At 35.8% G+C, this 72,089-nt stretch overlaps 1 protein-coding gene across 3 annotated transcripts; it reads left to right on the top strand.

The window, feature by feature from the left end:
• Positions 1–33,884: 33,884 nt before the first annotated feature.
• Positions 33,885–54,367, top strand: MBIP (MAP3K12 binding inhibitory protein 1). Of its 3 annotated transcripts, none has more exons than XM_069464291.1 (9): positions 33,885–34,065; positions 37,767–37,886; positions 39,584–39,802; positions 39,899–39,995; positions 42,516–42,581; positions 42,823–42,975; positions 46,021–46,118; positions 52,778–52,816; positions 53,775–54,367. In XM_069464291.1, the coding sequence occupies exons 1-9, from the start codon at positions 33,937–33,939 to the stop codon at positions 53,877–53,879; spliced, it is 1,026 nt and encodes a 341-aa protein (XP_069320392.1). In that variant the 5' UTR covers positions 33,885–33,936; the 3' UTR covers positions 53,880–54,367. The 3 variants fall into 3 exon arrangements, with proteins under 3 accessions (XP_069320392.1, XP_069320387.1, XP_069320398.1); XM_069464286.1 differs by having other exon boundaries at positions 53,772–54,367; XM_069464297.1 differs by lacking the exon at positions 46,021–46,118 and having other exon boundaries at positions 53,772–54,367.
• The last annotated feature ends 17,722 nt before the right edge of the window (positions 54,368–72,089 follow it).

Below are 72,089 nucleotides of genomic sequence, written 5' to 3'. Positions count from 1 at the left end.
AAAATGAAAACTTGGATTAATTATTGTGTGAAACAGTAAGAATTAATGTACCAAAGGATTCCTAAGCCACAGTGAAGGCCAATTGAAATTGGATGGCTTAAATTGGAAATAGTCCAAGACTAATGGCATTTCCACTCTAAATAAATTCACCATATTAAAGGTATAGTACTAGTTAAAAAATATGTACATAATACTTAAATATACACCAGAGCTCTTCAAATATATAATATTTAAATATATACCAGACCTCTTTCCACGTAAGGTCTAAATAATTGTCCCCATACCTTGGATATTCACACTGTGCTACCAGGCACTGCATATTTACAGTGCAGTGTATTAGATCCTGTTTATACTGAAAAGCTCATGGCTACAGAAGCCACCTGTTTACTAATCAGAAAATAACTGATTGATTTTCTAGTTAGACTGAAAGATCTTGTTTTAGTCACAATTTAGTATTTTAAATGAAACTCTTGATTTTACTTTAAAGTCTATCAGCAATTAAAATCTCACATCTAGATGAAAAGAATAAAAATGTTTCATACTAAAGTTATTTTCCTTCTTTATGAAAAGTATCTTAAAATGTGTGGCTTTAATTAAAATTGCACAGGTCCTTTTACCCAGCATTTCCATACCAGTAATAAGAAAATAGTCATGGGCTTAGAAAAAAAATCTAGCTGCCTGCATGTTCATTACAGTGTGATCTATAATAGCAAAAATTAGAAGTTAAATGTACAATAATAGGAAATTCTAAAATATGGCATAAATAAAGTATAGAATATTATGTAATTACTCAAAATGATGTTGAGGAAGAATATGTAAGAAACAGATATTCTAAATATATCATAAAGTTTGTTTTAAAAGAGTATTACAAAATAGTAAAATCCAATTATTTAAATGTACACAAAATGGAGAAAGAATAAACATGATACACACCAAAATATTAATAATGTTATCTGAGCCTTGGTAATAAGAATGTGGATTTTCTTTTTTGTATTTTATGTTTCCTAAATTTTCTATAAAAAACAAATACTACATTTATGTAAGAAAAGGAAATAAATATATATAACCTGAACTTTTGTACCCCCATAATAAGCTGAAATAAGAAAAGGAAAAAGAAATAAACATTATTATTCATAATTAAGGAATTAGTTATTAAAAATACTTGAACATCACTAAAAGCGAGTACTGTGAGGAAACAATTACCATTTGCAGATCACCTGTGCTCCTTTGTAGTGCTTTCTCTGTGACTTTTCACACAATTTCACAATTTTGTCCTGGGCTTTATCAAAATCCATGGATATATCCGATCTAAACAAAAATTAACAGAAATCTTCAAAGGAGCAACCAGAGATATTACTTTTATGACTAGATAGCACTCTGGGGACAGGCACTGTGTCATCTTTCTCATCTTAGATTCACTGTTGGGCTTAGCAGTGCTTCATGCCTACCATTGCTCAATCATTGAATCAGTGCTGAATGAAGGTTAAACTCCTTGATGTCAGAGCTAATTGCTGACCACACCCTACAGGGTTTGCTATAAGATGTATATAAATTGTAATCTGCCAAAATGAGAATACGAAGCTGCTTCTGGGGATCAAAATTAAGGACAAACTGCCCTTGCTTAGCTAACTGTGAATTGGACTTAAAAGGAAAAACAAAAAACAAACAAGAAAAACCCAGAGTTGATCCAAGAGTGGAATGTGTGCAAAGAGTTCACGTTTGTTGTATCTTAGTATTTTGTAATATGATTTTTAATAGGTCCTCCATTTTGATCTCATCTGCTGTGAATCAATGTGACTACAATAGGTTGGATAAGCTGTCACTCTCCTGGAAGAGTGGAGAGTGCCGAACAATCATCATGATTTTAAAGTGACATTCTTTTTGCCTAGCCCATTGTCCAGTTGTATTTCAACAGCAGACATATTTTCTAAATTAAATGTATTTTTAATATGGTAAGGAGTCCTTATCTTCAGGCATGCTTTTGCACTCGCTATCACTTCAGTAATTTGAATCACCAACACAAGTTCAAGGAAAGCATTATGAACATAACAAGTCCTTATCCAAGTCCAGGGTATTTTGTTCACCTAGTTTACTGCCTAACCATCTGCCCTTCACTTCTGGAGGACTTTCAATAAAGCAGGAGCCAAAGTAAATGCAGATACCCCACTGCTATCTATTTAACTTTCATTAAGTGAGTTGGTGCAGTGCTCAGGCGCCTTCTCAAAACCAGCCCATCATCTAAGAGTATTTACATAAGACTCTTTGCATTATATTCCAACCTCTGCAACACTAGTATTAACTACTGACATCTGCCAACTCTGACTGGTAAGTGCTTTACAGTATCAATTCATCCCAAGCAAAAAGCATTTCTGAGTGCTGCAGTGCTCTTGTTAATGCCAATAAGAAGTATCAAGGCTCATATGACACCTAGCAGAAATTAGTACCCACATTCAAAGAAAAGTCTTTGTTATTTCCCAGAGTATTATGTGGACTTTATTGAGATGACTGCATCTGACACCTGCTGTAATATAAAATGCAGCTATAATTAGCCAACTGATGCTCACTGCAGTTTAGGTCGAATCCCTTCTGTGGGAATTATGCTTTAAAATATTCAGAACTCCAAGTGGCTCTCATTACATTTAATTTTAACTTAGAATTAGGTGGTCTAGAAAAAAAATTTAGGATTGTAATAGCCCCCTGCTGAATGCCACACAGCAACATGAAAACCCATAGGGTTTTTTTTCCCTTCTAAAAAAAAAAAAAAATGAGAACAGCAGACTACACTACAGCCTTCAATTGAAGTCTGGCTTTGCTTAATTGTACTTTTTGCACTCATCAGTCTCTCCTCTTCAGAGCAAGCTACAAAAATTGCCTGAATAGCCAAAGAAAAGTTTCCCACAGTCACTGACCACAGAAAAACACTATTGTCCTTCCTCACAGTTTGATGGACAACATTTCTATAAATGGGTAGCCAGGCTGTCAATGGTACCCTTGCTGAAAAGGCAAAAGAAGAGAACAGATTCTGCCAATATCTGACAAAGCATGTTAACACATAATCAGGCATTCACTAGTCAGGCAGCTGCCCCCGGGACCTTCATCACACAGGTGCCTTTAAGCCATTTCCTATTCACAGATAAAGGACACAAGCAGGAGATACCTGGGAAAGGAGCAGTCTATTATGGCTTGCCAAATGTCCATCTTCTGGGCTATGTGTGCAAAAGTAGAAAGAGGAAAAAGAAAACTAGTTTCAACTAAGAAATCATAAAACAGCAAAACAATTACAAAACCTTTAAATTAAGCTGTGGGTTTTTTCCCTTTCCTTTTCTCTATCTTTATTTTTGGCGGGGGTGGGGGATATGAATTTTTCGTCTGCTTGTATGGCATCGCAGCACTTATGTCTAATGACAAAGGCCATGATTTCCTCAGTGGCTTCCCAAATGCATTTACCCAAAGGCCGCTTTTTACACTAAGGCTGAAATAAACACTTACCTGCTCCAACTGAGTCACAGGAGTTTACTTTGTCACCTTCAGCCATTTTTTTCTACACACACACACAGTCTCTCTCATTTCAAGATCTGTGATCAGTAATGCCAAAGTGGCAATGGCATGGATGATGCTCTAGTAAAGCAGACATTCTGGACCATCTCGTGAGGAACCACCAAAATAAATACTTGAGAAAAACAATTACCATTTTTGATTTCTTCATAAGTGCTCAGACTAAGAACATTATTTCCATACTGTGGACATCTACCCAGTCAGACCTCAATACTCCATTCAGTTAATAACTCCATTACCTTATGTGATATAAGAAAATGCATACTGGCTTATATCTGTTGTTAGGACATTTTCAAATTAAAATTTAATGATTAACTACCTTAAAGTTGTGAAATAAGAATTTCTATTTTATTTCTTCATTTTCATTTTACTTATTACCATACTGTCAGCTCTCCTATATTCAAAGTGTGAAGCAGAGATGAGGAAAAAACCAGGAATGCAATTTTGGAAAGTGATGAAATTCTCAGGGACCTCAGATTAGCTAAAATGTAGCCCTTGGGATACAATTTGAAGATCAACACACTCAAAACAACAACTTTTAATCTAAAAGACAAGGTACTATAGAATTATTGGGGAACAACAAAATCAACATGGTAATCTAAACCAGTGCCAAAAGTTAAAGTACTAATTTTTCAACTAACTTTGTACCTAAGCAATAATTATCCTGTATAGCTTTTTTGTCTGTAAAATAGGAGTGCAGTGCTCAACACAAGCAGTTTTTGGAAGTAGTCCTTGTTAAAAGTTTCTGCCCTTGGGGTAGGAAGAGAGAACATCTAAGTGGAATAAAACTAATCAAAGATCATAAACCCTTTAGAAATATAGTGCTGCTTTCTCTGACTTGAACTTTATTTTCTTCTTTATTTCTTCTTTTTATTTATCTCTTTAATAAGAGCAAAATTATGAGGTTGACTTTAGTTAATAAATAGGTAATAAATTAGGATTGATTAATTTTATAATCCTTACAAATATAGACATTAATAGCCTTTTCTTAAATTTAATTCAATCCAATAATATTTAGAAATTGCCTATATATAATCATTGCCTTTTCTGCTAGTATGCCTATTATGTGCTAGATACTTATATGTGTCTCACTCTCATAATGACCATCGGAGACAAGTACAATTATTATCTTTATTTTATAGGTAGGAAACTGAGGCTCTGGAATAATGATTTAACTTTCTCTACCTCCCTGCTAAGGTGCAGAGCTTGAATTTGAACTCAGATCTATCTCCGGCTAAAGACCATGCTTGTCCTATAAAACCATGATTCATGTTCTAATTGACAGAATAAAATGCATTTTTATTTATTCATGACTTGAAAACACAATATGCTCTTTTATTAGGTAGCATATGTACATTTTATACTTAATGATATATATGTGTATTTTTATCATTTTAACATAAATTAAACCAACCTCTTGTCTCCAGGTAGTATAACTATCTTCTGATAGTTAATTTAGGATTTTGTTTTTCTTAATTATTTCAAGGGAAAGACTTTCTATCAGTGCCCAAAGTTACACTTGCAAATTTTCACTCAAAGACTACTTTAACCACTATCTCCACAACCAGATTAAAGTTTCTTAAAATCTAAAAGGAATCCTATCTTAAGCTTTCTCACCATTTCTTTGTAATAAAACATAACCTCTTAGGAATTTCTTCCTTATATATATATACTATAAAACTCCTACAACTTAAAATAGTTTTTTATTCTGGCTATGGTTGAATTCAGAGTTTGTCACTGTTGCCCACCAAATCTAATCTTTTCTAAAAATCTAAACTTTTTAGCTTCCTGTTCAAGTTCATAGAAAACTTGATCTGAACTGATGTGCCTCTTCAGCTCTAATCTCACCCTTCGCTCCAGCTGAGCGAATCTCATCTGTGCTTCTTCCTAGTTCATTCTCATTTCTGGACTTGTCGTTACTGTATTTCTTACTAAAAATACCTTCTTTTCTTCTTTCTGTGAATCTAAACCTAATATTTCATGTTCATCTAATAGTATAGCTTCTCAAGAAAATGTTCTTAATTCACTCCACTTAACACTAATCTTTCACTTAATTTCATCAGTCCCTATTATTTTATTATGTGGCCTACAACCATTCACTTGATTGATATGGGCTGGTCTCATCCTCCAATTTATTCATGGAGCCTAGTATAACATATTCTCCACCAAATTATAGCCTCCTTGGGGGTAAAAGAAAGACCATGAATCTATAAACAAATAAATAGTAAAACAGTTGATCCTAATGTTTTGTATAATATTCTCTCACATTTAATCGTTGAAGAAAATTATCATCCATTGATATCCTTCCAGAGTTCTACAACTAGAAAAGGAAGGAATTCACACTCAAATCTGGCCAATTAAGAATGAGTTGGATTTTTTCTTACTGATTTTCCTGAGTTCTAAATAGATTCTTGTTATCAGTTCTTTATCTGATGTGTAGTATGCGAAAATATTTTCCCATTCTGTAGGTTGTCTGTTTACTCTCGTGACTGTTTCTTTGGCTGTGCAGAAGCTTTTTAATTTAATCAGGTCCCATTCATTTATTTTTGTTGTTGCTGTGATTGCCTTAGGGGTCTTCTTCTTAAATTCTTTGTCTAGGCCAATGTCTGTAAGAGTCTTTCCTACATTTTCTTCTAAAATTCTAATAGTTTTGCACCGAAGGTTCAAGTCTGTTATCCACTGTGATTTGACTTTTGTGAGAGGTGAAAGCTGTGGGTCCTGTTTCAGTCTTCTACATGTGGCTATCCAGTTTTCCCAGCACCATTTATTGAACAAGGATTCTTTTCCCCAAAGTATGTTTTTGTCTGCTTTGTCAAAGATTAGATGGCTATATGAGGATGGTTTTATATTTGGATTTTCTGTTCTGTTCCACTGGTCTGTGTCCCTGCACTTGTGCCAATACCAAGCAGTTTTAATAACCACAGCCCTATAGTATAGTTTTAGGTCCAGCAAATTAATACCTCCCATTTTGTTTTTATTGCTTAAAATTGCTTTTGCTAAATGGGGTCTTCTCTGGTTCCATACAAAGCATAAAATTATTTTTTCTATATCTGTGAAAAATGATGTTAGTAATTTAATAGGGATTGCACTGAATCTGTAGATCACTTTGGGTAGTACAGACATTTTAACAATGTTGATTCTTCCGATCCACGAGCATGGTATGGTTTTCCACCTATTTACATGCTCTGCAATTTCCTTCCTCAGTGTTTCATAGTTCTCTCTATAGAGATCCTTTACCTCCTTAGTTAAATGTATTCCTAGGTATTTTATTTTCTTTGTTGCTACTTTTAAGGGTATTGAGTCCTTAATTTGGTTCTCCATTTGACTGTTATTGGAATATATGAATGCCTCTGATTTGTGTGTATTGATTTTGTATCCTGAGACTTTACTGAATTCATTGATCAATTCCAGGAGTCTCTTGGTTGAATCCTTGGGGTTTTCCAGATATAACATCATATCATCAGCAAAGAGTGAGAGTTTGATCTCTTCTTTCCCTATTTGGACTCCCTTGATTCTGCTCTCTTGCCTGATAGCTCTCACAAGGACTTCCAATACTATGTTGAAAAGTAAACAACCCTATCAAAAAGTGGGCAAAGGACATGAATAGAAATTTTTCAAAAGAAGATATAAGAATGGCTAACAAACATATGAAAAAATGCTCAACATCTCTAATCATCAGGGAAATGCAAATCAAAACCACAATGAGATATCACTTAACTCCAGTGAGAATGGCCTTTATCAAAAAGTCCCAAAACAATACATGTTGGCGTGGATGCAGAGAGACAGGAACACTCATATACTGCTGGTGGGATTGCAAACTAGTGCAACCCCTTGGAAAGCAATATGGAGATACCTTAAACAGATTCAAGTAGACCTACCATTCGATCCAGCAATCCCATTATTGGGCATCTACCCAAAAGAACAAAAGTCATTCTATAAAAAAGACACCTGTACCCAAATATTTAAGCAGCACAATTCACAATTGCAAAGATATGGAAACAACACAAATGCCCATCAATTCATGAGTGGATTAGTAAAATGTGGTATATGTATACCATGGAGTATTACTCAGCTATAAGAAATAATGGTGATATAGAATCCCTTTTGTTCTCCTGGAGAGAGTTGGAACCCATTCTACTAAGTGAAGCATTCCAAGAATGGAAAAATATGCGCCACATGTACTCACCAGCAAATTGGTTTCCCTGATCATCACCTAAGTGCACATTTGGGAATAACACCAATTGGGTATCGGACAGAGGGAGGGGTGGAGAGTGGGGGAAGGGGATGGGTGTATACCTACATGATGAGTGCAATGCGCACTGTCTGGGGAATGGATATGCTTGAAACTCTGACTCTGGGGGGATGGAGGGGACATGGGCAATATATATAACCTGAACTTTTGTACCCCCATAATAAGCTGAAATAAATAACATTAAAAAAAAAAAAGAATGAGTTGGAAGAGTTGCTATTTCTCATCTTTCCTAGGTAGCTGTGGAAATCATTAGTGCACTAAATATTTCTGGCTTTTCAACTTCTAGGCACATAAGGGGATTACCCTTCTTTTTTTTTTTTTTCTTTTTTTTTTTTTTTTGAGACAGAGTCTCACTCTGTTGCCCAGGCTAGAGTGAGTGCCATGGCGTCAGCCTAGCTCACAGCAACCTCAAACTCCTGAGCTCAAGCGATCCTCCTGTCTCAGCCTCTCGAGTAGCTAGGACTACAGGCATGCGCCACCATGCCCGGCTAATTTTTTCTATATATATTTTTAGCTGTCCATATAATTTCTTTCTATTTTTAGTAGAGATGGGGTCTCGCTCTTGCTCAGGCTGGTCTCGAACTCCTGAGCTCACACGATCCGCCCACCTCGGCCTCCCAGAGTGCTAGGATTACAGGCGTGAGCCACCACGCCCGGCCGGGATTACCCTTCTTGACCCCATTCAAGATTAACATGGCCATGTGATTTGCTTTAATCAATTAATGTGATCAGGAGCGACAAATATCCCTTCTAGGGTGAAGCTTTAATAGTCTGTGCACTATTTGCCATTTTACTTTTTCCTTGCTGCAGTAATTGTGGAAGAATGAAAGTAGAAGCCCCTTCTCACCCAGGGTACTTAAATGAGGATAACAGACCAGAGTCCCCAGCTAACTTATGATGGACATGTAAGAGGAGTAAGAAACAAACTTATCTTATTTTAAATCACCAAGGTTTATTACTGCAGCATAGCCTAGCCTAGCCTGACTAATATAATTATTAATGTCAAGATTGGATTCAGTATGCCAATATGTGAGAAGACTGAAAAACAGAATGACTGGCTAAATTAAAGCATCTTCAAATATGATACAGAAGTATATTAAGATGAGGAATTTTGTTCCTTAAACTGGTAGGTGAAGAACCAAGCTCAATAGATCCTTCAAACATCTCACCGAGTTGTTCACAATTACATTTCTTTCTCCTTTTTGGTATCCATCATCCCTTTATACTCAGAACATTATTGTGAAATTTTGAAATTTTATACTGATCACAGATTCCACTAAAATCTTAACCACCAAAAATCTTAGTGGTGGATTTCTATAACTTTTATGTATAATATTTCTAATAGAATATTAAAATATCATTTGTGTTCTCATAGGTGCAGCTGCAAAATCATATACCTATTTTTGGCTTTATCTTAATGCTGGTGTGTTGAGGGAATAAAGATATCACAGATCTGGCTTTATATTTTAATAATCTATTTTTTAATTTTTTTATTTTAGAATATTACAGGGGTACAAATGTTTAGGTTACATATATTGCCTTTGCCCCGCCCAAGTCAGAGCTACAAGTGTGTCCATCCCCCAGACAGTGCGCACCGCACAGATTAGATGTGAATATACTAATCCCCTCCTCTCCCCTCCCACCTGCCCGACACCCAATGAATGTTATTACTATACGTGCACATAAGTGTTGATCAATTAATACCAATTTGATGGTGAGTACATGTGGTGCTTGTTTTTCCATTCTTGTGATACTTCACTTGGTAGAATGGAGTGGTTTTTATCTAGTTATGACATAAATATATGTTGTATATATTTGTGTTTGTTTCAAAAAAGGAATATATATCTAAAGTTTCAAATATGAAATATGAGAACCTGAGTATGCTTATTTTTTTTACTTTCATTCTTTTTTATATATCAATACGCCAACAAATACATTCCCCTATGACTACATTCTTCGCCACATACAAGTACTATATAATTATGAATAATGATATGATTAAAAAGCATAATGAAAGAATGACACAACTGTTTTTTTAATTTCTCATTCTTAAGGACTCATTGCAATATTTCCTGCTCCATATTAAGTTTGAGAGCTTCTGAAATGTATTCTTAGAATTCCAATCTTTTGGAAAGAATAATGATTCAATTAGAATTTTTTAAAATCCTGATGATTACTTTATGATAATGATCTTACATGGCTAAGATGTTGCACTTCTCTTGCACTTAGATGCAGCATTTCATTTTAGCAAATTCCAAGAACCATTCATGACTTTATTATCGTACCTGATTTTTGAAACTTCTTTATCCAAGAACCTCTTCATTCTTAGTTGAAATGGGGAAGCTATTTGAGAGCGTACAGTGATACCAGTACCAGCTGAAAAACATAACAAAATGAGCAATATCAGAAACATTTGAAAGCAATCCAGAAGTCCTCATTTGTAGTCTTAAGTAGTTCATCTTAGAACTGGTTCAGAAACCAGTCTTTCAGAGGTCCCTTGCAATTCTTTTGAGGTTTCATTGGAGAAATTATTGAATTTTTAGTAACATATATGATATTAAGGCATTATCTTCCTCCCACAACAGAAGAAGGGAACTAAGATGCTATCACCATCACCATTTCTAACAATATCTTGCTAGCTAAAGACTGAGACTAGTCCAATTTCTGGTGTCTTCACTCATTTGAATGATAAGGCATGAAAAGAAATGGCATTGAAAATTAACTGTTTATTAGAGTTATTAGACAAAAAATATTTATATTGTAAAACTTTAATTATTTTTTCTCTTGCCATCCCCATATAAAGTATTAAATTGATCAATGATTATTCAATTGAATGAATATTCAATTGAATATTTATTGAACCCTCACTTTCTTAGGGAAATGAAACCATGGCATTGCATGGAAATAGAAGGCAGGTGCTATGGTTTGAATGTCCACTCCAAAATTCAAATTAAAATTTAATTGCCACGGTGACAGTATTAAAAGGTAGGACCTTTAAGAAGTGATTAGGCATTATTGCAAGAGTGGATTAGTTATCATAGGAGTGGGTTAGTTATCTCAGGAGTGTATTCCTGATAAAAAGGATGAGTTCTGCCCCTTCCTGCTTGCTCTTGCTCTCACACTTATTGCCCTTCTTCTTTCCACCATGGGATGAAGCAGCAAGAAGACACTCACCAGATAGATGCAAAGTAGATTCTAGTACCATGCCCTTGGACTTCCCAGCCTCCAGAACCATGAGCCAAATAAATTCCTTTTCTTTATAAATTAACCAGTCAGTGATATTCTGTTACAACAATACAAAACAGACTAAGATAATAGGTGAGGGTATATATCATAGGAGTGGCACAAAGAATGATGGCTCTCTCAAGGAAGTTTCCAGTTATGGGGGCCAGAGAAAGCTTAGTGGAAAAGGTAAGCTTCAAGCTGAGCCTTAAAGAAATAGGTGAGATTTCAGTTAGTATAAATGAGAGTAACGAAACAGAGGTAAAAATGCAGGAGGGAAATATAGGTAGCAAGGAAATCAGTATACTGTGGTAATTAAAGACCACTTAGGAAAAACAGAAGTATGGAAATATCAAGCAGAGTCTGATGGATTAAAAAATATAAAAAAGAAATATGGAAATAATATGTTTATAGTTAGCAGGGTATGGTAGAGTTTTAGTTACTGATGGTGGTGATGGTGCGTGTGTGTGTGTTTGTGTGTATGTGTTTAGGTATAGTGAAGATGTCCTCCTTTGAGAGACATGAATCAACTTCACAGAGGAAGCAGAAAGGTATGGTATGAGGAGTTGAGCCTTGGAAATTAAAAAACATTTCTTCCTTTGATAGAGAAACCATCCTACTTTACCAAGAAAGAACATTTGAGCAGATCATAATACCTATTGTGTGCTTTCTTACTTTACCTCTCCTCCCCCTAAAGCATGGCAGCCCTCTAGATATATTTTTTCATTAATACATGTTTTCATTTTAACATTTATTGAACACCTACTATATGCCAGGAATGGTTGTGGGTGTGGTGGGTAGAAAGATCAATCAGCTACATCATGATTGGCATACTGTTGCCTAGTATAATGCCTAGCATATGGTTGATAATCCATAAAAGTTTGCTACTTTAAGGTAAAGGGAAAATTAGAAATCACAAACCAGTTATCTGTAAATTTGTCAGTAAAGTAGGATGATTATTATCTAGTGAGAATGGAAAGGGTAAGTAGTGAATTATATGTGTGAGCAGAGAGAGATTTGAAGCACCTGCTAAGGGAAGTGTGCTGTAGAATATATAGGAGATCAATATTAAGACTGTCAAGCAGCAATGAGAACCCAGTCAGAGTAGGATAGATTGATTTTATAGTAGGCCAGGGGTACACATAGTGGTATGATTTTCTCCAAGAATACTATTTTAACAAAATTCTCTGTGGTATAGGATAAGGATCAAGGGAAACACATAGGTAGGGTGGTGATTGAAGGTGAGAATTGGCTTGAAGAAAAGCTAGGGATTTAATAAATGCAAAGTAGAGTTTTATATTTGGCTAAATGCAAGCCCCTCTCCCCCAAATAATTTGGCATTACATGATATTTCCTTTATATTGTTAACCCTTAGAAATAAATTATTGCCTTCTAAACTGTTCTATTCTACAGTAGCATTTCAACATGACTTCTGAAATAGTTGTACCATTAGTAAACCTGTTTTAGAACTCTTTTATTTTTATGAGGATGTCCACAGAAGTGTCTTCTTGTGATAAAACCTTTATTCTAAACTTTCATAGAACTATACAAAAATTAAACACAAGATGTTTTAAAATAAATATTAAAGTACTAAATAATATTTACTTTTTCTGTTGTGAGATTTTGGAAATTCCATGCTATAAACACTATAAATTCTTTCTGAATAAATGAGACACTTTTAGAGGACATTAAATCTATACAAATTAAAAAGGAGCCTCCACTGATTTAGCTACTATCATTTTCATTTATTCTGTTTGTCATCTAGTTAGAATTTAGAATTTACATATTCCATGTATCTGCATATTGTGTCTGCATATTTGAAATTACTATAAGAAAATATGGCAAAATGGCATTAGCTTATTCAAAAATGATGTGATTGAATACATCATGATTCTAAAACTCTTTATAGTAAAATTAGTATCTTTTATTTTAACCAATTTTCTGACACCTGGATTTTCCTCAGATTAGACAGATTCCTAGTTTTAGATGGAAAGAAGCTGATTGACTCTGTTTTCAATTTCTCTCTCTTAGGAGAGAATGTAGGTATGTAGTCAATATAAACTGTCATCTGGACAATAACATTCAAGAGGGTAAGAATTCAAGCTCTTCAAGCATAAGGAGTATCTTTTCCTTTGTGAACCCTAAAATTCCCAGGACAGGATTGTACTCACACCAAACACTCAAATACTTGGGTGACTAGACTCCATACAACCCAAGGGTGAATCTGTGTCTGACTTGTTCATAGTGGAACCTCCACTGTTTACCAAAGCATCAGACACATAATTAACGTTGAGGAGGAAGGAAGCCAAAAGACCAAAGATAGTTAGCTTCAGTTCTGAATGACAAACATTCTCCTGGGCTGTATATTTTGAAAGGGTCAGGCACTAAACAAAACATCTGCATTTTAACAACTGTCTTAATAATAGCACATGTTATTAAACACCAAAGAACTTTTGAAACTACTCACGTTAAAAAAATTTAGAAAATTGCATTCAAATTATAGGTAATTTACATATGAAATCACTTGCAGTTAACATGTTGCTTAATAGGTATACATTTGTTTGTGTAAATTTAGGTATTTTCTTTGCCCATGATTCAACTAACTCACCTTTTTGAGAAAGTTGCTGTAAAACCGTATTTTAAATCTCAATAGTTTTTTTCTTTTTTGGCGGTTGGGTGGTGGTGATGCTGCTGCTGCCTGGCTGTAAGGAAAGGAGGTAAAACCAGCTTAAAGGGTTTGTTTATTATCATCACTGCAATAGTTCAAAATAATAACAAAGCAGATAATACAGTTGATTATCTTCAGGGAGATTTTCCAAGTGTTTTAGAAACCCATTTGTATTGACAAAAATAAATTAGATAAAAGTGACCCAAAAGAGAGCTCTCCATATGAGTTCAAAAGATGAATTGTATTACTCTTCAGTTATTCATTATAACAATAATTTGCCTTAGTATTCCAGTTTATAGTTTACAACATGCTTTCACATACTCTATCTCAATTGGTTTGAACAATTTGTAAGTTGAGTCATGCAGCTAATAATAGCCCATTGACTTTTTTTCTATTTCCTTGATTATTCAAGCAATTCACAGTCATCATGGAAAATTTAAATACAGGGAAATATACAGAAAAAATCATTCTAAACCAACGATAGTTAACATTTCCTTTCAGTCTTTTTTCTATGCACTGTTATTATATTTGAGTTAATGGTCTATGCACAGTTTATTATTCACCTTTTTCTTTTGACATTATAACAAGCATTTTCCCATTTTGTTTGCATCTTCAAATATCATTTAAATAACTGTATAAGATATTTCTAGTTTTTAAACATGCATAAGTAGAAAGATATTTTGGATATCTTCATGCTCAAAACATTTTTGTAGTTTCAGAATACTTTCTTAGGATAAATTATAAGATTACATTTGCCAAATACTAGAATCAACCATGGGATCAGAAAAGACTTCCTATGTAGTCAATCTTATTGCCTTTGAGAATAATTCTATTTTGGCCTCCCTTAGAAATCTATAGAAAAATTTCCTTCCATCTTCCTTAAACGTTAAAGATAGAAACCCTCAAATCACAGTATGTATTTTCTCTTCTCATTACATTCTCTGGTAAAGAAAGAAAACATGTAGTTGTTATCTTGGTATAAAAAAAATTTAAAGAATATCATCAATTTTTATTATCACTCTCTTTTCAAAATAATGTTATTTTCTTAAATCTTTCTTCATTTAAAAAAAATTTATTTTCAATTATTATAGGTACATAATAATTGTATACCTTTATAGGGTACATGTGAAGTTTTGATATAGGTATACAATGTGAATGAATCAAATCAAGGTATTTGGGGTATCCATCACCTCAGGCATTTAACATTTCTTTGTGTTAGGAACATCCCGATTCCACTCTTTTAGTTATTTTAAAGTATACCCTAACTTATTGTTGATTATAATCACTTTGTTGTGCTATCAAATATTGTTCATTCTAACTATATTTTTGCACCCATTAACCATCCTCACTTTATCCCGACCCTCCCACCTGCACCCCCACCCCACTACCCTTCCCAGCCTCTGATAACCATCATTCTACTCTCTGTCTCCATGAGATCAATTGTTTTTAATATTTAGCTCCAGGCCAGGTGGGGTGGCTCACACCTGTAATCCCAGCACTCTGGGAGGCCAAGGCAGGAGGATTGCTTGAGCTCAGGAGTTTGAGACTAGCCTGAGCAAGAGTGAGACCCCATCTCTGCTAAAAATAGAAAAATTAGCCAGGCCTGGTTGCATGCACCTGTAGTCCCAGCTACTCAGGAGGCTGAGGCAGGACGATTGCTTGAGCCCAGGAGTTTGAGGTTGCTGTGAGCTAGGCTGATGCCATGGCACTGTACTCAGGGCAACAGAGTGAGACTCTGTCTCAAAAAAAAAAAAAAAACAAATAGCTTCAACATATGAGTGAGAACATTTGAGATTTGTCTTTCTGTGCTTGGCTTATTTCACTTAATGTTCTCCAGTTCCATCCATGTTGTTGTAAATGGCAGGATTTCATTCTTTTTGTGGCTATATAATATTCCATTGTGTCTATGTACATTTTCTTTATCCAGTCATCTGTTGATGGACACTTAGGTTGATCTCATATTTTAGCTATTATGAATAGTGCTGCAATAAACATAGGAGTGCAGATATCTTTTTGATACACTGAATTTCCATCCTTTGGATATATGCCCAGCAGTGGAATTGCTGGGTCATATAGTAGTTCTATTTTCAGTTTACTGAGGAACCTCCATGCTGTTTTCTGTAAAGTATGCACTAACTTACATTCCCACCAAGAGTGTATGAGTGGTCCCTTTTCTCCACATCCTCACCAGCATTTGTTATTGCCTTTTTGATAAAAGCCATTTTAACTTGGGTGAGATGATATCTCATTATAGTTTTGATTTGCATTTCTTTGATGACTAATGATGTTGAGCATTTTTTCATATACCTGTTGGCCACTTGTATGTCTTCTTTTGAGAAATGTATATTCAGATCCTTTGCCCATTTTTTACTCAGATTATTTGATTTTTTCCTATCAACTTGTTGGAGCTCCTTATATATTCTACTTATTAATCCTTTGTCAGACATGTAGTTTGCAAATATTTTCTCCCCTTCTGTGGGTTGTCTCTTCACTTTGTTGATTGTTTCCTTTGTTTTGCAGAAGCTTTTTAGCTTGATATGATTCCATTTGTCCAATTTTGCTTTGGTTGCCTGTGATTTGGGGTATAACTTAAGAAGCCTTTGCCCAGACCAATCTCCTGAAGCATTTCCCCATATTTTCTTTTAGTAGTTTCATAGTTTCAGGCCTTAGATTTAAGACTTTAATCCATTTTTAATTGAGTTTTCTATATGACGAGAGACAAGAGTCTAGTTTCATTCTTCTGCATGTGAATACCCAGGTTTTCCAGCATCATATTTATTGAAGAGACTGTCCTTTCTCCAATGTATGTTCTTGGGAGCTTTGTCAAAGATAAGTTTGCTATAGATGTGTGGATTTATTTCTGGGTTCTATATTCCGTTCCATTGGTCTATGTGTCTGGTTTTATGACAGTACCATGCTGTTTTGGTTACTACAGCTCTGTAGTATAATTTGAAGTCAGGTAATGTGATTCCTCCAGTTTTGTTCTTTTTGCTTAGGATGGCTTTGGCTATGCTGGGTCTTTTATAGTTCCATATAAATTTTAGGATTATTTTTTCTATGCCAGTGAAGAATGTTATTGGTATTTTGATGGCAATTGCATTGAATCTATAGATTGTTCTGGGTAGTATGGACATTTTAACAATATTGATTCTTCCAATCAATTAGCATGGAATATCTTTCCATTGTTTTGTGTCCTCTTCAACTTCTTTCATAATGTTTTGTAGTTTTAATTGTAGAGATCTTTAACTTCTTTGGTTAAGTTTATTCCTAGGTATTTTATTTATTTGTTGCTATTATAAATGGTATTAATTTCTTGGTTTCTTTTTCAGATATTTGCTGTTGCCATATAGGAATGCTACTGATTTTGGTATGTTCATTTTATATCCTACAACTTTACTCAATTTATCAGTTCTAATAGTTTTTTTTTTTTTTTTTGTGGAGTCTTAAAGATCATCTGCAAACAAGGCTAATTTGACTTCTTCTTTTCCCATTTGGATGCATTTATTTTTTTCTCTTTTCTGATTGGGCTACTTAGAACTTTCAGTACTATGTTGAACAACAGTGGTAAAAAGTAGCCTTCCTTGTCTTGTTCCAGATATTAGAGGAAAGGTTTTTAATTTTTCCCTATTCAGTATGATACTAGCTGTGGGTCTCTCATATATGGCTTTTATCAAGTTGAGATAAGTTCCTTTTATACCCAGTTTTTTGAGAGTTTTCATCATGAAGGGATGTTGCATTTTGTTGAATGCTTTTTCAACATCAACTGAAATGGTCATATGGTTTTTGTCCTTCATTCTATTGATATGTTGTATCACACTGATAGATTTGTGTATGTTGAGCCATCCTTGCATCCCTGGGATGAATCCCACTTGATCATGACAAATAATGTTTTTAATGTGTTGTTGAATTCAGTTTGCTAGTATTTTGTTGAGAATTTTTAAATTTATGCTCATCAGAGATATTGGCCTAGATTCCTTTTTTTGTTGTTTCTTTGCCTGGTTTTGGTATAAAGGTGATAAAGGCCTTGTAGAATGAGTTTAGGAGTCTCCCGCCCTCCTTGATTTTTTGTAATAATTTAATAATTTGTTAATAATTTGGTATTCTTTAAATGCTTGGTAGAATTCAGCAGAGAAGCATTTAGGTCTTGGGCTTTTCTTTGATGGGAGGCTTCTTATTACTACTTCTATCTTGTTACTTGTTATAGGCTTATTCAGGTTTTGGGTTTCTTTCTGGTTCAATATTGGTAGGTTGTATGTGTCTAGGAATTTATCCATTTCTTCTAGGTTCCCCAATTTATTAGGATATAGCTGCTCATAGTAGTCTCTAATGATCCTTTGAATTTCTGTAGGATCAATTGTAATGTCTCCTTTTTAATCTCTGATTTTATTTATTTGGGTCTTTTCTCTCTCTCTCTCTCTTTTTTTTTTTTTCTTAGTCTGGCTAAAAGTGTGTCTATTTTGTTTATCTTTTCAGAAAAAAACTTTTTGTTTAATTGATCTTTTGTGGATTTTTTGTTTCAATTTCTATGACCTTGTTGTACCTGAATATTGATATCTTTCTCTAGGTTTGCAAAGTTCTGTTATTATTTCTTTGAATAAACTTTCTACCCCAATCTCTCTACCTCCTCTTTAAGGCCAATAACTCTTAGATTTGCTCTTTTCTAGATTTTGTAGGTGTGCTTCATTCTTGTGCAGATTAGTCTTTTTTTTTCTTTTCTCTCTTCTGATTGTATTTTCAAGTCACCTGTCTTCAGGCTCACTAATTCTTTCTTCTGCTTGGTCAATTCTGCTGTTCAGAGACTCTGATGCATTTCTCAGTTTGCTAATAGAATTCTTAGGCTCTAGAATTTCTGATGGATTTTTTTATTATTTCAGTCTCTTTGTTAAATTTCTGATAGACTTCTGAATTCCTTCTGTGTTGTCTTGAAGTTCTTTGAGCTTCTTCAAGAAAGCTTTTTGAGTTCTTTGTCTGAAAGGTCACTTTTCTCCATCACTACAGGAGTGGTCACTGGTACCTTATTTAGTTTATTTGATAAGGTCATGACTTCTTGGATCTTCTTGATGCTTGTGGATGTTCGCTGATGTCTAGACATTGAAGAGTTAGGTATTATTCACAGTCTGGGCTTGTTTGAACTCATCCTTCTTGGAAAGACTTTCCAGATATTCAATGGGAATTGAGTGTTGTGCTCTAAGTCTCTGTTCACTGTAGCTATACGAGCATTCAGGGTGCTCCAAGCCCAGTAAAGCTGTGTCTGTTGCAGACTCCTAGTGGTACTGTCTTACTGAGCTTGGATAAGATACAAGAGAATTCCCTAGATTGTCTGCAAAGTCTCTTACTCTCTTCCCTCACTCTCTGTGCTAGGCTGCTGGAGGTGGGGGAGGAGTGACGTGGGCACTCCCTTGTGGCTACCAGCACCAGGTCACACCTGAAGCCAGCCCAGTCTCACCCAAAACCTGTGGTGACTGTTGCCTGGCTACCTCTGATGTTTATTCAAAGCCCAAGGATTCTTTAGTCAGCAGATGGTGAATTCTGCCAAGACTGGGTCCCTCTACTTCAAGGAAGCATATTTCCTGCTGGCCCAGGGTGGGTCCAGAAATGCCATCCAGGATCTAAGGCCTGGACTCAAGGATCTCAGGAGTCTGTTTAGTACTTTATTTTCTTGTGGCTAAGCTGGTACCAAGTTGCAAAACAAAGTCCTCTGAACTATTCTTTTTCCTTTCCTCAAGTGGAAGAAGACTCTCCCTGTGCTACACTGCTTGTAATTGGGGGAGGGGTGACACAGGCACTGGATTGGCCACTGTGGCTGGTGTCTCACTGGGTCATATGCACCCCAAATCCACTGGCTCTGAGCCAGCACAGTCACAGGAATTGCCCAAGAACTTCAGCCCTTGTGGCCCAACTGCCTTACAAATTTAGTCCAGGCCTCAGGCTGCTCTTTGTCTGCCAGTGGTGGGGCTAGGGGGAACTTGGGCTTCAGGGTGGAGGATTTTCCTCTGGCCAGGGTGGTCAAAATGCTCCCTCTATAGGCACTGGCATTCTGCCCTGTGCTGTGTTCCCTGTGCCAGGACAGTCCTGAGTTTAAATTTAAAGTTGCACAATCACTTCACTCTCCTTCCCCTAAGTACACAGATTCTCTCTGCACTCGGTATGCTGGTGTGGCACTGTGGGGAATGGGGCAAGGGTGGCGTAGGCAATGCAAGATTGTCTTTTCTGCCCTCTTCAGTGCCTCTTTCCTTGACGTTAAAACCAGGTAGTATGATCGCTCACCTGATTTTTGTTTCTCCTGAAGGTGCTTGCTTGCATGGATAGTTGTTGAATTAGGTGTTCACGGGGAGGGATGATTGCTGGAGGTTTCCATTTGGCCACCTTGCTCTGCACCCCCATCTCTCCATATGTTTTTCCCCCACTGTTTTTGAGGCTTACCTTTACACTTATTCTTCTGCATCATTTATTACATAATAAAACATACTACTCAAGCTGTGATAAATGCTATGATTTTATTATTTAAAATAAAAATTACAAATAGTAAATTTAAACACTGAAAAAATTTAAAAACAATAAAATTTGAACATTAGAACTACAGATAAAGATAATGATAGCAGCCAACTTTGCTGAGAACTCATATGTGCCTGGAATAGGGTGCCAGCATTTTATATGTACTAACTCGATAAAGATAATAACAAGGTAGAGAAAAGAGATGGAGACTAATCACCACAACAACTAGAAGTGGGGAGCCAACTTATCAACTCAGAAAACAGATTTAGCCTTCCCTTAAATAAATGTAGAATATTATGAAAAACTTCTGCTGGTCAACCAAAAGATATACAAAGAGACACTTTCTGATTTTGAGTGTAGTGTAGAATCCATACTTAGAGACCATTGAAAATGGGAGAAGAAAACAATTGGGAGAAGGAACAAAAGTATCAAGTGTACTTGTTCTTTCTTTCTTCTTAAAGTAATAGATGGCTGAAAATAGAAGTGATAAGGATGGGAATATGAATCAGGATCCAAGAAAGGAAAATAGTCAAATGTCTTGAGAAAAATGATAAAAAGGTAGGCTTACTATATATGGTAATCACTGTGATGAGAAATTTTTTACATTATCTAATCTCATATTTACAAAACTCTATGAAGTAAGTAGAATTATCCCCGTACAATCCAGGGAAGTTGACCAGCAAATGCATCACAAGATATAGAAATCTGGGTTGGGAAGGGGAAAAGATTGCTGGGAAAAAGTGAGATCAAAAGATATATAATATTTAGATTAAAAATAAACAATTGGGAAGACAAGGGGAGCACTAACAAGATAAATTAAGCAATCAGAAATAAACCTCTCTTTCAAAACTAAATAAAAGATATAAAGTCATAAAATTGCTAGACTTACTCAATACCTATTTATACCTATTTATTGTACAAGTATTTTTTATCTAACATTGAGCTAGTCACATGAGAAAATACTAACCAAAAAAAAAAAAAGACATAATCCTTGATCTCATAAGCCTACAATCTTTTAGAGAAATAATAATAGTATGTATATATGTATGTATGGATGTATTTGCCTACCATTGTGCTGAGTGCTACACACACATCTCATTGAATCTTTAAAACATCACTGTGAGGCAGATCTCCTTGCTCCAACCCAACTAATGGGGACACCATCATTTAAAGAAGCTAGGTAAACTTCCCAAGGTCATATGGGAAGTTAGTGCAAGAGCAGGATTTTAATTCTAAAGTCCTTAAACACTACTAACTGCTTTTTAAAAACTTTCAATCATGAAACATTTAGACATGAAACAGATCAAACAAAAGTGGGACACGAAATGCTTTATATTTATTTATAGTCTGTCTCATTCCTTACACAATATGGCATGACAAAGTAATACAAATAACAAGGCATTTGGTACATTGGAAAGGGCTAAGAATAAGTTTCTTGTCATATATAGACCTTGAGATAACTTTTAAAAGGACTGCTAGTCTTGGGTGGTTGGAGAACATTTGAGACTTTTGGGCACAGCAAAAAGAAAGCCCCAAAGGCAGTATAAAATGAAGGGACCACTCAAGCTGGACTTGCAAATGTGTTTTCAGATAATGTATGTATAGGAGGGTGCTTGAAGATCATGTTGGAATGACAATAGTAGGATGTCAAAAATGCCACAGGCTACACTTGTCTGGACTAACCTGAAAACTAAATGTATGACATCCATGGTTTGTTAATAGCATTGCCAATCTATAGAGGCTAACATATTTTACTCATAAAAGATGGCCTGAGACCAAAAAAATCAGAAAGGTTAAGCCAGTAAACTTGAAAATAAGTATTTTTAGCTGAGTGTCAACATTAGATTTTCTCAAATTCCTCTTTTAAAACATAGATTTATTTTCATGCTACAAAAAGGATGTGCATAGAAATGTGAAGATAAAATGTATACATTTAAATAATCTGCAGATTCAAATATGCAAAGGTAAATCAAAGATAACCTATACATTTAGAGAAAAATCAACCTACGCTCTCTTAATTGAATTGCTGGTCAATTCCTCATCAACAGTTCTCTGCCCTCTCTGATGTGCACCATTAGGAGTTGCAGGAATGAGGGAGCCAATCAGGGATCTAGTGGGAGAAAGATAAAGTATGCTAAATTTCTATGTTATATTTAAGAAAAGAAGGATAAGAAAATGTACCCAGTAGGAGTAAAGATACCCACTATGTACTATGTTGTGTTATAGTAAGATATGTGGCAAATGGGCACTATCTTAAGATAACATTTGCCTGTACCAGAAAGGAGCTGGCTAGGGAACTGAGGAAAAATCAACAGGAAGAGAAGCACCAGATCTGAAACTGAGCCTGTCTCCTGAATGTAGGTACAGTGAGTAACTCCTATGGTCACATCTGGACAAGAGTAAAGTACCACGTTGGCAATGCAGGTTCTCCATATAAACTGTTCATGCCACTCATGTCTTCTGTATATTCTCTGTGAGATCTAAAGTTCAACCAATGACTTCAGAAATGGGGCTAGCAAGACAGAAAAAATATCACTTTTACTACCTGATAGGACCTCTCCTCCACATGGTCATTTACATGTATTAAAAGAGAAAATGCAGAGAGTGGGTTAGGGCTGAATAGACTAAACATATAGTTAGTGCTTAACAAATGTTACTTTAGTGCAACTATTTCCCAAGATTATCACAGTGATTTGGAACAAGACATTTGAAGGACATATCATGCGGCTTTTGTTCACTACTAGGACTAGCATGCCTACAGAAAGATGTTGAGACTCCAAGATTTAGGAGGGTGCTTTTGCCCTGTGTTCTTTTGCTGACATAGCAAGCCTGCCCTAGCCCCAGCCTTATAACTGTTACACTAACCACATCCCTTAATGAGCACACTCCCTTTACATATGTTCAATAATCCTTAATATCCTTTGCAAGATTTTCCCAAGATAGGCACTGCCTTGAAGGCTGAACATCATTCTGCCCAATGAACCCTGTGATTAATTCATGGTCTAACAATTTTTGCTGCTATTTTGCTCAGTTCTAAATACCTTTTGTTCTGGAAATACATATCCATGCTTAACCTGTACAACTCTTTTCTTTATCTGATTTAGAAAGATTAAAAATCCCATAAGACAACCTTCATCAGACATAACTTCAATTGATACTCCCTGCCACATGGACTTGTCATTCCTAGTCTAATTACCAATGTGTTTTACTCTTTTAATGGAAAATTCTTTTCCCAACCTTAATTATGATTAATCACACATATCTTAAGCTCTCCAAGAAGGAAAAGTCATAGCTTTTACTGGTGATTTTTATGCAACTAGTTTAAATACTATATGCTGAAAGACACAATAATTAAAAAGTAATAATAATCAACTTTATGGAGTGCTTACTATGGTGCCATGATCTTCTCTAAGCATTTTACATGTATTAAAACATCTATTCCTTATAGCAACCATATAAAATAAGATTATTATTCCCACTATATAGATATGAAAATAGGCACAAAGAGGTTAACTAGTTTACACAAAATCACACAGCTATCAAGTGTTAGAACTAGCAAAAGAAGAGATAGGAAAAATCAATAGAAAGAATAGACCAAATTAAATACTTATGTATATTAATACAATGATGCTGAGACAATGGGTTTAAAAATATGGTTAGTGTATTGGTTTCCGAGGTCTGCTGTAACAAATTATCACAAACTGGTGGCTTAAAACAACACAAATTTACTCTTTGATAGTTATGCAGGCCAAAAGTGCAAAGTCAAGGTGTCAGCAAGGCTGGTTCCTTCTGGAGGCTATGAGAGAGAAACCATTCCTGCGTTACTCCTAGCTGTCATCAATCCTTGGCATTCTTTGGTTTGTAGCTGCATAATTCCAATCTCTGCCTTCATTTTCCCACAACCTTCTTCTCTTTCTTATAAAGATATTTGTTATTGAACTTAAAGCCCACCCTAATCCAAGATGATCTCAAGACCTTTACCTCAATTACATCTACAGAGACCCTTATTCCAAATAAGGTCACATTCTAAGGTTCTGAGTAAACTTATCTTTTGGGGGCTGTAATTCAATACATTACAGTTAGACTGTAATTCACCATTGTTTAACCACTGTAATAAACAACACTAATATCTTAGATGCTTAACTGACAAAGATTTATCTTTTGTTCACATCATAGGTCAATATGGGTGCAATGGGCCCTTTGGCAGTCTGGTGAATCCTTTGGACCTGTTCTCTGAATAATTTTTTAAAGGCATAAATAAAATACAGACAATACATAAGATTACAAATATGATACAAAAGATTACAATAAATAAAATACACAAGATTACAAATGAAAACAATTATGAAATTTAGTTGCCAAAATATTAAAAAATAAAATAGCAATACATGCTTCTTTAATTAAGGCATTGAAACAAAATCTAGAAATGTTATCAGGCAATTATGATAATTTCAACTACCTACAGTTGTTAAGACAGTTTGCCTTTAAGGCAAAAGATAAACTATCTATAACAACTTAAGGCAAACTATCTATAACAATTACTCATAATAAGAAAATATCTGTGAATTCTGTTGATATCAAAGTCATATCTGTTAATATCAAAGTCATTTGCTGGAATTTTGCCTTCAATCATAACTGAAGATAATGCTAACTTTTGGATAAAATGGGAAATAAATATGTGATTTTTGTTCCATGTTCATTTATTTATGGACTCCCTGATTTCCATCCATAAATTCTTTAGGGGCTCTGTGGATCCCAGAATAGGAACACCTAATCTAGTGGCTCTGGCATTCCTTATGTCTCAAAATCCTGTCCTGTATTCTCTGCATCTTATCAGTAGACAGGGGAGAGAGAACAAAGAACCAAGCTGGGGCCTTTAGGGGCTAAGCCTGGAAATGGTGCACATCACTTCTGCCCACATTTCATCGGTCAAAATTCAGTCATATGCCCCCAACTAACTGTCACAGAAGCTGAAACTAAATCACCAATACTAACAGAAGCCCACATGTCTAAGGTCTGATAATATGCCCCCACTATTCCCCATGAAAGATGGGGCTAAAGTCACTGAGCGACAACTATGAGTTCTCACAATGCTTTTGGGAAAAAAGCTCTTAAACAAGATGTCTTCAAAATCAGATGATTTCACACTCAAAAATAGAAGAAGACCAATAATATAAAAGACAAATACATTCAATAAATAGAATTTACTGCAGGCTAAATAAAGGTAAGAGGGTGAAAAGGACTTTTAAATGAATACTTTTAATATCTTGAAAAAGAGATAAAGGAGAAAATCAACAAGCAAGCAAAAATAGAAGGTAAAGAAATAGGAAAGGTAGTTAAGGAAAATAATCAATTAAACATCTGAGAAATAAAAACTATATTTGAAACTTTAAAAACTCAGAAGATGGGCTAAATAGAAAACTAAGTACAGATGATAAGCAAATTAGTGAGCTGGAAGATGGAACTGAGGAAAGCTCCCAGCACCAAGATATAAAATATAAAAGAAATGTTACAAGATATTTAGGATACATCTTTTCAGGGGGAAAGAATAGAGGGAATGGTGAATGGGCTTATCTTAAGAGAGAAGGACTAACAATTTCCCAGAATTAAAAAAAAAAAAAAGACCCATGCCTTCATATTTTAAAAGTTTATCAAATGCTGAACAAAATTAACTTTTAAAAATTCCACATAGGAAGGAAAGAGGAATAAATGGGCAGAGCATAGGGGAGTTTTAGGGCAGTGACAATACTCTGTATGACACTATAATGGTGGATACATATCGCTACACATTTGTCCAAACCCATAGGATGTACAATGCCAAGAATGAAGCCTAATATAAACTATGGACTTTGGGTGACTATGCTGTGTCAATATAGAATGGCCAATTACAACAAATGTACCACTTTTTGGTGGCGGTTGTTGATAATGGGAAGGCTATGCATGTGTAGAGGCAGGAGGTATATGAAAAAATCTCTGTCCCTTTCTCTCAATTTTACTATGAACCTAAAACTGCTCTAACAAAATAAAATTTTTAAGAAAAAATAAAAACCACACTTAACTCCAAAGTCTTTTGGAGGAGATGAAATATATTCATTGCTTTCCAGCAATAGGCAACTGGATTTATGAAGCTGTTATTATCTTTTAAAAACACCCAAACTCCGTATCTAAACCCATGATGAAACTTGTGAAAAATAAATTATCAAATGTCCATAGGGAAAACACAGACTACCATAAGGAATGAGAAAATATTGTCATCAGATTTCTCATCAGTAACACTGAGTTCTAGAAAACAATAGAAAAATATCTTTAAAGTACTAACAAAGAATAACAACAACAACAACAACAAAACTCTTTGAACATAGACATCTTTGCTAAGTCAAACTATCACTCAAGAGTGATGACAGAGTAAATCTTCAAGCTGGGCACATTTGCTCACACCTCCTAGTACTCTGGGAGGCCCAGGCAGGAGGATCACTTGAGCTCAGGAGCTGGAGACCAGCCTTAGCAAAAGTGAGACCCCGTCTCTACTAAAAGTAGAAAAAAAATTAGGTTGGCAACTAAAAATAGAAAAAATTAGCCAAGTGTGGTAGTGTGCACCTGTAGTCCCAGCTACTCAGGAGGCTGAGGCAAGAGGATCGTCTGAGCCCTGGAGTTTGAAATTGCTGTGAGCTAGGGTGATGCCATGGCACTCTAGCCCAGGTAATAGAGCAAGACCCTGTCTCAATTAAAAAAAAGGAATAAATTTTCAGACACATAAGAATACAAAAAGTTTGACACCCATAGATCTTTGCTTTAAGATGTTTGGGGTAGATTTTTGTGATTGCAGTTCTCAAAGCAAATTTTGTTTCAGGATCACTCTGTTTTTTATTATCATTTCAGGGTATTACAGGGGTATAAACACTTTGGTTACATAAATTGGCTTTGCACCACCCAACAAGTGTGCCCATCCCCCAGACAGTACACACTTCATCCGTTAGGTGTGGATTTACCCATCTCTTCCTTTCCCTTCCCACCTGCCTGACACCCTATGAACGTTACTTCCCATATGTGCACATTAGTATTGCTCAATTAGTATCAATTTGGTGGTGAGTACATGCGGTGTTTGTTTTTACATTCTTGTGATACTTCACTTAGAAGAATGGGCTCCAGCTCCATCTAAGATAATATAAGAGGTAGTTCATCATTTTTTTTATGGCCAGTAGTACAACATGGTATACATACACCACATTTTCTTAATCAACTCATGTATTCATGGGAATTTGGGTTGTTTCCACATCTTTACAATTGTGAATTGTGCTGCTATAAACATTCGAGTAGAGATTTCTTTATTACAGAATGTCTTTTTTCCTTTGGATAGATGCCTAGTAGTGGGATTGCTGGATCAAATGGTATTTCTATTTTTAGCTCTATGAGGTATCTCCAAATTACTTTCCACAGGGGTTGTACTAATTTGCAGTCCCACCAGCAATTTAAGAGTGTTCCAATCTCTCCACATCCATGCCAGCATTTGTTATTTTGGGACTTTTTGATAGAGGCCATTCTCACTGGAGTTAGGTGATATTTCATTGTAGTTTTGATTTGCATTTCCCTAATGATTAGAGATGTTGAGCACTTTTTTTGTTTGTTTGTTTGTTTGCTGGCCATTAATCTGTCTTCTTTTGAAAAGTTTCTGTTCGTGTCCTTTGCACATTTATTGATGAGGTTGTTTGATTTTTTTTCTTGTTGATTTTCTTAAGTTCTATGTAGATTCTTGTTATCAGCCCTTTATTGGATGTATAGAAAGGAAGTATTTTCTCCCATTCTGTAGGTTGTCTATTCACTCTAATGATAGTTTCCTTGGCTGTGCAGAAGCTTTTTAATTTGATCAGGTTCCATTTGTTTATTTTTGTTGCTGCTGTGATTGCTTTGGGGGTCTTCCTCATAAATTCTTTACATAGGCTGATGTCTAAAAGAGTCTCACCCACATTTTCCTCCAGAATTCTTAAGGTTTTGTGCCCTAGGTTTAAGTCTGTTATCCATCGTGAGTTGGTTTTTGTGAGAGGTGAGAGGTGGGGATCCAGTTTCAATCTTCTGCATGTGGATATCCAGTTTTCCCAGCACCACTTATTGAATAGATTTCTTTACCCCAATGTATACTTTTGTCTGCTTTGTTGAAGAATAGATGACAATATGAGGATGGTTTTTATCTGGGATCTCCATCCTATTCCAAAGCTCCATATCTCTGTTCTTGTGCCAGTACCATGTTGTTTTAGTTACTATAGACTTGTAGTAAAGTTTGAAGTATGGTAGACTAATGTCTCCCAATTTGTTCTTTTTGCTTAAGATTGCTTTTGCTATATGAGGTCTTCTCTGGTTCCAGATGAAGCATAGAATTATTTTTTCTAAATCTGTAAAGAATGATGGTGGAATTTTGATAGGGATTGCATTAATTCTGTAGATCACTTTAGGTAAAATGTACATTTTAACAATATTGAATCTACCAATCCATGAGAATGGTAGGGATTTCCATCTGTGTACATCTTCTACAATTTCTTTTCTCAGTGTTTTGTAGTTCTCCCTACAAATATCTCTCACCTCCTTCATTAAATATATTCCTAAATATTTAATTTTCTTTGATGCTATTGTGAAAGATGTTGTGTCCTTGATTTGATTTTCAGCTTGACGGTTATTGGCGTATATGAATGCCACTGATTTGGGTGCATTAATTTTGTATTCTGAGACTTTACTGAATTCGTTTATCAATGCCAGGAGTCTCTTGGTTGAATCCTTGGGATTTGCTAGATATAATAGCATATCATTGGCAAAGAATGAGACTTTGACCTCTTCTGCCCCCATTCAGACACTCTTAATTCCTTTCTCTTGTCTGACTGCTCTGGCAAGGACTTCCAGCACTATGTTGAATAGGAGTGGAGATAGTGGGCAACCTTGTCTGGTTCCTGCATAGTATATTTTTTTCCATCTTTTTACTTTTAACTTATCTTTATATTTAAAGTGGGTTTTCTTTAGTCAGCATGTAATTAGAACTTAATTTTAATGCAATTTGCCAATCTCTGTGTTTAGATCATTTGTTGATATGGTTGAATTAAAATATATTACCTTTTCTATTTGCTCCATCTCTTTTTTGTTTCTACTTCTTTTTGTGATTCCTTTGAATTAACTAAGTATTTTTATGATTTTTTCTTATCTCTATTATTAACTTATAATTTATACCTCCTTTAAAATTTTTTATTTACCCTATAGTTTATAATATATCTTTAATTTATCATAGTCTACCTTCAAATATTATATTGCTTCATGTGTAGAGACCTTACAACTATGTACTTACAATTCCTATCTTCCAATTTTTGTGCTATGTTATCACACATTCCTTTTACATATGCTATAAAAACCACAATAATTTGTCACTATATTTGCTTTAGACAGTCAATTACCTCTAGGGCAAATAAAAATAAGAAAAAATATCTTTCATATGTCACTTCAACCATTTCTTAAGATTTTCATTTCATTTTGTAGATAAAAGTTTCTTTCTGGTATCATAGTCCTTTTGCCTGAAGAACTTCCTTTAACATTTCTTACAGTGCAGTTCTGCTGGTAATGAATTACATTAGTTTTGTTCTCTTTTAAAAATCTTTATTTCTCCTTCACTTTTGAAATGGAGATGTGGAGTATAATTTCTCATCCCTTGAGTGTTGGCAAGACATAATTACTTGGTTCTAACAAATAAAATCACGTGAAAGTTACAATGTGTATCTTGAGAGGACTAGGTCCTAAAAGGTATTGTGCCTTATATCTTTTTGGCTTTCTCCAGAGTGGGTGACAGAACACCAAGCAAAGCCATTCCTGAATTTCTGACCCACAGAAACTATGCGATAACAAATGTTCATTGTTTTAAGCTACTGAGGTAAGTTGTTACACAGCAATATGTAACTATTGAGGTTCTCCAAGCTTCTTGGACTGTAGTTTTATGTCCTGAATTATTTTTTGAAATTCCTGTCATATCTCTTGAAATATCTCTTTGCCCCATTCTCTCTCAATTCTCCTTTTAGAATGCCAATTATATGTATCTCAGACTGTATAACCTTGTCCTATAATGCTTAGATGCTCTATCTGCAGTTTTTAATACTTGCCAAATCAGCCTCATGCTCACCTTAAGACACCAATCCCATCACAATAGCACTCCCTTCTCTGAGGGAATCCATAGGGCTGATTCCTCTAATTGCCTAAATTTTAATTCTAAACTCTTCCTTTTGTTCCCCCAGCCCTAGAGGGGTTAGCTTCTTCCTGATATGTTATTGTTTCCTGTTACCCTCTTCCATATTTTATTGTTTTCTTATTGCCTTTTCAATTAATTAATATCTTATCCTAATTAACCATATTTATATTAACTTTTCTCTATTCAAATAACAGGTAAGGTTTCTGTTTCCTGACTAAACCTTGAATGATACAGAAATTGGTACAAGGAGTATCAGTAAGTAAACCCTCAAAGAATGGGAGTTTGAAATTGGTTTAGTCATGTCCTTGGGCTTGACCACACTGCTAAGCTCCTTGCTAACAGGAAGTAGAATGTTGTGATCCATTGCAAGAAAAGTATATACAAGTTGTTGGAGTAGTTTAGCAAAGGAGAAAATAAGCTCTTTAAAAAAAATTTTTTTTATGAGGAAAGATATGAGGAAAGACTTCCCAGAAAAGATTTTCTAACGGGAGTTTGAAGATGGAAAAGGAGTTTCCCAAGCAGACGAGAGGCAGAAGGCATAAACAAAAGCATGGAGGCAAGACATGGTAAAGTTTTGAAGAAATAAAAGCAGTTTCAGAAGCATTAAGCACCAGTTTCAGAAGCATTAAGCACCAGACATTAAGCACCAGAAAATAAGGCTGGAAATTTAGGTAAAGGCCAGATCATGAGAAGAGCCTTAAATGTCATTCCAAGGAACTTAGACTTATGCAACAGGTGATAGGAAGCCAGATATGACAAATACCATTATTTTTTCCTTTTCTCCATTAGGAAAAATCTGTATTATCATACATGCAACAAACATCATTTGAGCACATATAATACCTCAAGCATTCTGCTGAGCACTGTATTATTTAATAGAGTTGTGCCATTAAAGTTCATCATAAAAACATTTTTTGTTAATAAGGTAGATAGCCTAGATTTTATTTATAGCTTCTATCCTCCCAGTTGATTCTTCGCATAAGCTTGTAGGACAGTATTTCTAACTCTGTTGCTAATGCCAACACAAACACTTTGAATCATTTCTGCCAGGCAGCAGATTTTTCAGCAACCCACTTCATAAACTGTAATTAGTTTTCTATAAAGGGCAAATTATTTTCTTTATTCTTTTTCTAAATTTCGTAGCTTTTATTATATTTTTGTTATACATACATACGTACATACAATATCTATAAATTTCTATTTGGTGTTAGCCCAAAGGAATCCACATCTTTTCAGCCTACAAACTCTTCTATTTAGAATGGAATTTTCTACTATAAAAGAAGAAAATGAGAAAAATTTCCAAAATGAAGGTAATAGGCATCAGGAAGGAATAAGAATGGTTCTTAGAAGAAATAATGCACAAAAGAGTTAACAAATTCTAAGTATTACAAATTTAGTATCCCTTATCCAAAATGCTTAGGAGCAGAAGTGTTTCACATTTTTTTTTTTTTTTTTTTTTTTTTGGTTTTGGAATATTTGCTTATACTCAATATCTTGGGGATGGTACCCAATGCTAAACAAGAAATTTACTTATGTTTCATATAAATCTTATACAAACAGATTAAAGATAATTTTATATAATATTTTCAATAATTTGTACATGGAACAAAGTTTTGGCTGTCTTTGACTGTCACACATCATGTGAGGTCAGGTGTGTAATTTTCCCCTAGTGGTGTTGGTGCTCAAAATGCTTTGGAATTTGGAGCATTTTAGATTTCACATTTTCAGAGTAGGGATATTCAACCTATACCTAAGTAAGGAACACTAAGATTGAAAGTCTGGATATTGAATCACAGAATTACATAGAGAACTGATATACAAATCAAATGGCCATCAGTTAATTCTATATTAGGGGTTCAAGGGAACAAGTAAAACTTGAAATTTCAAAATCAGTGATGGCAAAGAAAAGAATGAGCAGTACCTTTCTAAAGACAGTATTCTTTTAATGTACAAAGCATATTCCCAAATGTGTTGCATACCAGTATCCTGGATATTTGAAAAAAATACTTCATATGCCCGATGAAAACAAATGATCTGAAATTGATTGCTAATTTGGCACAGAACAAAAACTTCTAGTTACCCCATTACAATGATTCCCCAATAACAAGAGAACAAGGGGCAAAGAAAATATGCTAACATTGCAAAGAATCATGAATTTAGGTTAGATAGGGGGATGAGTGGCTTGAATGGGATTGGATGTTGGGAAGTCTTTTTCTGTCTCTAGACATAGGCTGGACTATCAGTTATATGTCCTGCTGCTAACAAGGGAACAGGTAAGATTTCTCAAGATCCTGTCAAGCCTCCTGATCCCACTACGTCTTTGGAAATGAAAACCTAATTAAGAGACTCCCTAGGGACAGGTCAAAGGAGTTCTTTTATCCCTACTGTCCTTCTCCCAGTTCCTTGATGCCTTATTACTCTAAAACTAAAGAATACGCATTGCGTGAGTTTCCACCTCTGCTTCCTCTAATGTAAATGCATTAGACCATTAGAATTAAGAGTTTAAATGCCTCATCCTTACCTCTAAACAGATAATGTATATATTTAAAGTATTTTGGAATAGAGCTTAACACTAAAAATTCTTCCTAAACTATGTTTTCATTGGATAACTTTTTTTTAAATGTTAGAGTCTGATTAAAAGATTACAAAGTCCTTCAAACATCTTTATAATAAAGCTACAGGGTAAATAATACTTTACCAAATTTCAGTTCAATTTTATGTCCTTCTCCTAATTTCAAAGATTGTGGTTGCATGGTATTACTTCTTTGGGTTAAATTCCTGTTGGAATCATATTGAGTGTTTCACTTCTTTGAAACAATTTTCGCGATGAGCATCTCTACAGTTATCACCCAGATAATAGCAATTGATTCACGTTTTAAAATTTGACATAATTATTTTACAGATTTAAGATCGTTAATGTCATTCCCTTTATAGTAAAATGAGGCATAATGGAGCACTTTTATTGTTCTTTTACATCCTGCCCTCCCCCGCTTGAAAAATTCGTAGCGTTGATTTATATGCATTTTAAACAACCTTGAAGGGATTAAAACGTCCTAATTATGACAATTCTGTGTGAGTTTCCCAGTGTTTAGAAACACGCTCCATCCCTGACCAGCAATCTTTCTCCAGACCCACTACACACTACCACGTTAAAATTTCAATTTTTAGGGCTCAAACTCTAACATTTAATTATAAGTTTCTTCTTACCAACACTCATAAGCAACATCTATGAGTCAACTTCATGACGCTAACCCTTAACACATCACGACTTCAATCAAATCGCCCAACGGCATCCAGCATAGCGCTCCTCAGCAATTACCCGTTCCAGAATCTCGGCGCAATATGTAGTTGCAACTGATTGGTGTACGTGCTTGTCAGTCACATAGAGAGGGTGGGGCCTTAATGCCCAGTCTAAATGAGACGCTGTTTTTTTACGTCATCGCTGAGCGACGAAAGCAGGAGAGGGAGGGGGTGGGGTTGTGAGCGAACCTTGGTGGTGGTGGTGGTGGTGGAGCGGCCTGTGAAGGTATCATGGCTGCTACCACCGAGCTTAGTCGCCCAAGCAGCGGTGACAGGAGCCTGGAGCGAAGCTGCAGCCCCAGCGTCTCCCGAGAGGTACTCTGCGAAGTCTTTCGCTCCCTGCACGCCCTACCTGGAAAGGTGAGAGGTGGCCTGAGGGACTGAAAGCAGGGTAACCATCCGGCCCCTCCCCCCTTTTTTTCCTTTAGCAAAGGCGGGGGTCAGCCAAGGCCTGCCAGAGTGTGGGATGCTGCCCGGGGACAAACCCGGGCCCTGCCGCCTGCGGCCGGAGAGGAGGAGGACAGCCGTGAAGGCGTAGTTCAGTACGGGTTGCAGACTAGATTACCTCGCAAGTGTTCTCCCCAGGAGGAAGTGAGGATGATCTAAAGTGAAAACCCGGCTTCGCGAGGAGCGGGCTTGAAGACAATACGAAAAGGTTCACTGAGGCTTTAGGAGGCGCCTGGAGCTTAGCGTCCTTTTTCCTCCAGCTTATTATAGGAATTGGTCGGTCAGTGCGGCCTGAGATTTTTGGAAAAGCGCGCTGTAGGCATTTTTTTTTTTTTTTTTTTAGGGTGACTTGCTCTTATGAGTCACTTAGTTTTGTTTATTTCTTTTCTCCTTCTGGCCGTTATGTGCATCTATTAACCCTTACAGACGGGAAGGAAAGTAAAAGGAATTCATTTAAAATAGCATAAAGTTGGATGAGTTATCCCGGTTGATGCTGTTTGCATTAGAACTGTCGTTTAATTGTTTAACTGTTAACTATTTAACTGGCTGAAAAATCGTTTTTGCAGAAATGTCATAGTAAAACTGGGTTTAAAAAAACTGGCTCGTTACACTCTATTCGATCAAGTTAGTATTTCGTTTCATGATGTAAAATTAAAAGCAAATTTTAAATGAGAAACAACTTAAAAGTGTGTTTGTTAAACTGCTTTTTAAAAGAAACTATTTTCTTTTATATCTTATGGACCATTTTCTAGCTATAAAAGTTTGTTTTGGTGCTAGTACTTGTGCATGTAGGAGACAAAGCAGGCATTTATGTCAAAGATAATGGTAAATTCCTATGAAAATGGAGCGTTTGTGAAAATCATTTTTAAAAGCCTTAAGTGGATTAAGAATCAATCTTTTAAAAAGTTATTTCGGTATTCTAAAAACTCTTAGCATGTTTCTTGTGACTTACAAAGAACAGTACTGCAAGTTAAACATTCAGTTTTGTGTAATGAAGCAATTATTAATAGAACCTCCTAAAAGATCCAACTTTTCAACTCAATTTTTTGCCAAGGACTTACTAAAAAAAATTTTGTTTTAAGACTTGGGGACTTCTGTTGTTAACATTTCAATCTTAAGATTCAAGGCCTTTAAATGGTTTAAAAGTTAGAGAACTTTTTATGACAACATTGGAGCATTAAATTTTATTCATATTCTGATGTCAAGACAAAAAAAGTTTATACTCACCTGTTACAGAAGTTATTTTTCAGTGATGGAATATTTTTAAAAATTAATATTGAGCAATGATTTAAACATTTCTTTTGAAATATTTTGTATACTGAGTTTTTCAAGCTCATTTAAAAATTTTAAACATTCAGGTATTCTAAAGGTACAAGTAGAAGAGTGATTAAAATTTACTTAAGTCACCTGTAAAAAATGTTTAGGGTGTTTGGTGAGTTTACTGAGACACAGTGAAGGGACCTTCCATATTACACAAATGTCAAAAATAAGATTGTCTCATCAATTAAATGCTTATCATTTTGATAATACTTTTTTTGAGAAATACTAAGAATGAAAGCCAGAGTACCATACTTACAATTGTAATATGGTCCCCAGAAGAATGAGTATTTCTTTTTGCACAAAGTTTAAAGGATTTTTAAAATTTATGTTGTAAAATGCTTAAGTTCATCTTGCCTCATCCTCAGTATCATTGTATTATTAGCTCTCCTCAGGAGGACACATAAAATTGAGTGCTTAAAAGCATTTTCCACTTCAGCTCACAAAATTTATTAATTTTAACCTTTTTTACTTGCCTCTGGATGGCCCATTTTACCAAGCTAAGGAATTATTTATTTTTAGCTTTGGTTTTTGTATTAATTTAAATAAAGTTTTTACTGAAAATGCATATTTAAATAGTCTATATTAAAAACAGACTAATAGAGATTTTTGAGTGGATTATTTACTATGCCACGTTCTATAGAAGGAAAATGCATAGAATTAATATTACTAATAGGGAATCTGTGGAATGAATTGGGAAAGTTTTAAAATTAATTTGTGACATTATTATATGGTTTTCTTAAAAGACCAGGTATTCTTAATTGCACTTGTAATTAGTAGTTCTGTTGAAATGAGAATGTGATTCAAACATTAAAACTTATTTTCTATTATTTTCTCTAGAAAATGTGATACTTTGATTTGGTTGAGGATTTGTCTGCTTTATCCCCAAACCATCCATATTCATAAATTTGCTATAATTGACTATAGATCTCATTGAGAATTATAAAATTATAATAATGGATTACTTCCATATGTAATATATGTTGACTAACAAAATCTTTATAGACATTAAAGTAATATAAATTAAGGTTAATGCATTAATCTTAATATAAAATCTTAATTAAATATAAAGTTATCTTTGCCAGTACGGCCAACATAGGATTTCATATTTCTTTACACTTGTCCAATATAGACTTTAAATACTTCTCGTCTCATGTTCAAAGGGTGGTAAATTTTTGCCACATAGTATTAATTCAATATATTGCTTTTTTATAGGTAACTTTGGATCCTTTGATCCTTGTATAGTCATTCATCTTTTTTATTATAATTACAACTCATAAATCTGTATTTGAACTCATGTAACACTTTATTTTGTAGAAAACATGACTAATTTTTAATAAATTATTTCTGAAAAAAATGTAGTTAACTTGAGTCTATGGAGTATATCCTTATGCTATGCTATAAACACATGTCCCTAGAAAAGTTTATGGTAGTTCAATTTTATTCACTCAAAAAACTGCAGATGGAGGCTCTCACTCTAAAATTTTCACTGATTTGATATTAATTTTATATTCAGGTGCTTGGTAGTTTTCTGGGTATGATTTTATTCTATCATATCGCCAACTGATAAAAAATTTTGATATAATGAGCCCTTACATCTTATTAGGAAATAGTATTTAGCAAAAGATCTGGACATTCCATTCAGTTTCTGGCAATTTTTTTCACTATTGTGGAGAAGTCTTTTTTTATTTGAAGTAGGTAAACATGTTGCCATTTATCACTACTTTATATGTATGGATAATCTTGATTTTTAAATTATTTTAAAAATTGATTAAAGTTGAAAACAATAAAAATGTGATTTGGAGGACATCAGAATAATTATATATTTCTGATATGTATTTGTGCATATATTTAACAAAGAGACATGTGCATATCAGAACTTTTGTAAAACAGTTGTGCTTCTGCTGGTTAATGCTCTGAGCTAGAAATAGTAGGAATCTGAATAAGGCAAGCCTATTTTGGAACCCATCCAAAGGTTTTTAGATATTGAAGTGTCAAGAGAGCCTTCATATTTTCATCTTTCATGAATGGCATCTCTTCTAAAATGGCCCCATTACACAGACCCATGAATAGAATCAGAGTGAGATGTCATTTTGCCTTTGTTTTTAATGAAAATATGTACCTTCCTTGGCCTTTTAAAATGGTAATGGGTACAGCATTTTAATCTATCATTAAAAACTTGATAACTTTGAGCAAAATAGACATATTACTCTATAGAAATCTTATTTTTGTGACAATCCCATATGTACAGCTTAATCTTGTAATTTTTGTGATGTTACTGGTTTGTCCCTTTGAAGCTTAGCCTCAGAGATGATGTGGTGAAAATTACAATCGATTGGAACAAGCTCCAGAGCCTCTCAGCATTCCAGCCTGCATTGCTCTTTAGTGCACTTGAGCAACACATTTTATATTTACAGGTAAATTTCTTGTTAGAAATGTTAACTCAATATTGAAAATAGAAATTAATTGTGGTTAACTTTGCTGGAGTATTTGTCATTTCTATCTTAACAGTGTATTAATAGTGATACTAATAAAAGGTTACTTATATCCAAATTGGATCTAAATCTGTTAATTTCAGTAGTGATCAGGACAGTTATGGCAATATAGCCCAATAGGCCGATGTGGGTATGAGATTGAACAAATACAACTCTATTCAATTCTAAACTTGCACTGAAAATTCAATACAGTTCCATCTATGGTGGGTTATAATTAAGCAATAAGACACGGCAGGTGTGTGTCATGCTATGATAATGATTCCATGCCTTGGGTGAGTTTGGAGGCTCATGGAGTGCTTTCAGTGGTTCAAGAAGTGGCATTATCCCAGCATGACACATCCTGGAGTGTCTATTGCAATTAAACAGTTTCAGCATAGTTTTTAAAAAGAAAGTAATTTCTGTGACATTACTGTCTCATCTTAGTAGCCAGTCACTATTTTATCTTTTCTTTTTCTTAGTAGTTGAAAATAATTCATTCTTTATATATATCTGTATTGCATTGTTATGTATAAAGTATTATTATATCTTTTAATATTTCAGTTCAATAACTGAACAGTATTATGACCTTGCTGGTTTCTAATTGAACATCTCTGCAATTATAATTGGTGTAAGTTTGCAGTTTATCTCTAATCAAAGTGTAAAATGTGAAGTGTCCAGAAGATAAATGGAAGAACTGTTTGGATTGGTCAGTTTACTGTGATTAACATAAGGTTTCAGAAGAGTATTTGGTATAGGAAACAATGGAAGCAAAATTGTAGGTATGAAAAACTAATTGGAACATTGATGAGTGTTAGTATGTGGGAAAATTTAACTCTGTGTTTCATGTTAAAAGTAATAGTTAACCCGGTTTTTAAAGGGCAGAGCATTGAGCTATAGAACTCAAATGCGGCCTAATTATTGGGGGGAGGGCATTAATGGGTAATATAACTTATACAAAAGGGTATTTTCCCCCCTCTAGTATAGTGATAGGTGACATTTATCTCTTTTCAGCTATGGATCTTGGTAGGGTTTTTTCCTTGTCCGTTTTCTTTTTTAAAATTTAATTTCATGACCCAAGAAGGTATTTTGTCATGTCAGGAAAAGTCTGAGTGTTCACTCAGCATAACACCTATATATTTCATGTCTATGCTTTCTCATTCACATTGGCCAACTGCAGTTTCAAGTGGAGAATCTCCAGTGATATAGTGATAATGCAGGGCTTTGCTGAGTGAGAGCACTGGCTCTCGTGTTAAGGAGGAAAAATACTAAGCCTTAGTGTTCTGAGGAGGCATTTGAATGACATGTTAATTAAGTGGCATTGGTGCCAGAGGCTGAAGGCTTTGATTTGGCACAAAATAAAAGATGAGTGACAGAATGATTCCCTCAAAGAAAATTTTAAATTTCCTCAGGTTTTCTTTCTTTTTTTTTTAAAATAAATTTATAGCAAATGATAATGGTCACAATAACAGAGAACAGTAAACACTTATATGTGCTTAGATTTATGTATTGTATCAACTTTTATATTTAATAGTTGATATTAAATATTTCATTTACTTAGCAGAAATTTATGTAAATATATTAAATGTGTAATTAATTTTGGTTAGTGTGAACCCCAGCAGATGGAATTGTGTTCTTCTCAGCCTTTTTTAGCAAAACTTCAGCCTCTGATTAAAGAGGAGAATACAACTGCTTGTGAAGACATAGGAAAAACAGACATGGGGAACAAAAATGAAACAAACGCCAAATTTTCCATTGGTGACCAGGAAGAAAAGCACAAAGATTGTGATTTAGGAGATGTGAAAAAGACACAGATCCATTTTGATCCAGAAGTAGTTCAAATAAAGGCCGGAAAAGCAGAAGTAAGAAGTTTTTGGGGGGATTGGGGAGTGGGAGGGTATTACTTTTTTAAAAATCTCATTATGTTTACATTGTTAAAACATACTTATTGTTTGTAGATTGACAGACGAATATCTGCATTTATTGAAAGAAAGCAAGCTGAAATCAATGAAAACAACGTCAGGGAATTTTGCAATGTTATTGATTGTAATCAAGGTAACTACCTAGAAGTTAATTTTCATAGCATTTTAAGTGCAATTTTTACAGTTGCTCTAATTTTTTATTTATTTTTTAAAATGAGTAACATTAAAACAATTTATTTCACAGTTTTAATTAGTAAGGCAGTGGAATTTCCTTCTGCTTAATAATAGACTGTATTGTAAAACTAGTTTTCATTTTGGTTACACAGAAATCAAATAAATGCTTTTACAAAAAGGCTAATGTTCACCACAAGTGAAAGATTACTTTAAAGTTCCTTTAGGAAATGAAGGTGAAGTGTGGGTGACAGAGTTGTTCAGTCTCACTAGTTAAAGGAACTGAGCTGTTGTATAAATTTCAAGCCTGTAAATGTACTTGTGAAATTAAGGTTAATATATAAATAAACTTAGAAGAGTTAATATTCCTCCAGAGGGAGCAGTTTTCTCACTACTCTTGAGCTATTTGAAATGTTTTATGTCACGATACAACCAATTTGTCATGAAGACCATGGCGTCTTAAGCTTTTTTCCTTTCTCATAGTGCATACATTCGCTGTTTTTCATCAGATTCTCCTTTCCCTCTCCACTTGATGCTATAGTAAGTTTACAGATCTGCAGGTATGCTGCGGAATACAAAATGTTGCAAAACACTGCCGTAGATCATACTCAGGCATCATAGTAATAATCAGAACAAGTAGTTCTTAGAAAATATTATAGAGAAGAGTTCATAATTGGAATGAACATTTTTCTTGTTGCCTCTAATATCTCATGGCTAATTATCATGAACACAGAATTGTCAGATGAACCTAGAAGTGACTTGTATCACACTGGCACACTGATTCTCTTAATAATGAAATAACAAAGGCTCAGGTTGAGTCCTAAGTTCAGGTGAGTGCTACTATTAACATTATACGTGTGTATCTTTGAATTTGGTATATTTTCCTGTTAAGCTTTTCAGAACCAGTGCAACAGAGGCAAAATCTCAGGTACTATAATCCAACTGTAAGCAACCCATGAGAAAGGGTTTGTTGAGGGAGCAAGCACATGTGTCACTAATGTTATTCCTCTGTTCTCCTTGCTAACTCTATTATTATAAACCACCAGGGGATAGAAATTGACAAGAATTGAAATGCTCAGCAGGATTCCTTGGCCCATTCAATCCCTTGCTGGCTCAAAACAGTGCTAGCAAGAATTGCTGTGGAGAGTGACTAGCACTCATACATTCACTATCTTCACACCATGCTGAATTTCTCACTGATGGGTCAGTTAATCTATATGTTTGGAATATATCTCCGGAATGGATGATAGCTTCTTTTTTTAACCCCTAGCCCCAAGAAATGGTAGAAAGAGAATGGAGAAGTGATGTCTCTTTAAGCATATTTTGAGGTATCTCTAGAAAAACAAGAAAAAGATGACTCTCTGTTAGTCAAAGATAAGTGGATATAGAATTTTATTCACACTAATTAACTTATCAGCAGACCTATTAAGGAAATTTAGACTGAAAAAAATGTAAATGTATTTTAATGTGTTAGTGTTTTTCTTTTAATACCTATCAATGTGACCTAAATGTAAAGAGTGGACTTTTTAAAAATCAAATTCCATAGGAAAAAAAATAATTTTCTTTCAGTATCTCACTTTCCTTCCAATTTTTATAAAATAATCAAGGGAATTTTGCAGGAAATTTATTGCCAATGCATGGTTTTACTAATGTTATTTTAAACATTAGTATGTTATTATTACTATTGTATACCATGTTATGTTTCTACATAACATTATATGTATAAAATTAGTAGTGTATGTTAACATCTTTCCAGTTTTCTTCCTTTGTAATTTATTTCTTTGTATCTAATTTGAAAGACATTATACTTTTAGTTTGGAAAAAAATAGGAACAAATTTTTACAACATATCTTTCCTAAAATTGCATTTTTTGAAAGTGCTAGGATAAGAAGTAGATGACTTTTGTGATTAGGGGTTTTTAAAATAAGCACTGGAAATCTAGGTAGAGTGGAAAGGTATGTATGTATACTTCAGATTTCAAGGTCTTCTTTGTGTGGAGCTCTGAAATACAAAGGGTGTTTAATGTGTAATTAATCCTGTTTATTGGGTGTTCACTAATTTGGTCAGTAATTATCAAAAATGCTGGGTTTTTAAAAAAATATATTTTAGTAAAAATGATGAATTCTATTTCTACAATGAAGTAGAATTAAGATACTCTATAATATATAAATTATTTTCTCCAAAGGCCCAAATGGTTTTAGAGATACTGGTTTTGATTAAAAATTATGTTTAATTATGCCACTTAATGTTAATGGCTTTTCTGTATGTAAATATGAACATCAGATAAGAATGTTAGATATTGGGATACATTTTAGATGGTAAAGAAGGTCACTAGATTCTGTCCTGTGTGATGGTGATTTAATGATTATTTAAAATTTTCTTATGAATAATATGTAATATGGATTATTGGAAGTTTATCTAAATCTCATACATTTGAAATGAAGAATACATTTAAACTTATTTTCATCTAAATTCTCCTTAGAAAATAGTTGTGCAAGAACTGATGCTGTTTTTACCCCTTACCCTGGATTTAAAAGTCACGTAAAGGGTAAGTAACCATCACGTAATACCTGAGTCACTGACAGCTTATTCTAAATTATTAGCAAAATGGAATAGAAATAGCTTTCCCATCTAAATTTTGTTTATTTTAAAACAAAAAATCTTTTATTCTTCATATTTGGGTTTGTGGTTAGATGATCTTTATGAAAAGATTATAAAATACTATTAGGGAGAGAGAATTTTTGATTTTTGAAATATAATTTACATAGGCTGAAAGCTTCTTGATTTAGTTTCTAGAGTTGTGAATACATACGGACCACAGACTAGACCTGAAGGAATTCAAGGGTCAGGTCATAAACCTAATAGCATGCTTCGAGATTGTGGTAATCAGGCTGTAGAAGAACGACTGCAAAATATTGAGGCTCACTTGCGATTACAGACAGGTAAGCAAAGTGCCAGGTGGTATTGCACAATTTGCAAATGGTTAAAAAATTCCAATTCATTTAGTCACCAAATTTTTATTGAGCTCCTATCATGTATAAAGCATTGTTTGAGTTAATCCAAAAATAAATTGTTCCTCTCAAGGAATGTACGGTTCTTGTCTATGCTCTTCCTTCTCTCACACTTCTTGCCACTTTCTAAAATTGAGAGAGTCTTAGTAGAATGTGTACAGGTTCGAAATAGATCTAGATAGCCTAAGTTTATTGAAGTCACAGCTGAAAACTAATGTAGTCTTTGCCTATCACCAATTTCATAGCTTACCATGACCACTTCTCATTCTTATCACCCACTGTGCTAGGTACAAACTGTTGATAAATGTCCTAGTCTTCAAGGATCTCTCAGTGAGGATAAGCACATAAATAAATAAATGCCATAGGGAAAGCGAACTAACATTTATTGAACTACAGTAAGTGCCAGTCACCCGGAAAATGTTACGTATGTGTCAGATCACTAAATACTGAACAGTACCCTTTTGAGGTATTGGTGCTGTTATTATATCATTGTACAGATAAAGGAATTGAAGTTGAAAGAGCTCAAGCAAAATGCCCAAGATAGTAAGGGACAACTGGAAATCAAATCCAGATGTTAACTGGCCGCAGAGCCTGAGTCTATCTCTCTGTTTAGTCACCATGTCCTTTTGATTCTACCTTCTCAGTATCTCTCAAATCTGCCCACTTCTGTCTATCTCCATGGCTACTACTATAGTTGAAGCCACTAAGATCTGTGCCTTGGACTGATGGAAGGATGGTAACTGGTCTGCTCGCCATTAGACTTCCTCCTTTAGATCAGTGTCTAACCCTGTGGCCAAATTGCATTTTCTAAAGCTGAAATCTGATCTTGTTTCTCCCCAGCTAAATATTCGGAGATTGGGATCAGAGGAGGTTGTAATTTTAAATAGTGTGGTCCACACCTGTAGTTCAGCCACATCTCTGGGCTTCCCATCTCCTGCTTATTTTGGTGCCCTGAGGTCTTTGTACTCATGCTCTTCCTTCCATATATGCTTTTCCTTCCTGATCCCAGACCAGTGTAGGTTCCCCTTTTATATAGTCTCAGTACTTGGTACTCCCTGCCCTCCTTTAAAACAGTTATGGTTTTGCTTAATTTCTGTCTCCCCTGCGAGATAGTAAGGTCTGTGAGAGTGGAACTCTGTCATATTCATTACTTTGTACCTAGTATAGCACCTGGCTCAAAGAAAGTGCTCAAATGTTTATTGAATGAATAATTGCTCATTTCACCTTTTTAGATATGTGTACAGTACAGTGGGATGCAAAGTTAGTGTTAACATTCTCTCAGGGGAGGTCAAGCGAATGGCATCCCTGATGAGGTAACTTTCGAACACTTGAAAGATTAGTAGGAATTTTCCTGGAGCAAAGCAAAAGAGAGAACAGCAGGAGCAAAACATTTCATAAAGAAGGACCAGTATTTGCAAAAAGGACAGAGACGCAAAATATGATTCAGAGAATTTCAATATCTAGTCCAGCCTAGAGTATTTGCTGGATGGAGGTAGAAGATAAGAAAATGAGTAAGCCTTTGAGGGTAATAGGACATTAGCATTAAGAACTAATCCTCTCCAGAAGTAGATGGATTTAAAATGCAACTATATAAAAAATTGACTGGTTAAGTCTCTAAAAGTATCAATTAGTTAATTTTTGGAAAAATATCTGTTGAATGTTTACTACGTGCCAAGCACTATTTTAGGCACAAGGAATATTGATATGTAGTTATGTTCTCTGGCTCCGATGACTTTATAAACTAGATGGGAGAAATTAATGGTAAAGTAGAATTGTAAAGGGGCAGTGAAGAAGGGAATGGTGGGCACATGGAGCCTCTGTGTGAAGACGTTCAGACTTGGACCTGAACCAGCTCAGAAAGGTACAGGGGTAAAGCAGAGGACATTGTAGGTAATAAAGGGAGCAGCAAGAACAAAGTCAAATGAACAAGTTACTCATTTTACCTTATTCAACAGATCTATCAAGGTCCTAAGATAAACACATTCTCAAAAAAAAAAAAAAAAAAAGATATTTCTAGAGTTTTAAATTTAGGTGATACAAAAATTTACACATATTATTTAAGACCTGGAGTTGGCAGGAGTAAATAAGTCTTAGCAATATAGAGGTAGAGGGAACCGCAGTTGCTAAAGCTGATGGGGTGCTTAGCCTAAAAAGTAATCAAGTGGCTAGAACTATATGGGTATGGGGAGAATGTCCAAATTGTGTGGGGCCTTGTAGGACATTGTAAGGGCTTTGGTTTTTAATCTGAGGAAATGGGTAAGGTATTGGAAAGGTTTGAGCAGAAAAGCGGTGTGATTCTGACTTACATTTTAAATCACTGGCTGCTGTGTTGAGAATACACTCTATGGAAGCAAGGCAGAAACAGGGAGAGATGGTGGTAGCCTGGACCAGAACGGTCACACTGTGGAGGTGGTAAGAAGTGGAAGGATTCTGAATATAATCATAAACTTGAAATTTGAGTGAACTTAATTTACTGTCCCCTTCTCTAGAAAATTTATTAATTTAGAATTACAGTGAAGCCCCTTTTAATACTCTTCTAGGTCAAAGGAGAAAATATGGCATATAGGGAGAAATATAAATTGAGGAAAACGATGATACGACATTGCAGTAATGGAATTGAATTGTCATTTGTCACTGTGTATTTCACTTCTCTCTTGTAACTATCAAAGCCTATCAGAAATACAAATTGTTCTGTATGGAAACTATTCAATATCTTATAAAATGAATTTAACATAAAGTTTCTAGCAATATAGGAAGCATAAATGGGGTCTGGAGAGAGGGGATGTAGTATATGTCCCATAATGTATAATATGAAAATATGAGCTAAGGAATTCATTTTATTTTACTTTTTATTTTCTTAAGTTTAAATATTTCCCATTCACTTGCCTAAGTGTCTTTGCATGGTGTTTTAAAAATAAAAATTGTAAGAAAAAAGAATTATTCAATAGTATCTCAGAAATTTTTTCATGTATTTAGGTGGTCCCGTGCCAAGAGACATTTATCAAAGAATTAAAAAACTTGAGGATAAAATCCTTGAATTGGAAGGTATCTCTCCTGAATATTTTCAATCTGTGGTGAGTATAAGTATCTCTTAAAAAGAAATAAAAATGTTTTATTTTAGGATTCTTTATGATTTAACAGTTCACTCATTGATCTATATGCAAAAAACACTTTTAATAATTCAAAGGTGAATGAACACAGTCCTGTGTAGGGGCATTTCTAGTCCTTTAAGAATTCTGATTCTGAATATTTTTATACAATACCCAAATTCTCAAACATAGGCCATTTTCATGGTGTAATGAATCAGCTTGGATAGTGGTTGAGCCTGTCATTCTCTACTTGCCATCTTGTAAAACAAAGGCTTCCTCTGGGATCTTGCTCTGACAGTTATCCCTTCTGTCTCTTTAATCCCCCTTTCCCCACAGACCCCTTCGCTCAAATATACACTGTTATGTTTCCCTGTACTAAACACACACACATCTCAGGCTGCCACCCTGTCTTTTTCTTTATCATAACCACCATACTTTTTGAAAGACTAGTCTATATTTATCTAATTCCTTAATTCTAGCATTCATTCATTCATTTATTCCTACCCCTTTTTCTAAGAAAATTAAGAAACAGTGTTATGCTGGTAAGTATCTTCTTTGGCACGTCAGCATTTTTCAGAAAATAATCCTGAGCTCTTGTGTTATTTTCCTTAGTCTTCTAAGGTGATTATCTATAACCTACCTTTTCTGAGTTGTTTTGTTTTTTAAGGAGTGCCATATTAAAACTAAAAGATTATACTTAAACTCTTGTTTCTGAAAAATTATGTAAAATAACTCATTTTAGCATGGATCATATAAGTCCCTGGTGAAAATATATTTAAAATTCATTTTAGGTGTAGGAGCAATCTTTCTGAAGTTATAGATTAGATATTAGAGTGAGGTACAGAAAACAAGTATTTCTAGAGGCAGAAGTCAGGTCACATAACAAAAGGGGGCAACCAGTCCTAAATGACAAAAATTTGGAGAAAGTTTTAATGATTTACTGCTCTCAAATGTAAAAATGAGATTTATAAAAATACTAAGGGCTGAAGCAAGGATTAAATGAGTCAGTGCTGATCAGACACTTAGCACACTGCCCAGCATGTGGTAAAAACCTCAGTAAATGTTAGCATTTATTTAGTTTTAGAAACCATCTATGAAATGGCTATATAAACATGGATAAGTCAATCTATTCCTCTGGTCTTCAGATGTCTAATTTTAGGAAATTTGATTATACTACATAATTACAAAGATTTTTTTCACTTTAGGATTATTCTTTGAATGTATCTCCTTAGAAAACTTCATAAAGACTTTATGACTTTTTCTAAAGCAATCTACCATAAGTTTTTCCCATTCAAGCTGCCTTCATTAAGTAATCCATAGAAAGGTTATTTTTCCAGTTCGGTTTCATACCTTACTAATACAGTTGTTACTAACAGAACTGATCTTGCAAGAGACTATGGGTAGTATCAGTGCCTCCAGTGAGACCTTGCTCTGTCATTTATCTCTTCTAATTCTGATGTAGAAAAACTTAACATACAGAGTTTGTTAACAAAGGAACAAGCCCTTCACATCATAATCTTTTTGTTTTGTTTTGATCTGTTGTTCTTAGGATACAGTGTTTGGTTAAAGAGAGAGGCAGCCAAATTGTAGAGGACCTAAAATGCTGTGCCCATAAGTTTAAAATCTCTTTTCCAGACAGAGGCAGGGGAAATATGTAGAAGGCATTTGAGCAGAAAAGTGACTTGTGAGGGAAATATTTAGAAAGATTGTTCTAATGCAGTGTGGGATAAATGAAAAGGGAGAAACTAAGGATCAGGAGATAGTATTATACTAGCTAGATGTGAAGTAAGATCCTAAAATAGGGACTTGAGTGAGAATAGAAGAGATTAATGCAAGCAGGAAAAAAAAGTTGACAAATACTGACCACTGGATGTAGAAAGAGGCATAGAGCAAGGATCAGTCCAGTTTCTGGTTGGAAAAATGATACCATCATTGATAGAAATAAGGAAATCTAAAGGGGGAAATATTTTTATGGGAAATGTAAATTTGAAGTCATAGGAGGATATGAAGATATAAATATCAGGTAAGCTTTTTGAGATACAGTACCTACACTTGAGACAATTGGGAGAGTCTGTTTAGAGATGATAGTTAAAACGTTAATGGCTAATACTGAGACTCTCAGAGGCCTGAAGTCAGAAGCTTGGTGACTGCCTAACTTCAGAAGTGGGAAGCATTATAAATGTAAACAGGAATGGCCTGGCTGTGTTAGGCATTCAGAAAAGGGTGCATAATGGCAACCTGTGATAAAACTGTGCTTTTTAAAAATATTAGCAAGTCTGTTAAAAACAATATATCTTTGATTAGAAGGACCACTTCTGAATTAGTGTTGGAAGTGACATATCCAAATTAATAGTGAGCTACACAGGAGCACAAAACACTGGGAAGGTTCAAACATTCAGACTGATTCTGTCTTCCAGGCCTATGAACATATATGGCACAAATCCTAAGTTAGGAAAGACGATTTTATACTCAACCCTTCTATAACAGAATGAATGAGCCATCTCTAGGAGCTACATTGCTCATTTGAAATAGAGCTAGCTCTAGGATTGTCCTTGCACATGGGAGGAGTTGAGCATATACTCTGCAGAGGCCATGGCATGTTATTCATCTCTCTCACAATCCTCATGCTGGGAGTATGTGCATGGTTATTACATAATTTTACATATTTATCCCTCAGTAGTATACAGAAGAGACTACATATGTAGCACAGTCCTCTAGCTTCTAAAGTTAGAAAGTAAGAGAAAGTTGAGCCCATTCAATTTATTAAGGATTAAATTTTTGGTGTAACTTCTGAACTCTTAAAAGATTTTAAATTGAAATTTGTTGATCCAGATTCACATGTAGAAGAATTCTAAACATGGGGCAGCTTCTTACAGTTGCATAGAGATTATCATGGATAACACTGAAGCATATGAACATATGAAAAGGGGAACATTAATGGAAAAAGATGTACATTGTATTAGTAAAACAAAATCAGATTATGTAAAGTTCTTTTCATTTTATAAAATAGACATAAAACTCCAAAATAAGGTGTAATGTATATAAAACAGGAATCACGACAAGGGTTAATATTGTTGTACCTTTTAATGTAATAGTTCTAAAGACCTTTACCCTTAACATTAAACATGGAAAGATTGTAATATGGTTAATATTTTCAAAAGTTTAAGAGCATGGCTTAACAGACTATTTAAAAGATATGATCTTTACGAGTATTTCTAAAGAATTACTGATTTTAAATTATGACACTTGAAAACAGTAAGTATAACATGCTTTACAAGGATATTTCTGTGGCACTTTGTTCATTTTATAGTACTGATCACATATATTTGCACATCTCTTCTTCACACTATATTTTGAACCTCTTAAGTAAGGGTGTAAGAGACATCAAGTAGATGTGCGAATGAATGGATAGGATTTGGCTTGTAGTTAATTGCTGGACTTTGAAGGTATATTGTCTGTTCCAAAGTACCTAGTGGGCATAATTTTTAGTCTGTAATGGTAACTCCTGGTTGTAAAGGGAAGTTATCGGGAGCAGAATGCTGAAGGCCAAGTCATCATCATGTGCACAGGCCATGTGTGTGTGAAAGTGCGTGGTGAGCCTGAAGCATGAGTGAACAGCTGGAAAATTAGATTGTAAACACATTTTGGTAAACCTTGAAGGTCACACTACCCAGTTTTCACTTCCAGAGTCAATGGAGCACAATTAAGTTTTTGAGAAAGAGAGAAACCTGTAATTTAGGTTTCTTTCTGGTGGCATTATAAAGTCTGAGTTGAAGAGAAATTGGAGTCAAGGAAACTATTAATAGGTTAGAAAACATGTCATTATCCAAGCCAGAGAGAAATGAAGGTCTGAATCAGGGCACTGGGTCTAGAAGGGAACAAGCATTTAAGACATAGCACATGTAGAATCAATTGCCTTTTACAACTGATGAGAAAGAAGGAAGGAAGTTGGTCATGGAAGAGGCCTGCTTAGCCTTGAGTTTCCTTATAGCACTGGTTGCCTAGATGTATATGTATAATATCTTTGCATTAGGACACAGGCATTATAAACATAGCTATAAATTAGTCTTGCTCCATATAGTGATGTTTTGGTCAACAGTGGACCACATATGCTACAGTGGTCCCATAAGATTATAATATGGTATTTTTACTATATCTTTTCTTGGTTAGATATGTTTGGATACACAAATACTTAACCCTTATGTTCCAGTTGTGTACAATATTTAGTCCAATAACATGCTGTACAGGTTTGTAGCCTATAATAGGCTATACCGCAGAGCCTAGGTGTGTGGTAGGCTGTGCCATCTAGGTTTGTGTAAGTACACCCTATTGTTTGCACGATGATGAAATCACCTAATGATGCATTTCTCAGAGTGTATTTCCATCTTTAAGTGATATGTGGCTGTACCTGCTAAGGTAATGTGCTAGGAGAGAAGAGATAATTTTGAATTATTTCTGTCTAACTTTCTTTATTTAGTGTGCTGTGCTCTCAAATATTTTCTCTCAGCCACCAAAATTTGTTAAAATTCCCACCTTTTATACAGCTGCCCCTTGACTTGCATTATGGTTACATCTGATAAACCCACTGTAAGTTGAAAATATTGTAAGTCAAAAATGCATTTAATACACCTAACCTACCAAACATCATAACTTAGCCTAGGCTGCCTTAAAAGTGTTCAGAACACTTACATTAGCCTACAGTTGGGCAAAATCGTCTGACAGCACAGTACTGTAGAGTATCGGTTGTTTATCTTCATGACTGTGTAGCTGACTGGGAGCTGTGGCAGCTGCCACTGGCCAGCATTGCACTAGAGTATTATAGTGCGTATCACAAGCCCAGGAAAAAGATCAAAATTCAAAGTACAATTTCTACTGACTACCTATCACTTTGCCACCATCATAAATTCAAAAAGTCAAATCATCTTAAGTTAGGAACTGTCTGTACTGAGATTTCCTTATACCTAAAACAAATTTTAAAGCTAGTCTAGTTTATCCATAATAGATGTGGTGTTCCTAAGTGTTACCCTTGTCAAAATATTTTGCTAAGACCTAAAATAAGCCCCAAAGACCACATTTTACTATATTTTTAAGTTATTGAGCCACTGATGTCCTTATTCTTCTGATTCTGATAGTTTTCACTTTGATTTCATAATACAGTAATAATCTGATTGCTTAATGACATAGAAAAACTATCAATATCCTACAGGTTAAACTGTTAGGAGAACAAGGGGAAGCATATTTTCATACGTTTATAAAAAGCTACTACCTCTTGGGAAGTTAGAAGACTGAGCAGTGGCCAAATTAAACATGAAGTCCTTACCTGCTCACAGGCCCCACCACAGGTGTCCAGCTCAGTTTGTCAAAGAAAGGAGAGGCTATGTATCTGAGCTCTATTATGCCAGATTTAATAATTCTAAAACTTAATGATTTCTAATTTATTATAACTACTGCTGAGAGGTATATCTAGATGTTCTCTGAATCAACTTCGGCCACAAAGGAAAATGTGAGTTTTAACCTTCTCTTCTAAATCTCAGTGGTCAGAAATGTTCGTGAGAAAATTTTGCCCCTACATTTACAGTTTCTTTGTCAGATATACTGATTTACTAATTTGCCATTCAAAAGCTTGTGGTGTGGTAAACTAAGAACAAAGTCTAGAAAGAATTTAATAGATCAAAGTTAAAAGGTTCAGTAATGTGTCAGTGAGAATGTTGTCAGATTGAGCTATAAGAAATTTGAACTGAAACTGGCTTAAAGCAGTATGGAAATTATCTTATAAAATAGGAAGTCCACTGGTAACATAATCTTCAGAGTTAATTGATTCAGTGGCTAAACTGGGAATGTCAGAGAATTGGGTTCTTTCCCCTCTCAGCTCTGCTCGGGGTTGACTTCTTCCCCAGGCAGATGGCAAGAGGGCTACAGGTCTTTCAGGTGTCTTATCCAGATACAAGTGTCCAGGGAAACGCTTTTTTGAGGACTTTCTCTCAAAAGAGGTAAGGAAGCTTTTTCCAGAAGCTCTCCTCTTAATCTCCAGGAGACTTTTCCTTATGTATTGGCCAGAATTGGACACATGCCCATTTCAGTCATTAACAAGATGATTGGGTGGGATCACCATTCCCTTGAGTCACACGGAGAAGCAGCGGATAGATAGCTGCTTGCGTAGACCACACAGTGTCTGTTATAGTCAGTCAGGGGGTGGGGTGCCGCCTTCACCCCTTGGCCTGGCCTGGTATACCAAATTCCATTTTCCTCTGCTGTTGTTTCACTTGTTCAACGTCCTGGGATGGAAAGGTTATAAAAAAGCACACTAAGAAGAAAATCCCCAGAACACCTCTTTACACAATCACTTAGGCTCATTAGAAGCTGGCAATTAGTGGGAAAGTTTGTATTGCCAGGGATGAGCGTGTTGCCGCAATAGTACTACTGTTTTTTTTAACGTCATCATCTTGGGAGGGTAACTTCCAGATATAAAGAAGGTAGATGTTGGTTGCAGATAATGCTTGATCAGTTGGTGGGCTTTATTTTTGTCAGGGTTCTCAAAGGCTCTATGTATTTTGTACAGTATTCTATAAAAGAAAATTGATGCTTAAATTTTTTAAACATTGATTACTTACTTTTTTTTTTTTTTTTTTTTACTTTTAATCTAGAACTTTTCTGGAAAAAGAAGAAAAGTTCAACCACCTCAAGTAAGTTAAGTTACTTCATTTTCACTTTGGCTTCTGAAATAGTTTGATTAGTTTTATACCTTTCTTAATAAATAAGTTTCTACTATGGTTGCTTTTAGCTCATTCCCTGGTAAGATTTAAGATGGGAAAAAAGGACAGTATAAACTAATATACTTGAATTGGAGAAATAATTTTAAAGGCATGGAATTACTCAGGTGGGATAAACAAATATAAAAATCTTTATCCCCCTTTTTCATAGGACAGTAGAAAAATGTACTAGTTACAAAATGCTTAAAAATAGTAAGTACTCAAGTGACTTCAGTCTCCTCCCCCTTCTCCCCTTTTGTGGACACTACTAATAGCAGCATCTAAAGAAAAAAAGGGTGTTTGGCAGAGGTTGACTTTAGCCCATCCCTGTCCAAAGTACTATTTTATTAATTAGTTGAGTCTTAAATATTAAATAGTAAGGTTTTGCTTGCCTTAAAGGTGGTAAAGTAAATTTAAATTTGGGGGAAACTTTAAAAAAAAGTTTTGGCTTATTTTTTAAAAGTAACATTAATTATTATAAAATTTTGAATAAATTTTTGAGAGCAGCCATTTTTTCCAAGAGAAGTAGTTGATTGCAGTTGATCACTCAAAAGAGACTTTCTAGGTATATTAAGCATCTATGCTAATCCTAAAGTTTATTTAATTTTTTACTATTTAAAATCCTAGTTAGGTTTTTAAAAAAGTTTTCACTATTCTTTCAAAGTAAAAAAGGTTCAGGAAAGCTTAGTCATTAGGAAAGAGAAAGAAAGAAATATTTAAGCCTGGTTATTTTATGCCTTTAAATTTGATATAGTTTACTTTTATTCTCATGAGGAAAAAATTTATCATGCTTTTGAATATTTTAAATATTTATAGTTCATTTAGCACTTTATCTGCATTAAGATACTTAAGAATCTTATTCAGCAATTTATGTTCGTATTGTTTACAGCAGAACTATTCACTGGCTGAACTTGATGAGAAAATTAGTGCCCTCAAACAAGCCCTCCTCAGAAAATCAAGAGAAGCAGACTCCATGGCAACTCACCACATTCCATGAAAAACTCTCATCCTTGTCATTTTACTTTTTTATATAAATGTGTGTAACTTACACTGTAATTAATTAAACGGATATCTATTTATCAGTGTAGACTTCTCTGTGAAGTCAGGGTTTATTTTCACATGACTCTGACTTGCAGAAAGTAATCTTCAGATATTCTGGTGAGTTTTGGAATAATGAATGCAGTGAAAGTAGTATTGTTGGAATTTATTCCCTTCTGTTTTAAAGGAGGTATTTGGAAATTGAAATACAGATTCATCTTTTTCCTTTTGTGGACCACAGAAAGGAAGATTTATTTTGATAGTGATATTTAAAAGGACTTTATATTTATAATATTAGTGTTAACCAGTTTATTAGTTTAAAGCAGTACTTTGCATATAATAGGTATTAAACAGAAATTTATTGACTGAAATGAATTTTAAGTGCACGTGTAAATTTTTGATTTTTCAGATGTCAGTGTTAATGTAAATAAACAATAAATCCTACTTCTTTATTGGCTCTGTTGCTTAACTTTCTTTGTACCTTAATTTTCTAGTCTGTGAAATGGGAATGATAATAATAGAACCTGCTTCATTAATTGTTATGAATAATAGGTGAGGTCCTGCATGTTTGAAACTGTCCCAAGGGAATTGCTCAGTAAATGTTACCTATTATTGTAAAACCAGGTCTGTCTTTGGACAGCACTTAAGATGTTGTTACAAAGAAATTATAGTGCTTTCCCTTGAGAGCCTCACTTTTACAATACCCCAGTTACGTCAGGCAGTACATATATGGCCATAATTGCAAATTAAACATTTAAAAGATGCAGCTACAGTTGGGTCAAAAGTCTTTCATGGAAGAGCCGCTTAGGTCAAGAATTGTTTGGTTGCAAGAGTCAGAAATCTACCTAAAATAGCTTGTAAGAAAAGAGCTGTTAAAATGAATCAGAAATCAGTAACTTACTTTTAGGAAGCATAGCGAAACATCGTAGGATCTAGAAAGTCACCAGCAATTACTCTCTAGATGTCTCTGGCTGCCCCTCTGTTTCTATCTATCTAGTTCTGTCTCTGTCCCCTATTCCTTGTTTTCTGTTCTCCCTCTGTCTCTCTTTTCCTTGTTATTTTTCTCCTATACATAATCATCTAGGCATTTACTCTTATTCTTTCTGTGGACTGGTTTCCCAGAAGGACTCATTTCTGCTTCCCCACCTGGGGTGTCAGGTTAGTCCTGTCTCTATAGCCTCAGCCTCTTCATGCTTTTGAGCTGCTATGGTGCAAACTCTGAACCCAACTCTGGAACTTCACAACTCGTGACTGCTGCTTACCTCAGTCTCTTAGTTCAGATCCTTCAGAGATTAAATCTGACTCCATGTTGTCAGGCAGCACAATCAGCTGTGGTGAGGATGATGGGGCAGAACCTCTTCACAGGAATATACAGTATACACACAACCTTGTACAACCCTTTGTGGCAGCCTTAAAATTGTGGTCACCTGGTAAAAAGTGCAGGCTTTGGAACCATTCCCAAGAAGATGCAGGCTAGGTTGATTTCTACTAATGTCTTACCACTACATTTCATCTCTGCAGAGCAAACTTGCCCTTTAAGATATTCTAGCCTATCATGATCCAGTATTATAGGTACAGCTACAAATGCCCGCTCCCCAGTCTCCACTGGTCCATGTGATCACCACGCTGCCAGAATGACATCCTCCAGGTTTAATAACACATTTTACTACCAGCACACTAGCAATACAGTAGGAACAGCAATAAAAATTATCAATTAGAAAAGGAGGTTTGCCTTAGAGGTGAGGAAGAAACTTAGAAAACAAGACCATCTACTGGTTACTGGTCCAGACCAATAAATACCATGAATCAGTTTGATGCCTGCCTTGGTAATAGAACACGATCCTAAGTCATGTCTGACAGCTCTAGGATCTGCCCATTAGAAGGATTTCCTTTTTCCTTGTCCTTCAGGCCTGCTCTTCTGAGGGACATAGGTGAGGAGTCCTCTCTCCACTTCAGTAATTATTGTCTGGTGCCAGCATCCTTTTCTACCTGAGTCTGGAGCCTGTAGAAGAGGCAGGACTCCCCCCATGTTGATATGAGTTGGTATACGTACTTGTTCAAGACTAAGGTTCTTCTGGTGCTAACTACCCTGAAACTTTAGTGGGCTTTCAATCATTGTCTTTCTTGAGTGTGTCTTTGACTGAAGGGTGATTGCAGGAATTTCTGCGGGGTAAAAATTTGCTCCCTTGATCACCAGGCTGCCTAATGACCATTCCTTCAAGATTTTTATTCAGCTCTCCTTTATCTCCATTGTTTCAAGAGAGTAAAGGAGGACAAGTATTTAGAAAGAGGCTTGCTGGCAGGGACTGGAAAGCACCTTTTCCCAGTCTGCCCCCACAAACCTCTCCCCTCTACAGGTTACATTCCTCTCTGTCAAAGTGTTTTACAAGGGGTTGGTGTGGGCGGGGTTGGGCATCAGCATGTCTATGCTATGGCAAGGGTTGGGCTTCCCAAACTAGTCTGTCTACTATTGGATACTCTCACTTCAATTGCTGGGCTCCTGAGCTTTTTCAAACTCATGAGTAATATCTGGACCTGGTCTCCAGTAATCTCAGCAGAAAAGATTTCCGTTTGTGAAACATAGAAGTTCCCTGCTTTTCCCTATTTGTTTTTAGCCAAAAGACCTGAATATGGGTTTGGGTCCCAAGAGATTTTTGGTAATTGTTTAGCTATTTTGTCATTACCTCCAAAATACCAGTTTTTCATAGAACAGGGACTCCTCTCTGTCTGCGTCCCCCCATGTTTATTTCTATCACTCTTTGCTCCATCCACAACTAGTTTTACATTTTCACTCAGGATCTGTTATTTGGGCAATCCCATTCCTGGCACTAATTTCTGTTTTAGAGATTTGTTGTTTTGAAGAAATAGGAACCCAGTTCTAAAATAAAGAGGATCCAAACTGCAGGAAGTTTAGCCAGGTTTTATCATACTTTATCCCTCACTGGGGCACACTGTGTGGATTCTACACGTTTCATTCCCCTTGGCTTCTCCGAAGATGTCTTCCTTCCTGCTTCCCTATAATTTAGGCTTGCTCAAGGCTTCAGGCAGGCTCCGTGGTGCTGCTAGTTCAGACCTACCTCTTTGGCACCAGTATCCCTGTTTGTTTCTTTTGGTTCAAAATCCGGAAAAACAGGAATTCATATTCTTAACTTGGGTCAACTGTCCACAATTACCTGTGGCTTGAGCGGTAGGATCTCCAAGAACAAAAACAGCCACATGTAATCCAGCCCTTTAGGAAACGAAGGGCACTTCCAACAAAGTGTGGGCTGGGAATCCTGACCCTAGACTGGTGGACACACTGCTGGCCTTTCTGAAGTGTTCAGTTCTCTAAGTAGTACTTTTTTTTTTTTTTCAGTGTCTTTAACTGAAAACGTTTTATGTTCCCAGAGATAGCCTCCAGGTCCATTGGACAAAAGTTTAGCTTGGTGTTTCTTTTTTGAGCAGTTCTAACTATAAGAATTGATATTTCATGACTTTTATTCTTTCTTAGAAATCCTTCAAATAACAAAGAGAAAATTTTCTTTTTAAAAATAGAATATAACTCGTATCTTGCAATTCCTGTATGGGTTCTTTGGACCCTTATAATATAAATCTGAGATATATTAGGGCCTTTCAGTGATTTCATTTTTCTTATATCTTTTGAAACACTTAGTTATTTCATTATCCCAAGAATTATTTAATCATTACTAGTCAATTATTCTCAACTATGCTAAAAAAGAAAGATTAAAATAATAAGAAAATGGAATAATGATGAATCACCTAAAAGGATAATGTAATGGGAAAATAAATGGTCACTATGATAGCATCCTTCAGTTTTTATATAGCACTTCCCAAAGTATTACACCATCTATAAAGAATATATGAAAGTCTGGAGAGACATCATCTTTAAAGTCCTTTTTTTTTTTTTTAAGCTTTCAATAAATACAGTTGAGAATTCAGAATTTTTCATTTTTTGCCCATAATGGCAAGTAGAAGAAAACAGGAATCTTCACAATTATTAAAGGAATCACGGTAAATGCAAAGAGAGGGCAGTACCCTAGACCCTAATGATGCTGGTGAAATTGATTATGTAAGCAAAATCTCAGGCCTTGAGTCTAAAGATAAATACTCTAAATGAGCTTTTTCATATTCAAGGATGGGTGAGTAAACCAAATATTTCTAAGGGCAATAAGGAAATACAGTATTCCCATGCAAGTACTCAACAGGAAAAGCTTAATCATGCTTTTCAAAAGCTTCATCAATATTTTGTGACAAGGGCCTGGACCACTTAATTTTGCTGAATGGATATGACAGTATTCTTTCACCTTTTATGATGTTTATCCATCAAAAGTTACTTGATATAGTTTTTAAGTTGAAAAATGTTAAAAGACAGCTAGCACAAAGGTGATTGAAGGGAATTAAATGATGGAAAAATGAAAAAATTATTGGACTGATCATTCTAATTGGTGCTTATAAATCTAAAAATGAAATGTTCTTCAATACTTGCCATCCCCCCACAAAATTACGTCATCAAAGTTTTAAAAAGTGTTGCATTTTGGCAATGCAAGTATGGGAAGAACCAGAAATAATGATAAATTAGAACCTAATAGAAATGTATTTGAAATCTGAAATCACTATTTACAAGATGGATATGTTCCAGGTTCATTCATGGCAGGTGGTGAGCAGTTAGTTACATTCAACTGACATTGCCGATTTCAAGTATATATACCTTCAAAACCAAGAAAAGATGAAATAAAAATTGTTTTTACTATGTTTAAATTCTTACTAAAAATTTCTAATAAAGTTGTTTTTTAAACTATCCCTTTACATTTCTGTAAACTTTTCAGAAATATGACTTAAAATAGTTTTTAAAAAGTTTAAGACTCATTGGAACTAGATAGTAAATGGTGATGACTATTTTTCCTGGTATATTGAGAGTTAAGATATTTTTTAAAATCTGAAGATCTTTGCAAAATCCATATGCCTAACATTAATTTTTTTAAATAGTATCAACGTTTTACAAATCTATCATACATTTAGGCAACATGAAATCACTTTCAAAGATTTATTTTTTTCTAATGTTTCCAAGAAGACGGGTGCAGTGGCTCATACTGGTAATCCTAGCATTTTGGAGGCTGAAGCAGGAGGATTGCTTGAGGCCAAGAGTTCAATACCCTGCCTCTACAAAAAACAGAAAAATTAGCCAGGCATGGTGGTGCACTAGAGACCCGCTACTTGGGAGTCTGAGGCAGGAGGATCACTTGAGCCTAGGGGTTTAATGTTGCAGTGAGCTATGATCGCACCACTGCATTCCAGCCCAAGCGACAGTGTAAGACTCTCTGGAATCAAAAATATTTCTAAGAAAGTGAGGCCGGGCGTGGTGGCTCATGCCTGTAATCCTAGCACTCTGGGAGGCCGAGGTGGGCGGATCGTTTGAGCCCAGGAGTTGGAGACCAGCCTGAGCAAGAGTGAGACCCCATCTCTACTAAAAATAGAAAGAAATTATATGGACAGCTAAAAATATATATAGAAAAAATTAGCCGGGCATGGTAGTGCATGCCTGTAGTCCCAGCTACTCGGGAGGCTGAGGCAGGAGGATTGCTTGAGCCCAGGAGTTTGAGGTTGCTGTGAGCTAGGCTGACGCCATGGCACTCACTCTAGCCTGGGCAACAGAGTGAGACTCTGTCTCAAAAAAAAAAAAAAAAATATTTCCAAGAAAGTGAAACACATGTGAGATCACTTCCTCACACACACGTCCTGTAGGAAACATTGGTCAAGAGGAATGAATAAGTGTGAAAAAATCGTTGGATTGTGAAATGTTCACATGCTTCTGCTTTTTGAAAAAGTAAACATCTAAGTGGCTGGCAAACTGCTTTCCCTGTGTAAAAAGTAGGGACATTTATTCAGCACTAAAAAGAAATGAGCTAGAGACACAGAGGAAACTTAAATGTATATTACTAAGTGAAAGAATTCAATCTGAAAAGGCTACATACCATACAATTCCAAATATAACGTACTGGAAAAGGCAAAACTGGAGACAGTAAAACGATCAGTGGTTACCAGGGGTTGCAGCGGGGGTGGGCGGGCGGGCGGCGGTGAGGGATGAATAGGAAGAGCACGGAGGATTTTTAGGGCAGTGAAAATATACTATATGATGCTGTAGTGATAGACACACATCGTTTGTCCAAACCCATAGAATGTACAAATCCCAAGAATGAATCCTAACGTAAATTGTGGACTTTGGGTGATAATGACTTATCAGTGTAAGTTCATCAATTGTAACATATGTACCACTTTGGTGGGACATGTTGATAACGGGAGAGTCTATGCATGTTGTGGGGGCAGGGTATATGGGAAATCTCAGTACCTTCTTCTCAATTTTGCTGTGTAACTAAAACTGCTTTTAAAAAATGGTCTTTTTTAAAAAAAAAAAAAAAAACCAGGAACACTTTCAAAAACATCCCATTCTTATAGGACAAAATGCTTCCAATGTTCTTATTCTTATAACTTATAGCTTTTAGTAAGCACAGCACTGTCTTAGAAATCCAATTTATTATAAGACTACTTTTTTGTCTTTAAATGGCCTTTCTAGGATGGTCTTTATTCTACACCACTATACATCACTAAGAAATAGAATTTTTTTCCAAGTTATCTTAAAAATAAAGTTTGAATATTTATATAATTTTAGACTATCAAACAGAGGGGGCTAAGTTAATAATACATTTTTGCCATTCTAAAATTGTGAAATCAGGAGCCCATTAAAAAAAAAGAATATGATTTCAAACATACAGAAAATAACTGACAACTGTCTCACCACCCAGATTTAACAGATGTTAATATTTGCCATATTTACTTCAAGTTTTTATTTTTAAAGAACTAGGCCAAGTACAGAAAAAGATCTGCGCCTTTTCTTTCTTTCTTCAGGGGGAATCACAATCCTGAAGTTCATGTGCATCATTCTCATACATTTCTTAGTATTGTTTTGTTTTTAATATGTTAATCATATTTAAAACTTGCTACTTTTCATTGAATGTTGTTTTTGAGTTTTAACCATATTGATTTATGTAGATCTACTTTACCTATTTTAATTGCTATTTGATATGTCAAATGTATGAATAAGAAGAGTTTATTTGTTCATTTCCCAAATAAGAGACACTAAAGTTGTTTCCACTCTCTGTATTTCTGGTGTGGTATCCTGACCTGTGTGTGGTAGCCCCTGAAGTGGGTAGCTTTCCAAGCACATAGCTTCCAACCTTCAAAAAACAAGCTACCCCAGAGATTTGCTAGAATGCAATTTTAAAAGAGGGATGTAAATTAACAAGTTATTTATGTATTACAGATAAAACCAGATATATCTAGTGGTAGGCAGAAAAGTATAACCAAGCATAAAATGTACGTTCATTTTTTTTAACTGTGACAGTTCTGTTTCTTTATCATCTCAGTTCATTTAAACATTTAGGCTTTAATAGCCTGGGAATTATGCTCTGAAATTCACTGCGTTGCTAAAGAACTCCAGCCTTCATGTGGCAGCCTATTAAACAGCAGCTATTCACTGCCTTTTTTTTTTTTTTTGCTCTCAGAATCCTGATCTCATTTTTCTTTCTTCAATAGAAAGACAAGGGTAGATGAACTCTCATGCCAATTAAAGAATCTGGGGGAAAAAATATGAGTGATGCTTGAAAAGTCATGGCCTCTGACCTTTATTTACCTTTATAAGGCAAAATCCAGAAAAAGAGATTCAAAAGAGCATTCTGTTCACGTTAGTCTCTGGCCTGAAGCTATCAGCCCTATGTACTACTGTGATAAAAAAGGAATTATGGAAAATTCATTTACTCATTCAACTGATATTGAATAACAAGCACTGTGCTGGGGCTGGGTACTGATGGAATCTCTGCCCTCCTAAACTTAACCTAGTATATGTTCTCCCCCTGTAGCACTGACAATGGCTCCAGTTGCTTCTTTTCAAGACAGTCAGGTGGATCTGGAAATGCCTCAAAACAATAACTAACATGATCAAGAGGATGCATGGATGAAAATAATTAGAAAAGATAAACATTACTAGGGTTTGTGTATAGGTTGAGTATCCTGTATCTGAAATGCTTGAGACCATCTTTTGGATTTTGGATTTTTTAGAATTTTGGAATATTTGCATATATATAATGCAATATCTTAGGGATGGGACCTAAGTCTAAACACAAAATTCATTTATGTTTAGTATACACTTTATACACATAGCCTGAATGTTAATTTTATACAATATTTTTTATAATTTTGTGCATGAAACAAGTTTTGACTATTTTGACTGTGACCCACCACATGAGGGCAGGTATGGAATTTTCTACTTGTGGTGTCATGTCAGGGCTCAAAAAATTTCAGATTTTGGATTTTCAGATTAGTGATGTTCAAACTGTATCAATTATGCAGCTTTTGTATGCAAATTACAGAAAACTCCTATGCAACTGGCTTAAACCATAAGGTTTAGGATTACATGTAAAGAGACTCGGTTAAAGTCATGAGTTCTATGACATTGTCACAGAGGACCTAAGTTTTTCTCATGTTTCTCTCTGTCACCTCTAGGCTACCACACTTCCAGGTATCGTGTCCAGACAAAACAATGTAGGACAGCAGAAGCAGCAGAGTTTCTTTTCAGGTGTCTCTTTCTTTATCAGACATCCTTTTACATCTCCTTGGCCAGAATTGTATCACCTACTCCTTAGTAAAACCATCACTAGCAAGGGGAATTAAATTTCCAAGATTGGTTTAGATGAATTTATCTCAATTAAAATGAGTACCCACATGCTGAATGTTCTCTATTTATAACTGGAAAAACAATACTATCCACACCAACCAAATGGAGGACAAGCAGTGTGTAAAACTCAGGAGAATACAGACACTGACATGAATGGGAAATTTAAATCACTATGTTAAATACATTGACCAATTTGTTTTTAATGTTTCCATCAGAATACACTAGTTATCTGCAATAGGGAGGCAAGACCAACATTGGGACGTACCTATTCCCCCATAAACCACAAATCTTCCCGATACATTCTTAATTTCAACAAAATAATTACAAATTTGAAACTTCAAGTGGGAAACACAATAGAAAGTAGATATTAATAGTTAAACTCGTGTTCATTTCATCATGGAAATACCATTACTGAGAGAACATTCTTCTCCCTCAAGAAATAAAAGTATGTTCCTGACTCTATTTTAAATTTTACCAATGAGTCAAATTTTGTGTTTCATATCAATTATTAGAGTAGAAGGAATTCTTGTTGGATTAAATGATACAGCTGACAATAGGGAAATAATCTTTGGAATTTGTAGTATACTTTTTGTTTTCAAAGTGCTTTCTCACACAATACTCTGAATTACATCTCATTCTTACTCTGGGAAGGCGTATACAGCTGCACCGATTCCTCATTCTTTAGATGTGAGAACTGGGACATATCAAAAGTGAAAAGATTTGCCCAGGCCTTGTGGCTACGCAGTTAACGAATCAGGATTTTAAAACTGATTTACTTTATTCCTAATCCAATGCTTTTGAAGCAATTTAACAAAGTTTCTTATAATTTAAAATTATTTGACATTGTACACACCTATTTAAAAAGCTAAAAATAATCAGAATGTTACTTCTGAATAAATTCAAAGACGATAGCTTTTAGATTTTACCTTCTCTAATCTAGCCCCAGCTTTTAGGTCCCTGAAATTTAGGGACCTTAGATTTTTAGGTTTGAATGTTCCGTTTCCAAATGTTCCTGTCCCCTTCCCCTGTTAGAAATTGCTACGTATTCCACATGAACACAGAATCCAGCAAGCCTTGGCCTGGACATTTGTGAGACTTTAAATCCTATGTAAGGGGTTCTGAAAAGATTCTGAAACAGTCAAAAGTCAGAGTCAATGAGATTACCTAAAATTGGACCCCCAAAGACAGATTTGGGATAAATCTCACTAGAAGAGTATTAAGGTGAAAAGCCTAGTAGGTGCTCATAATACGGGTGGAGGAAGATTTGTCACTCAGAGATTAAAATATATAAAAGTAAAAAAGTTTATTTTATCCTTTAGAAGGACAGAGAGAATGAGAGAGAGAGAGAGAGAAGGGGGCTGGGTGGAAGAGAGCAGAGAGACAGTGTGGCATCCCAAAGAAAGAAAAGGGAGATGCCAACCTCAAGACCAAGCGACTTGCTTTTATAGGGACAAAAAGGAGGAGGAAAAAAAAATAGTGACAGCTGTCAGTTGGTAACAAAAGTGGCAGCAGGTAGATTACAAAAACTTCAAGGATGTCAAAGTCCAAGCCTTGGCGCTCCTGCCTTTCCCTGGAGAAGGGATTAGCACAGGAGATACGGTTGATGCTGTAGCTGTTTACTCAGGAACTCCGTAAAAGCAGATTCTCAAAAACAAGTTTGAAAGAGAGATTTACATCTCTTCTCAGTCCACTCAGCTCTCTTCAGAAGTTGTGCAAAACAGAACTCCTGCGGAGCATCTGTTAGTGAGAGAACTCATAGGGCTGATCTTTAACTGTTACTGGGGCAATTGAGGGATTAGGTATTTTCCTGTTATTTTTGCACGGCTGCCCTTTGGAAGAGACCTTGTGTAGGAAAAATGACTTCTCCCACTTTCTTGGATTTCAGGAGGCAGAAAAGCAAAGAAATGTTGGAAAGTCAAACTTTCCCCCTATCTTTCAAAAGTAATAGGAAACTAAGCAAAGCAATAGGTTTTTTTTTTTTTTTTTTTTTTTTTTGTTGAGACAGAGTCTCACTTTGTTGCCCAGGCTAGAGTGAGTGCCGTGGCGTCAGCTTAGCTCACAGCAACCTCAGACTCCTAGGCTTAAGCGATCCTACTGCCTCAGCCTCCCGAGTAGCTGGGACTACAGGCATGCGCCACTATGCCCGGCTAATTTTTTCTATATAGATTTTTAGTTGTCCATATAATGTCTTTCTATTTTTAGTAGAGACGGGGTCTCGCTCAGGCTGGTCTCGAACTCCTGACCTTGAGCGATCCACCCGCCTCGGCCTCCCAGAGTGCTAGGATTACAGGCGTGAGCCACCGCGCCCGGCCTAAAGCAATAGGTTTTTAAAAAAAGAGATATTTTCTAACTAAAACCAGAAGGGAGGACAAAAATTTCCTTAAGAGCATTGTGACCTGCCATTTCCCACTGGGAACACCGGTGATTACAGAGAACACAAAATTTACATCTCCTGCTCAGACCAGACTCCTATAACCAGTGACCCACTTGAAATCTCCCCATGCATGTCTTGAGTGAGTCACATCAAATTCCACACTTCCAAAACTAAACTCCTGATCTTTTTCTCTGACCTGCTCCAGTCATGTCTTTCCCATCTTAGTGAATGGCAAATTCCTTCTTTCAGGCCATCAAGATTAAAAAATCTTGGGGCCATCTTTAACTCCTATCTTTCACAGCCCACATTCCACTTGTCAGAAAATGCTATTGATTCTACCTTCAAGATATATTAAAAAATCTAACCGTCTCTCATTGCTTCACTGCTACCACCCTAGTTTGAGCCACCATCATTCTAATCCCTTTGGATCCCTGCAAAGCCCCCTAGGGCCCCCCTACTCTGCCCTGCCATTGTGCTCTCTAATTTCAACACAGCGGTCAGAGTGATCCTTCACAATCGGAAGTCAGTTCACGTCACTTCTTTGCTGAGAACCCTACAGTGGATTCTCAGTTCACTCAAGAGAAAAAACACAGTTGTTCCCAAGGCCTGCAGGGCCCTGCATGATTGGCCTGCACCCACAGGCCCCCTTCCTCCTCTGACAGGCCCTCCCTTCTCCCCAGTCCCCATCACACTGGCCTCCTCACTGCCTGGACACTCCTCGATTACTGTCCCACATCCCCCCTTATCTTGGCTCAAATCTCACTTCCAATGGGACAGGGTTGCCAGATAAAATACTGGACACTAGTTAAATAGAAATTTCAGATAAGCAATCAGTAACATTCTAGCCAACCTCTGTCCCAAATACAGCATGGGACATGGATGTACACTAAAAAGTATTCATTGCTTATCTGAAATTCACATTTAACTAGGTGTCCTGTTGTTTTGTTTTGGCTTTTTTTCCCTAAATCTGGCACCCTTATGATGGAGTCTACCCTGACCCAGGAACATCCTGCCTCCTCTTCACCCTGATGCGTGACTCCTCTCACCTGCTTTATTTATTTATGTAACACTTGGCTTCTACCAACAAACTACATCATTTATTTAAATATCATGTTTATTGTTTGTCTCTCTCCTCTGGAAAACCATCTCCATGTAACCAGTTTGAGCATAAAAGCAAGACTTAATTTGCGGTTAAAGAATTTTATTTTTCATCATATCGTTTTCCTGTTTTAAAGGGTTGGAAGTTTTTTTTTTTTTTTTTTTTTTGAGACAGAGTCTCACTTTGTTGCCCGGGCTAGAGTGAGTGCCGTGGCGTCTAGCTCACAGCAACCTCAAACTCCTGGGCTGAAGCGATCCTCCTGTCTCAGCCTCCCGAGTAGCTGGGACTACAGGCATGCACCACCGTGCCCGGCTAATTTTTTATATATTTTTAGCTGTCCATATAATTTCTTTCTATTTTTTTTTTTTTTAGTAGAGATGGGGTCTCGCTCTTGCTCAGGCTGGTCTCGAACTCCTGAGCTCAAACGATCCGCCCACCTCGGCCTCCCAGAGAGCTAGGATTACAGGCGTGAGCCACCGCGCCCGGCCCTGGGTTGGAAGTTTTTTAATGAAAATACTTGAGGAAACATAGGTGCTTGTATCTCTGCATTCTTACTGTTGTTACACATCTAATACACAGGCATGTAAGTTAATACTGATTTCATTCAAAGCTAATCATTTGCTATGAACTGTAGAAAAGAAGTTTGTCTTCAAAAAAATACACCATACACACAGCTGACAAATAGAGAATTCCAACGGCAGAAAAAGAATTACTTAAAACAAACCCAAACATTTTGATTGAAATTCCCAATTATGTTCTTTGATAGCAGCCAAATACAGATATATATTTAAAATAAATGAACTTTTTTTCCTGCAGCAGCAAGGCCATCTGTTGAATTCTGTAGTTCAATAAAAGCTATAGAAAAGGTAACCACCTTGTTCTTTGTTTATTCATTCAATTATTGTCATTGTTTAGCTGCCATGTGGGGAGCACCATGTTAGGTGCTGGGGAGACCTTCCTTCACCCTTGAGAGGGCAGAAGCATCCAGGTCCAAAGGGCCTTGCAAATCACTGGCTTAAGGAGCCAGTGGGAAGGGGCAGGGGTGGCCCAATCAGACTCACACGTTAGAAAAATCACTCTGGCTTCTGGCTACAGTGTGGAGAATAGATTACTATGCTCAGGTACATTACGTTTAAGAAGTTAGTATAAACAGAGTCTTAACCTTAACCTCTGGGCCTCAGAGCAAAAATTTCAGAAATTGGTCCCTTTGAAGAAATCACAGATCTGTTTTTAAATACATTATGTTCTGTTTAAATGTAGTTTTTAAAGTAATTATCTGTATAGCAAACATCTGCAATTTTACTCAATTCTGTGAATTTTTACTAATGGATAAGAGACAAAAATGGTGAAAAAGGAAGAAAATGCCAGCAGGAACTAACAATTTTGAGTGCTGTACTTACTCAAACCAGACAAAGCATGAAGGACTTCTCGTGTGTTATCTCATTCAATCCCTACAATAAGCAAAGAGGCTATTGTATTATTATTCCTATTTGCAGATAACAGATTCAGACCCAGAAAGGTGAGGGGTCCTCCTCTGTAAGAGACAGGGTTGATTAGCCTGCCTTCACTCTCTCTGAAGCCCACATTCTTGCCTCTACAACAAACGGTAGATACATTTACAGTACGAGTAAGTTAGGCAGAAGTCAGGTAGGGAAAGGCTGAGATAACCTTGAACAAAAACGGAATAAAGAGGAAAAAATGATCAGCTAGACAAAGGGGTAAATTGACTGACAAAATAAAATTATGAGGACTTACCCTCTTGGTAAGAGCAAAAACCTTCTCAAATGAAGAGCTATAGAAATTATCAATTTTGAACTTTTTAGTATATTGCAAGTACAACAACATAGTTTCTATTGCACTACAGAATTTAAGAGATGGCCTTCTTGCTGAGGCCCTAAGATTAAAGATGAAATGCTACAGAAAGGAAGTCCACTTACTAACTTACTTCACACAACCACTCTCACGTGCCCTGGTATTTGACATTGGCTGGTGAGGCTTGGTCAGTATCTAAATCCTCTGAAGCCCAGAGCATGGGCGTATTCGTTGCCACAGGCAACAGTAAATCTCCCCTCCCTAAAAGAAACTTTCACTTGGGTTTTGAGATAGGGAAACCTCGCCCTGCTTGACAAAGAGTCATAAGACCCAAACCAAGGTCTCTGATAAAACAAGAGACTGCAGGAAAAAAAAGCCCAAACAAGCTAGAACCCAGATGGCAAAAATAAATAAATAAATAAAAAATAAATTAAAAAAAAACTGAAAAAAAAAAACACCTCAGATTACCCTCACTGCTCATTATACCCTGGCTTATAATGTATTAGCACGCTAAAAGAAACTAACTCCTACTGGTGCCATGACACTTTACAAATGCCATGGCAACTCCTGGAAGTTACCCTATATGGTTTAAAAAGAAGAGGAGTTCTTCTGGGAACTTCCCACCCCTTTCACAGAAATCTTATGAATAATCCTCCCTCTGCCTAACAAAAAATTAAATAGAAGTTATAAAATAAGTCCCCGGAAACTCACAAGGTGCTACTCTCTGTTGCTCTGAGAGGTAACCAATGCTCTGTCTAAGGAGCAAGCCTTCCTTCTCTTTCTTTGTTACTTCAATAAACTTGCTTTTGCTTTATTCTGCCCACTAGCTCTTGAATTCTTTCCTGTGTGAAGCCAAGAACCCACTTAGCCTTCAGGCCGGACCCCAGTTTTAGGGTCCACTTTCCTATATCAGTTTGTGCTTCAAACTCTGGAATAGAGACTCTCTTTGGAGGGGGATCCAGTCACTCTGACTTCATCCCCTACGACACAGATTCAGAGTTAGTTGGGACATCCAACACACAGTGAGTGCTAAAGAGCACAGGAAATGTCTCCTTCCTAAACGGAGCTTCCCTGCTACCTGGCGGAGATCTTGGATTAATATGTGTGATTGAGTCATTACCCCACTCACCTACTTAACTGGCCAATCAGCTACCAAACACCCCAGGGAATGGAGCACAGGACTGCTGAGCTTTGAGGGGGAGAGTGTAGGGAGAACGCTGTCCCAGGCTAACCTGCCTCAGTGAGAAGACCTGCTAGGCAGGAAGCAGGAGAATACTTAGGAGAAGGGCCAGATATCAAACATACCAGAGCATTGTGTACACAGTCAGTGCACAATGTTTCTTATATAATTGTTGAGATGTTATGAAGGATTTATGAGGGGTTATGAGAAGTAGGGATTAAGAGTCAGCCCCCAAACTAATGCTTATTTAACAAGTTTTTCACTAGTTGTATCAGGACAGGCAAAAACTTCTTTAGTTGAGCAAAGTGGTAGTGAAGTGAAGGTTATATATACCCTTTCCATGGGACATGGTGTGAGCCATGTGTGAGCTATTTCTTCCAAGTCTGAATATTTTTGTGTCCCTCTACTTATTATTAACAAAGTAGTAAAGAAAAGGATGGAAGAGAAGGAGTGGGAAAGAGGCAAGACCAAAACTTAGTAATTCTCTTGGCCCTGCCTGGCCTCTTTGAGGCTTTTACACAGCCTCAGTCAGGCAGGCAGTTCAACTGTAAATCAGTATACTTTGGCCCCAGAGTGGCTTTTATTGAGGAATGCATTTTTGCTGAGAGACTTCAAGTCTAACTGGCATTAGCTACCTGAAGATGGAAGGGACAAATCTTTGAAAATTCCAATTCAATAAACCAGCCACCAGTACACTAGAGGAGAATAGAAGGAAGGAAGGAAAACATTCCCTCCACTAGAGCATTTCGCAGAAAATTAAAGCAGAGACTTTGCCTCACAGCAGGGCGATGTTAGCATATCTGACACAGGACTTAGGCTAGCGCTCTCTCAATGTCTTTCCCAGTGCAGTTACACTATTAGCTTTCATAATATCCTATGTGGGGGAAAACACTTTTCTTCAAGCTATTCCATTTTGCAGTCACTAAAGAGCTTTGAGTTTAAAAGTTTACCAAAAAACCCATCATGTCCCATCTCAGACATTTCTTTTGTCTGATAGGTAGTAATAACATCATTATTTCAGTTCACATTACTTGAACATCCAGCTGCCCTATTTCACACTTGGAATGGGCTTTGCAATAAACCTATCCGATCTTTTCTTTATTGTCTGCTTCAGGAATGTATGCAGGATTTTCTTCTTTGCTATAGGAACAGATTTCTTCTTTGCAGTGTAGGAAGTGATTCACCTCTAGGAGGCTAATTTCTTATAGTTGAGTGCAGGATCTTAATAAATAAACCAAAAAGTGAAGTGCTGTTTTGAACAGCCCTCACACCAGCAGGAAGAATCGGTGAATGAGGAACCATGGATGACTATTCACTACATACCCATTTACTCCAAAATATTATTTGGATCAGCACTGGATATTTTTTAATAAATTATAAGTGATTCTTCTTCCTGTATTAATTAAGAACTTACACTACTCCTCAAGTGTTTTAACTCCCCCAGTGCCAAGCTTAAATCCTCTGGATTAATCCTGATGCATGAAGAGCTTTGAAAACATAACAATGGTAAGCAACAACCCTGGGTGATTAAGAAATCAAGATGTGTGCAGGTGCTGGTAAAAGACACACACACACAGAAAGACGGCAAATGGAGACTGGAAAGATTGCCCAGACATACCGCCAGAACAAGCTAAAAATGTAAGGCTTGGAATATGCTCGATTTATATCACATCTCACTCTAGAAGAAAGTGTGAGAGGGAGAATATGAAAAACCAAAGCTCTTAGCAGAAGGCCTAACACAGAGGAAGTACTCAATAAAAGCAGTAAACAAAGAAAACACAGTGGCAAAAGATAGAAATGGAAAGAACATATCTGTGGTCATTAATAGACTATATAATTATACAGCAGATTTACAGCACAGCAAGGGAACTCAAAGAACCTTTTGTCAGGCTGGTGACATCTGATGAAGTATCCTAGATATGGCTACCAATATATGGTTTCAGTGTAATCAATCAATGAAATCTTTCTTCCTATGCCAACATAATACTCTTTCTTCACACATAGTCTCTTCTCAGTTTGGACAACTGGTCACAAATGGCTTCCTCTAAAGCAATTCTGAGGATGGCCACCGGGATTTTTAGCCCAGATCCTATAAACCAGAAGCTTCTTTGACAGGGGAAAGGACAACCAACAAATAGTGATAGTAAAGTGTCTCCACTTAACAGGCACAGAATCGGGACCAGAAACTGTTCCCTCAGAACTTCCCAGCAATAATCTCCCTAACAGTTTCACGACGAGAAATCTCATTATGTCTTACTTTCACAGAATAGGAATAGTCTCCGAAACACTAAATATTTCAGATTTTGTTTACCTTTATCCCAACACACAAATTTTCTTCACTGATGAGTTTTTCATGGAAGTAATAAACAATTTGATAAGACTTTCTTAACACCGAATGGAAAATTTAAACAGTATTTTTTTGGTCTCTCTCAAGGTAAAGCCCCTGCCCACAGGTTCAATACTGATTCCTTAAAACTAAATACATACACACTTCATTCCTATGATAGTCAATGTTTACTTTTACTTAAGCACAACTGAGCAATTGTAGTTTTATTTGGGGTTATAGAGTAGAAAACAAATATAAGCTAATTTCATGGAATAAGCTCTGTAGGAAGGAACAACCCATATCAAAACAATCCCTTTTTTGTAGACCTTCAATTAAACTATGCTATGTCATGGACAAAATACTCATCATAACCTGGAATGGAAAGGTATTGTTTCAAACCTATTATGTACAAATCATCTAATTTTTCAAGGTTAATGAGTGTAATTTACCCATCTTTGGTTACTGAAGGGGTTACATAGGATGAACAAAACTTAAGAGTTCATCCATTCCATTTCTGTTGTTGCTTCACCCACATTTGTTTGCCTTTTATGTCCATGTAATTGATTTGTATAATTCTGTCCAAAGCAGATGGGCAACTGCTCATGACCACTTGCAAACCATTTAGATTATCATTGTACTGATGTTTATTC

This window comes from Eulemur rufifrons, chromosome 2 (genome assembly GCF_041146395.1).
Source record: "Eulemur rufifrons isolate Redbay chromosome 2, OSU_ERuf_1, whole genome shotgun sequence".
In the NCBI taxonomy this organism is placed as follows: domain Eukaryota; kingdom Metazoa; phylum Chordata; class Mammalia; order Primates; family Lemuridae; genus Eulemur; species Eulemur rufifrons.
The sequence above is the reverse complement of the archived record's forward strand: the minus strand, read 5'-3'. Positions and strand labels throughout refer to the sequence as shown.

What these genes read in the sequence shown, in the direction of transcription:
- MBIP (XM_069464286.1), top strand. Translation starts at nt 33,937, where the DNA reads ATGGCTGCTACCACCGAGCTTAGTCGCCCAAGCAGCGGTGACAGGAGC. An exon ending in TAAAGGCCGGAAAAGCAGAA is followed by an intron (nt 39,803 to 39,898) that starts GTAAGAAGTTTT and finishes TATTGTTTGTAG; the next exon opens with ATTGACAGACGAATATCTGC. An exon ending in CTGAATATTTTCAATCTGTG is followed by an intron (nt 46,119 to 52,777) that starts GTGAGTATAAGT and finishes CTTTTAATCTAG; the next exon opens with AACTTTTCTGGAAAAAGAAG.